Below are 51,859 nucleotides of genomic sequence, written 5' to 3'. Positions count from 1 at the left end.
ATTCCATTTATGCCCGTTATTGAAAAGAAATAAATTCAAGTTTTTGAACATAAAAAATACTTTCCATCTTGTTTTATGGGAATTGGAGGTAGGAAGCATTCATTGCAAGAACAAAATGAACGGTTGAGAAAGGAACTAACCAATGCTAGGAAAAAAGTCAATAACATGAATATTACAAAAAAAAAGGATTATGAAAACGCAACTCTCTGCGAACGTTTTGTTTAAAGAAGAGCTCTCACGAATTTCACAAAATCTCTTGTGAATATGCAATTACGACATAAGATGAAATCCCCATGGTTACTATCTGAAAAGAAAACAGCCCTGTCATTATTTTATAAAGAACCTAAGACATACAGATATTTGCGACAAAAAGGGTTTATTTTGCCAGCAATATCAACAGTGAAATCATAGGTTGCCAATTTCCGTTGCCAACCTGGATTAAAAAAAAAATTTTTATGCACCTTATTTTAAAGGCGGATACGATGCTACGAGAAGAAATGTATCCTGATGTTCGACGAAATGTCTAGTAAGAGGAATCTTCAGTACAACATGAAAAGAGATTTAATTGAGGGTTTCGAAGATCTGGGCAAGTTTGGAAGAAAGCCCAATTACCAAGGCATTGGAAAAACTTAGTGAGACAAAACTAGACACTATAGGCATAGTATGTGATTTATCAACTACCAATTAGAAACTCATAAAGCATTTGAGGGTTAACAAAAACCAACCTTATGTTTTTCATAATGAGAAAAAATATTATGCTTTTTTTGATGCTCCCCATATGTTGAAATGCGTTAGAAACAATTGTTTGGACATTAATTTCATATTTAATGGACAGTTCATATGTTTATCTGACATTTGAAAAGTTTATAATCTTGATAAAAAGAGCAAAACAGGAAAGGCCTTATTGAAACTGACTGATAAGCACATCAACCCGAATTCTTTCGAAAAAATAATGGTTAAATTAGCTGCCCAATTGTTTAGTCAGTGTTTATTTTGCCATAATGACATCTTTGGAAACTGGTGAACTTATTTCAAAAACAGCTAAAAACACGGCTAATTTTGTTCTAACCGTGAACAATTTATTTGATGCCCTGAATAGTACACGTTTACATTCAACAAAACCCTGTAATCGTGTTCTGAGCGATACGAATCCAGAAGTGCTAGCAGCTTTAAGCTCAGCATATGATTTATTTATCTATACAAAGTTGGAAAAAAGGGAAATTTGACCAGACCTGATAGCTTTGATGGTTTTCTTCTCACCATTAACTCCGTTAAACAATTTGCAAGTGATCAAAACAATGAAGGTTTCAATTATTTATTCACAGGCAGATTAACCCAACAGTGAAAGCATTTCGAACTGCATTTAAAATAAATATTGTCGCCAATTTAATGAGGCCACCTAGAAGTACTAATGCAAGTAGTCAACTGTGGTCTGTGGTCAAAATTAAGAGCTACTTTGTATATATTTTTTTGATAACACATAGTCCAAATGGGTCGGGTTCTGGTTATAAAAAAATAATTTCCAGAAACCAATAATATTAGAATGTGAATAATGTTCCGAAGCAACACTATCATACTTTTTAACAAACATTTTGAGAAAAAGTTACAAAATTACAATACATTTACTCAATTTGTTGGCCATTCGAATTTCCCACTAACAATGTTGTAGATGTAAAATACACAAAGAATATATACAGAACCCCACTATTTGTAGTTTCTGATAATTTTTTCAAACGCTCAGTCTATAATTTTATATCAACAATTTTATAAAAAGTGTAGTTATTATTGTTACTTTATTTAATATTTCTGTTCGATATTTTCTAATAAATTCATTTAGTAAAACTTTGAGTGTTTTATTTAGTTATCTAATATGAAGGATGCAATTACATCAAAGCAAAAATCCGTGACTCCTGACGTTTATGCCAAAATCTAACATTTTTTTTATTTACATTCATTTATTTCAATTTATTCATAATGTACTTCATAACTTCCTATTATATTGAAAATACAAAATTTTAACTCATCCTACTCTATTTATATTGAAATCCGTCTGTTTACAATTTAATTGAAAGTCCAAGCATAGGTAATGCCATAAGATGTTTATTGCCCAACCGACCTCTGACCTGTTAGAACCTTCAAGTTAAAAAATTATCATCTAGGTATCTTTAGAATTATAAGCAACAAATAGCTTTAGTAAGTTCCGAATATCGACGACGGCATTTCTTCAAGAGAGGACATATTGCACAATTGAAGAATTCTACAATGCCATTAATTAAATTATTAGTACGATATTGTATTATGATACGTTTAGTATATTTCAGCTCGTTACGTTTAAAATATTAGTATAGTTAGAACTTTTTACAAGTTATTGTTTTTGATTTTATCAAATATGTTAATAGAGTACGAATGCGGAACAAAATCAAAAATATTTATCCCAGGAAGAAAGGGGAAAATGGATAAATCACGTAAATCAACTGAAAGTTAAAAAAACTATACAAAATAGCCAGGACTTATTTTTTCGTCTCTTCAAAATATCAAAATATGAATGTTTCAAAAATACATTCATGACCGAGGATCTGAAATCGCAAATTCATATTATTTCAGTCACCAAAGGAAAGTATATATATTTTATATACCTTTGTGCAAGGATCCTTCTTTCTATCTCAAATTTAAGTGATTAACAGATTAATGAAAAATTATTTGTTGCATTTGCTAGTGCTATACGAACTCATTACAAAAATCTTTTTTTATACATTGAAATTGGTGACAAATAATTAGAACTGAGATTAAGTTTATTTTCGGTTCGAGATGAAACATGCTATAACATTATTAGAAATATGATATTTCAAAATAGGCCCTATCTATCTATTGTAAAAATTTCTATCGAATAGGTAATTTGTCACTTTCGTAATAAAACGTAAAATTAGTAACAATGTTCTGTCGGTTCGAATTTCGAAGATAAAGCAAACTTCATATTTAGTTGGGATCTTTCCAAAAAAATTTAGTTGTTGAAAATAGTTCTGTTTATTTCAGATGGCACTAAGCTACGGGTAATTTTTATGAAGAACGAGCGTAAAAGTAACTAGATGGCGTGCAAAATTGCCTCAAATGATTTCAACATTGTCACTGTTCTACTATCCTATTCTTTATACAATGGTTAAGCTAAATACAGGAACCAAAGGTGAAGGGGAACAGCAAGACATAAGGCGACAGCATCAGGTAAAAGAAAATAGAGACAGTTTTGAATATATGTCAAATTGCTGCAACCCATTTTCAACAGAAATCCGATTGAATACATTGTTTTTAAATGAAATGTTTTATTCTATAATTTGTCGAACAAAATTTAGGTGCAATTTGGAGGCCCTTGAAAACTTCTAATTTGAGCCGCCAGCGTGTAAGACTACTACCAGGGTCAAATGAGATAATAAATGGTGATTAGTCACTAGACTAAATTTTAGGTCATAAAAATAGGGTATTAAGAGCTTGCTCAATCAATTGCCAAAAACTTTCCTCTCTATCGTAGAGTAATTAGTTTGTGCTTGCACAATGCCTTAGATGCATGTATTCTATCAGCACAAATTTCTTGTGTGGGCAATTGACTATTATTCACGATATTTATTTGTATATGTTTTGAAAAGTTTACAGTTTTAGAAATACAGTTAGCATTTAATATTTAAACGGAAATCCTTCATTATTTATGTCAACTTAGGCATTTGGTAATTTGACTTTTCTATTTCCTGAGATATCAGTATATCATTAGTATTGACCAAATCGCATTTTAGTTTAAATATTTGTTTGGTTCTATATTCATTGGAATTGTATTTTCAAGTTTGTTTTCAATTGAAAGATTTGTAATTTCGTTGTTTAATTTTTAAATCAATTATGCGATTATAGTGTTCAATAAAACCTGAGCCCAATAATCCATCAAAAACAAAATTACAAATAAACACTGTATGAACCATTGTCTTTAAATGGAGTAATTATTAATTCGTTAACATGGTTTGATTTGTTGTATCTTGATTAATGCCATTTTCAGGTGATTTCTATAACTTTAGAATGTTTCAGGTTTTAAAATGACATTGACCTGTAATAATTAAACTTTGAAAAGTGTTAGTTGCCTAAGTTTGTTTGATTAGCCGGTTATTTAGATTTTTTTAAATCTCTTCAAAGCAGTCTATTTTGGACGATTCAAACTCATGGTTAGGATCTGTGCAGTGAGATCTGGGATCGACAAATTTAGAGTTTGGTTGTTTTTTCTGAGGGCTTGGATTTCAATGGGTTCTAAAACTGCTTAATCTGATATATCAAAGGTGTCTACTCATTTGTATTACAAATGAAAAATTGGCATTAATTTCTTGGTAATATTTTTGATAATCAAGTGCATTATTAAAGTATTGATCTGGATTATCATAATAATTCCTGTTTAATAGTCATAGTGTTGGCTGATAGACAATTTTTATTTTACTGGAGATTTTAAAATTTTCTTTGACGTGTCCAACACTCCTTTATGGTATGTCCTTTTATTTTAAAAAAATTACATTGTTTAGGTGAATGCTTTGAGTATAATTACCTTGAAGTTTGTGGAATTCATATAAGTTCTATTTTGATACCTGAAATAATCAAAATTCGAAAAGTTTTTCTATATTTTGTTCTTGAGATATGTGAGTCATTTCCAAGAAAAGCCAATTTTTATGATTTCAAAGTACATCCGTCCGGATTTTATATATTTTTAATGTAGGTAACTCCAAATAATTCAAATTGATAATTTGAATTATATTGACATTTGAATATTGATAGTTGAGGATAGACAACCTTTAAAGTAAAAATAGATTGTTTTTTGATAGAAAATGTGAAAATATGGTTAAAAAAATATATTGGAAAAAATTTATTTATACAGAATATACAATGCAAATTAATATATAGGTTTTTAATAAGGTACAGCAGTTTTAATGTAAAAAAATAAATGAAGTTTGTCGATAACAAAAAGTATAGCAACCATAATTTACATTACAAACTATAATATTTATACATTGTAAATCAGATTATTAAACATAAGTCAATAAAAAACAGTTTCAACTTAAAATTGCTACAAAGAATTAATCATAATTTTATAAAATGTAATTAATTTTGAAATATTTAACTAAACAATTATATTCATCAGTCAGTTTTGTAGTAACTATTATTTACAATAAATTTTTTTCAAATTTCCTTTTTCTTAGAGCAAATTCATAATTTCAACATTTGTTTTGGTGGCTAACAATTGTTGTTTTCAAATTCCACACACCATTTTAGGATTATTAGATATAATGAAACAGTTTATTTTGATACATTTTCGCAGGTTTGTTAGGTTGATAAACTATTTGTTTGAATATAAGCAGATGTTTCCTACATTCATATACATATAGTTTTTTCCTTTTATTATCAGATAAGTAAAACTATTTTACTAATAATTCAAAAAAGCAACTTCTCAAATTGAGTATAATTACTTAAAGAGGCATCATTTTCGGAAAAAACTGTTTATTTCTTTCACAAACGAAATATTTCAAATGGTTACTGAAAAATTCAAGCGCTCAATATCTTGTTATATTCCAATACAATATGGAGGAGAAACAAGGCGAAACAAAAGGTTTTAAAGGAAAAATATTGCTACTAAGAAAGAATTTTAATTTTTAAGCGGATACTGCGATTAGAGGCATAATAAATATAGAAGTATTGCTAAACCTCCAAGAAAAGTAGATCAATAATAAAATATCTAATCAATTGAATACCGATGTACACGAAATAACAAATGTAAAGAGAAAATACTTTAGATAGCCTTTAATTGATAATAGTATGAAGAAAAAGTTCAGCTCGCTGAATTTGTCTCCTTTGAATATGTTTTTAGAAATCAACACAAATTTTGATAATATAGCTGTTCATGTGAACCACTCCAAATTCACAAGAAGCTTTATTTTCGTACATAGTAAGTGGAAAGCAGTGCAGAGCATTGAAAAAATAGTGCATCTTTCTTTCAAATATAATCTGTAATATTTTGAGAAAATACAATTAGGAAATAGCAAAAATATTGGATGAATAAAAAACTTGAATTAAGTATTACAATCGCACATTCTCTTTTTGGAGGCTATTCAAAACAATTTCAATATTAACTTCATTACAACACTTTGAAAGAGTTACTAGATGTTCAAAGAGTAAAGAGTAAAACCAAAGACCTAGAGTTACTTTTCTCTGAACCAAATGATATGAAAGTACAAGGATATCTGATTCACGAATAAATGCCCCGAATAGTCTGAAAATCGAGTAAATAAGTAATTCTTTATAAAAACAAAAATTGGAACAGTTGTAATAATTTTAACCAAGAAAATCGTCAGATTTAAACTATTTACAGAAGCGTACTGTTGAACCACTTTGTAAGAATACATTCCAATCAAAAATCAATCAAAACTACAAAAGATATATGAATATTATTTCATTTAAATGACACTTTAAACGAACTACTCAATTTTACACTATTTATGGGCTCATAAAAGTTTTGGCAAGAAAATATTGGTGCTAGGTGAATTCTAAAATTCATCACCCACTTACACAAATTTACTTTTTTGGAAGATATTGGAAACATATTGATATCCTGAATGTCTGAATGGCAAAGTAATATGAAGTAGTTTTCTAAAATCAAAATATCTTCAATTCGAATTCAAATTGATAAACATAATTTATCAACCTATATAAAACACAATTTTAAAAAATTATATATAACATAGGCTATTGATAATTGTAAAAATCCCTGGTGTTCTTGTATGAGGTATTAAAAAAACCTACATCTTGGTTAGATATTAAAAAGTATGAATGAACAAAGAAGAGATTAATGTGGGATGTTTAGGTACCAAATGAACTTTATAATTAATGATAAGTAATAAATAGTAATGTAATTATTTATTAAATTTTGAATATTGTCCGCGTTAGGTCAACGAATTTTCCAATGATATAATTTTGTGGAAATTTTACAAAATATAAAGAATGTATGACAACTTAAAGCAGTTCTGAAACTATTTTATTCCTACAAAATCCAATTAAACGATATCTTAATAGTTTATTTACAGATAAGTTGTTAATTAATATAAAAAATCTAATTAAATAAATAATATTAAGGTGGAGAATGTGTCCTATTTGACCTATTACTTCTATGATTCCTGAAATTTCTGTTGCCATTATGTCTGTTGTGAAAGTTATTCCTACCTCGCCGCCTGTCTCTGTTAAAACCACCTCTCATTTCTCTGTTTCCTCCTTGGTAATTTCCTTGGTTTTCAGGAGGATAGTAGTCATCGTTGTAAGAGAAGTTTTGGTTATCTTGTGGCGGAGGGAAACTACCAAATGGCAACGGTGCATTTCCCAATAATCCTCCGTTTCTAGGATCAAAATTAATTGGAAAATCAGGAGGGAGGTTTGGAACACCAGGAGCAGCTCCTAATAATCCCGGTTGATTCATATTTGGTCCCATTGGTGGCACTATTGGGGGATTGTGTCCAATCATGGGATTTATTTTAGCAGTAGCATTTGTGAGTATCGACAATGCCGCAGTTAAGCTTGGATTAGTTTGTACATTAGTACCCGGGATAATATCCAAGTTAGAGAGAAGATTATTCAATACGGGATCGTGCATATTTGTAGAATCATTACGAAGACTCAATTCGTGGTTTAACAATAGCTTTTGCTGACTTGTTAAACTTTCATAAAAAGCAGAGCTTCTAAGCATGGTTATTTGTTGGTTATAGTTCATACTTGTTGCAGCTTGATCTGATTTTGGTTCTTCATTTTTTCTTAATCTAGGATCCACTCTTACCGTAGAACTTGCTTTAGGGCTGGCTTTTGGACTCATTGGCGTATCTCTTTCCTCTGTACTGAGACGGAAAATCTTTCGCAATCTAGGATCTCCAGTTTTTTCTGCATCACTTACACTAAGCTTTAAACCAGTATAGTCTGGTCTAGGTATTTCTGCGATAATCAATTTCCACGTTATAGGAGGATGAGAATTTATACTGGCATCAATTTCTGAGGCAGGGGTATAATTTTGCATACCTTTGAAGGGTAACTGAAGAGTACGGAGGTCGACATCAGATCTCAAACCTGAAAAAATAAGAAATTAAATCAGTTTATCAGAATGTTTTAGAAAATATACATAGATTAACTTTAGTTTTTTTAAATGATAGTCTTTTGCATATCAGCTCAAAATTTTAATTGAAAAAATTGGCGATGCTATTGATTACGTGTTTATGAAACAGTCATTATTGTTGGGATCATATATCTTCATTATATATTATTTATGGATTATATGGAATATAATAAGAAATTTCTAATGTAATGTAATAATCAACCCTCATCTTAATTATCTTTCGGGATTTACTTGAAGGTGACATATTAATGATGGGGAGGACACTCTACATATAAATAAGTACCTCCAACCAGTATATGCTCTTTTTACCCATCAGATTACGAAAAAATCTATTGTCTGGAATACTTTAGCACGTCAAATAGAAATTAGGGGGATAACACATGATTAACAAAAAAATATAACTGAAGATATCAGAAATTCAAAAGTAGTATATAGTGAAGAAGATCTATCTCATTAAATAGTAAAATTTATTTCTGAAACATTGAATCAAATTTTAATAGTTTTTCTAAACATTTTAATAATTTTTGGTACTGTAATGGTTATATTTTATTGTTACAAGAAATTGAAAAAATAGGTGCAAATTTATCGTTCATTTGGCTGTGACATTATGATGACGTATGCTACTTTGACATGCTGGAATATTCAAGAATGTGATTTTTTTAATGGTTAAGAATTTGCTGTGAACTTTTATCATTTTCAAATTGTCAGTCTAAGAAATGAGAGCATCTCTACGGTTCACTGAACACCCTTTGATATGCTGGAGTTAATGATTTTTCACTTATCTCGCATGGTCACGTACCTCTAAAGATTAATATTTATTTATTATCATTGTTTTATCACCGTTTTGAAAAATCTATAGACGCTTCCCCTGAAATTGGACATATTATAGGACCATTTATTTTTCCTATCATCCAATCTACCAAAACTAATAGGTTTCCGCAACGCTTAAATAACTGCACATATAGCATTATGGACTACCCCTATTAACTAAAAGTGACCATATTCTTCTTCTTCTTGTTACGTTAGGACTATGTCCTGTATTTTCATCAAGGGTTTGCCAGGAGTAGTTGGGATGCTGAGGACCAGCTTTCATACCACCTTATAAAATTTAAAATCAATCACTTTCAATTATTAACAACTTTATAAATGTATCAGTTATTTGCAAAATGCCAAGTGCAGAATCACCAGACATTATTATAAAAATCTATTTCAACAACCATACAGAATCTTTTTTCATTTTAGGTTTGATAAATTAATGAATGTCCTACAACTTACTTTTGATAATTTTTTCAGGTAATATTTATTTAAACATATATTACTTTAACAATTACCTCTTAAATCAATATCTTCATCGGAAGGAGAAATATTTATATCGACACTGCCTTGTTCATAAATAGTAACTTTATCTTTTGATTCTGTTGAACTCTGCCTTTGTCTTTGCCTAGGATCAAGTGGAACTCTACGATCTGCTTTTGGAGAATCGCCTTTATCAAGTGCTAATCTGGGATCCTAAAAATCAATAAATCTAATGTAAAAAATTGATAAGGAGGTGCTGCCTAGTATCTAGGAAAGCAATAACTTCAAATCAAATTAATTCAAATGATTCAATCTTCACATTACCTGTCTAGGTATTCGAGGATCTCGTGGATCTGTCACTGTTCTTGGAGGTGTGGTATCAGGAGTTTCTTCACTAATTTGCGTCTTTGAAGTAGATGAGAACTGATTACGGCCTTTGCTCATAGATGTTAACAATTTAGTTACTTCTGCAGAAATATCAATTTTTGAGAGATCCCCTAATTTGTCCACAACATCTTGAGGTTTTATTGCAGTTGGGCTTATATGAAAATCACTAAAAATCAATCACACATAATCAAAATGAAATATCTCAATACAGTATAAAATATTCACTCACTTTGGTTCTACAGTTTCCGAATCCTCTTCTTTGTTATCTTTAATGTCTTCATTGTCAACTTTAATTGTCAGTCTGTTATCATCTTCATCATCATCATCAGAATACCAATTAATATTGTCATCTAATTTGAATTCTTGTTTACTATCAGACGGTAAAACATTGTCTTTTTGATTAGCTTGTATCCTCATAAACAGATCTCTTTGTGTTTTTGGTAAATCTGCTGGAATGGAGGATTCTTCTTTTTTTTCCTCACCAGTATCTATATGGAGCATCGGTTCATCCTCAAGATCGTTATCTAGATTATCGGAAGGCATTGAGGTATTGAATAGTGGAGGAATTTGTCTTATATCTATGTCTTTGGTTGAGAGTAATGTGGGTTGCCTGATGTCGATGTCTTTTGTTGTCAAGGGGAAGGACAAAATGCTGGTTGGACGAATATCCTCATCTTCTATTGGTTTTTGTAAAATTCCGGCTTCTCTTTTGTATCTTTCTAAATCCAAGTCTTGAGTATCTGGCACTTTGCTAGATATAGGAGGCTTTGTTGTTGATAGGTTTGATAACGGGGGAGGTAAAGTTCGCATATCAATATCACCATTACTGAAAATGACAATATAAATAATCTATAAATCCGGAAGATAAAACAAGAATCAAGATAAATGGGAATTTCAAGTGTATAATCAACATCATCTTCAAGAAAAATACGGATGAAAAAAAAAGGGTACTAATTGATTTTTATGGTAAAGAACAAAGTTATTTCTTTCAAACGACAATTCCAGTCGCTTTCTATTAAAAACCATTTTTATGTTACTTCATTTGTCATTTCAACAGTTTAAAATTGTATGTGGTTAACTAATACAGATACTTCGGTAGTTAACTATCTTAAGACTTAAACTACCATTGTTACTAATTATTTCTTCAGCTTTAACAATGTTGAGATCGTATGAACATGATTTATTAGAGCAATTACTGCACCACATCATCACCACTTTTGAATACAAATGTTCGATATTTGATTGATTATAAACATTATGTAACGTTTTCAGAGCACTATATATGAAATAATAAAATTTAAGACATATACTTAATTAGAATGAAGAATAGGTTTTTGACAGAATACGTGAGAATAAGTGAGAAGAAATAAGTTTTTTGCGATTACCAATTTTCAATTTATACATTGGAAGCCGGCAAACTAGAATAGAAACAAGAATATGTTGTAGATTATTTAATTTTATTTTACCTATTGATCCTCATATCCTGATCTTGACCAAAATTGAATGGTTTCAGAGGGAAATCTTTAGCCATTAAGGGGACTTCTGGTTCCTGCCACCTTGAAGGTCGATTTCTACTCTTATCTAACTTATTTTTATCTATAAAAAAAATGTAGGTAATAAATTAGTTTTGCATTTTAATATTTTATCAACAATGTCTATTTAGCGCATTCATCCAAAAAGAAAATGAAAAACGAAAAATGTACAGTAAAAATGGAGTATATATTTTCAAGATTCACTTCCAAATTCAAAAATATGAACTGAAATAAATATAAAATAATAATAAATCGTATGTTCCATTATTAATATAATTCAAATAAATAAACATATTGAGCTTTGCTGTTGAATCGTCTTGGTCTCTTTTAATTGAACATAAATTTTAATATATATAATACATATATAATGCATCTAAATGTTCTTGATTTTAGGTTTATTCTGTTTTAAAATTAGTATTTTTTGGTAATTTTTAAAATAAGGATATTTATAAATAAATTCAAAGGTGATTATTATTATATATGGAGTAATTTTCTATTTTTCAATACATCAAAAGTCGAAACGTCAAAATTTATGTTTATTTTAAAAATTACCAAATATATATATATATATATATATATATATATATATATATATATATATATATATATATATATATATATATATATATATATATATATATAGTCTTTATTAAAATGATATTGACACTGACCATTTGCTTATTTATATTGATTTATAGATCACCTTCATCATGACATCATATATATCAAAATAAGGATGAAATTAACTTAGAACTTTGTTCTAATAAGAAAAATTAATTTTTCTTCGGCCCCTAGATCTCAAATATATAGCAATAATCAATTAAATTATTTGTAGTTTTATTAGAATTCACAAAATAGAACTATAAATTTTACTTAAATTTTTTAGTTCCTTTTTAGCATTTATAGCTTTTTCGTTCTTATGACTGTGAACCATTTCTAAAAATTCCCCTTTTTCGTGTATTAGATTCCGTTTCATACCTCCATCCCTCTTTTGATAATGGCTTAAAAGTGGGAGCCGAAACGTCGAGAACATTCATTATATGTATATACCAATGTTGATATAAAACTATATTATCAACGTTTTCCTATTGGAAGTGCATAAAAAACAAAAAATATTGAAAATTACTCACATTTTTTATATTGTATTTTGACTATAATTTCAGTACCCGATGATAAATACATAATTATTCGAAAGCTCGGAAGATATTTTAAACAGAGTACACTTTGGTGTTTACTACACTAACTGTACCAAGTGTATATTCCTAGCTTTCGAATACTTATGTATTTATTGTCTTGGACTGAAATTATGGTTAAGTACAATATAAACACTTAACAATAATTGATCAAAAATTTGAGCTTTTTAAAATTGGTTATAGATTGATAGAAATATCAAGATTATTGATTATGGTTGTTATAGGAAACGTTTTGTTATATTTCTTTATACTAACTGATATGAACGTTTTGTGTTGAGGACAGTAAGTTATATAATCAATTAATATAGTCAACGCATAACTTCAATACATTCAAATGTTCATAATGGCCCCTCTTATTCTTGAACATATCTTGGTTTTATGTGTTACTTAAAGATCTTTTTCAATTCTCAATTCAAGTATTGTTCGAAATCAGTTAATATATTCCATTATGAATGATGGTTCTCTACAAAAAGAAGAATGGAGTTTTGATGCATTACTCTTAAGTTACACCATAATGATCAAGATGATATTTACTACTTACTGTAAACATCAAAAATTTCGATCGCACCAAAACGTCCTAATATATAATTAGTGTCACTTGTATATTTTAAAATCGAACAATTGGTTGCTATAATTAAATTATATGGACTATCAATAAAATAAAAACTTTTTGTAACATCTTTCATTCTTATGAACTACCATGAGTTCCGATTTAAAAAATATGGTTTACTACCATGTATTCTGAATAACCAAATAAAAGGAGACGATTGCAAACTAGCAAATATTTAATAGAAATGAATGTTTTCAATATGCAGTGAGTTTCTGATTAATATTTGCAAAATATTGAAATATGAGCAACATTACACTAACATCTACAAGCAAAAATGGAAGACATTTTGTTGCCTCCTTTAAATTTTATAAATCTTAACGCATTTAACCAAAACTCAAAAGGGGTTAGAGATTGTATTTACTTCAATCTTTAACAAGAAAATAAAGATTCTATCAAGAAAATAAAGTAGAAAAAAATAGTGTACAAATATGAGAGAAAAAATTATTTTAGGATCAGTCCAAACCAATTAAAGAGTTCAATTTGAACATTAGTTTTCAATTCTTGAGTATTAGTAATATACATCCAATACTAGGACTAGATATCAAATCAAATGAAGTGTCAATTGTTATATTTTTAATAATTTGGTTTTTCTCTTCCGCATGTAAAACCGAATTTGCCAAGTCAATATAAAAAAATTTAAAACAATAAAATTAATAATCAACATAAAAAATCATCCGAAATAAAAAAAAATAAAAAAAAAACTAACCATCACATCCTTGCAACAATTCAGGGGGCACGGGTACGTTAATATCAAACAATGATGGTATCCCACCTTTTACTACCGGTTTGTTGACAGTTCCATTTTGTTCTTGTAGTTTGTCTTGAGTCTCATTGATCATGTTCAATGCCTCATCGCGACTGATCCTAGGAAATCCACCCAGTATCTCGCGCGGAGCTGTTTCTATGTGTTTAAACAAAATTTGCTTCAGACCTATAAATTGGTTCGGTCAGTGTTGCATACCTTTTTTGTAGGATGGTAGGATGGTTTAGGGTACTGGTTAGTTGGTTAGATGCAGGAAGAGAAAAACAAAAAGTCTTCGTAAATTCAATTTCGTTTTAAATAGTACCTCACGCAGATATCCTATTTCTTTCCCAATTTTTATTTAAAATTTATTATATAAATGAATTGTTTTTTTCCTGAGACTATCTAAAATATTGTAATATTATAATTTGACCTATGAGACAGAGGCAAACAAAAATTTAATCAAGAGGAATTTATTTGACTGAATTTGAGAGAAAAGAAATATCGAGAAAAGGGAATCAAAAGAAATTCTACTTCTTTTATTGTTTGAACATCGATTAGTCTGAATTTTTTACTTCCTTTGAATTTATGTTGTTTTGTGTGTATTCAATTCTTCAACATTATCAAAGATTTCAAGTGAATTATTAGTTTAAAATTTCAATTAACTTTGCACAGTAGCAACTCATCTACTATGCATCAACACTTCTTTACTCAACAGACAAATACATAATAAAATGATTTACGAATGATAGTAGCATCCGACATATTACAACTTATTATTTTGTTATTATATTATTAGTAAATAGTCATAAATTCAAGTTGATCTCCACAAAAAGTGCTATTAAGCACTAAGCACTTTCCAAAATCTCAAATTAATTTTTGAGAGAGCCAAAGTAAGTAAAAGTAATGATCCTCTTTTGATTGCTAATATTAATATTTGTTTTTAGTCAAATCAGTACAAATGAAAAAGAGGAACACAATTGAAAATAATACATTAAATAGAATGTTTTGACTTTTTTTCTATATCTATGTCCTAAAGAGGAGTAAAAAGTCCTGAAAAGAATGCCAATACAAACACTTTTCATCTGCTTTAGGCATTATGTAGTTGCTGAAATATTCATATGGTTTATCAACAGCTCACTACTACTTCATCCGCAATATAAAGTTATAAACTTTATTAAGTATTAATTGTTGAATTATTGAAACAAAATTTACGAAAACGAAATTGTACTCTTCAATTGAAAAATCTTCTTGTTTTTTTTTGGATTAGAGGTTAATTGAATGTTTGAAATTAGTTTATATCTTACTTTCAGACAATGCCTTGCCATGGGCGAATTTGCAATCGTCTCCTTGGGTACAGTGTAAACCTGTATGGTAAAATTTACAAGGAAATTCAGAATGCATATATGAACATTTGTCACCCTTAGCGCAACAGTCCATCAGATAAAACTTACACAGTTCAAGCTTCATAGGTGGTACAGCTTCGTGGGAGTAAGGACAATCATTCTGAAAGAAAAGTATTATACATTAATATTTTAATAGAAAAAACATCAGTTACTGCTCAGAGTATGTAGTAAATATGAAAATTATATTTGTTTTATTTTAACCCTCTGACAGGCGTATTATGATTCGTAATCTGGTCGGACACAATTCATTTGGTAGATGAAGTACATTTATTATTATGTTATCCGAAAGAGAAAAGGTATAAATTAGACTAATTAGTCGTAAAGAAGTATATGATCAATTTAACGAAATTCACATTGAAAGACCGCTCAGTAAGCAGAATTATTGTGGGTGAGGGATGTTCCAAAATCTGGAAGAACAGGACTATGCGACGATGCAAAGTTAGATATTTTATCATTATAAGACGACCCTCACGCAACTACAACTTGTTCACGAAATTTTAGAAAAGAAATAGTATTTTTAGACGAATCAACGTTTTGTTTAAGTGGTACAGTAAATCGACTCAATTCTCGCTAATGGATTCAATCGAAAAATACATACATACATGTTTCTAATTGCGACATTGCCAGATCCACATAATGGGGAAAATTTTATCTAGTTATATATAAATGAATTTACCATATCGTGGACAGCTACTAATTTTTCTTGAGCTTTTCTGTGTTAATATTATCAAATCAAGAACATACCACAAAAAATTTGATTCTCTAATAATTAATAACGAGATGAAACCATTTCACTCCATAACCGTCCTAACCTCTCAATTTTTCCAAGAATTGCCGATTACTCCTTAGTATCTTAGCCAGGTAAAGTAATCCGATAAATTCCTTGAATTCAGCTATCTTTGTAGGCTTTGCTTCTTTAACTCTTAGAAAGCAATTGGTAATATAACTAGAGGCTCTACTCTCTGTTATGAATTACGGAATCTTGACAGGCCAAAATATATTATACTCATTTCGCATATTGAATGCGTCCGACGGAAGGTTAATATAAAATAAAGCTAGTGGAATGGAATAATCAAGGAATTTAAAATTTTTACAAAAAATAATTAGTTTGATCAATATCCATTCAATCAATTACAAGCTGATTAAATATCCAAATTGGTATTTTCAGTTTTTTATATTTCGTCACTTTTAAAATGTGTTGTTTCTATATTCTCATTTATGTTGCATATTTCCATTAATAAAATTATTAATTTGAAAATTTTGATTTAAAAATTGGCCAATTATGATTTATTTTCAAGTAAAAACTGACATATCGTCTTTTAGCTCTAATAGATCACCCCTTATTCAAAATGACAATGACATTTTTATAATTTTTTCGAAAAGTTAAAATGACTGATGAAAATCTTACTTTTTGACATTTTCCTTGTAAGTAGAAAACGCAAACGCCTTGTGAATCTTTAAGAGGTTGTTGGTCATTCTTCCAATCCTTATCCCTTTTAATTCTACCACGATCCTTATTTCCTTTTCTTCGCTTTCTTTTAACTTCTCTATCTTTATCTTCCAATCTATTCATATCATCGGAATGCTCGGATTCGTAACTCTCTTCAGAATGACCGGAATGATTAGGTTCTACCCTGACGTCCATTTTAGGACTTCCTCCTCGCATGTTGATCATTTCGTTTTCATCTATTTCAGATTTTGGTGAATTGAACTTTCTTTGTTTAGTCTGAAAAGTATAGTGAACTTACTTTTGTTTCTAAATAAATATTAAGTATTTTCCAACTTACTTTCTTACTATCTTTTTCACCTTTTCGTCGTTTTCTTCCTCTTTTATCTTCACTTTTATCGCGATCCCTTTCTTTTTCCGTGTCATCTCCGCTGGTAGCCGCTGCTAACGCTGCTGCCGCCTCTTTTTCTTTCTTACTTAAAATTGTAGCTAATGTTTTTTCAATATTTTTGGCAAAATCGTCATCTATAGTGAAAAGAGAATTTGGTCAATGAAGTCTACTAGGAATTGTAAACCAAAGCCTGGCCATGAGTGGTACCAAAATATCATTGTCGATAGTGCTTTTTAAGATATCAATACAAATAAACGCAAATGTTTCTATGAATTAAACTTTTTTACTGAAAAAATAATTTATACCGTTATTATATATAATTAGGCTTGTCAAACGTTTTCAGAAAACGTCCCAGTGTCACGTCTCGTCCAAAGTAATTAATTGTGTAGTGTTATTGAGGATAATTATATTGTCATTTAATTCTGCGTGATGGGCGAGTTTAGTAGTGGGCACTAACTAAGTTGTGTAGCTTTAGAAGATATTTCTTTGCACAGTACACCCCCTCGTGCAAATAACAATGGGCTCGCCAACATCGGCGCTAGCTTGCGATAGTGATGAAAATCTGTCAGTTGTCAGTCGTTGTCAGCAGTGCGTGTTGTGTCAGCGAGATAGCACTGTTTCATTTGTCTTGGATTGAAAGTTTATTATCTGTTCAAATATCAAAACAGTCGTGTAAAATTACTAAAGATTTAATGAATTCCCTTTTTTGAAAAAGGTATATAGTTAATGTTCACATTGTAATTCTAAGTTTTCGGTTGCTCATGGTGATCGATCCGATATAAAAGATCATTTGCAATCAATTGAACACAAAAAGAGTTTAGCAAGTGCTTTTAGCTCATCAAATCTGACCAGTATTATTAAGACTGCGAGTTCTAATGACAAAAGCTTGGCTTACCACACATCAAATCATAACCTAAGTTTCAATTCTAATTCCTGTTGATTAAAACTTATTTCTGAGTTTCTTAAACTAAATTCTCACTTGTAAAAACTAAGTGTGAAGTAATAGTTTTAAAGACGTAGCTCCTTTAACTTAGGAAGAGAGAAGACTTGTCCAAGTCAAACTACGAGTATGTATGTATGGATGCTTCAAACAGAAATGATATGAAACTTGTGTCAATTGTTGTGTACAAAACGATTTGAACAACAGAGTAATTGGCTTTTGTGGCAATAACTGCAACACTAACTTTGGTGGTGTGAAAAGAACAAGAAAAAACAATGTTTTCCAGCGATATATGAATAGCTTAGCACGGGAAATCAATGGAATCGGATGTGTATCACTGTGTAGGATGCCAACTGCAGTAGGAAGCCATCCAATCGACATTGAGTCCTCAGTGGTGAAGATTTATAAATACTTCAACACGGAAACACTCGGATCCTATTAACGATGTCGGCTCTGGAAAGAATTTTACAGAAGTTTGAGGGTCTGAATGCGTTTTTTGTCAACAAATATGCTCCAAAACAATAAAATACATATTTACTAATTCAAATAAAAAACACTACAGCTTTTGAGGTTGCTGGAGCTCAAAGGAAACCTGACAGAAAGAAAGGCCTCAAACTTTATTCCTGGGGTGCAAAGAACATATATAGAAGTCTAGATAATACGTAATAGTATGAAAGAAAAATTTGATGGCTTTTATGACAGACGCATGCTTAAACCTCCGAGAGAACATATTTGGAAACGCTGAACACTTGTCATTGATGAGATGCTGTTGATTGCGAAAAAAGTCGATACTCTGTTGAAATTATCAATAGCAGTGTTCTTGATGAAAATATGAAATAAACAATGATAATTTGTTTGACAAAGTTGTGCTTAATAAGGAGTATTTATAGTCAAATTAGGAACAATGGAAGCAAGAAGAGATTACCAGAGATGTGATCAGTTCAAGCAAAGAAAAATGACTCAGGCTATTTGGCCACTTTAACGAGAATCACAGCAGTCCCTAGCCTGATCAAGATTGTTGGGTATGCCTTCTGCTTACCTGGGACATCAGCACCCGTTGAGAGAGTATTTTCTTTGACTAAAAATGCATAGACTGATAATAGAGGTTTGATGAAGTTAAAGACTTAATGATTTGTAAATTAACATTGGGTTAGCTTGTGATGATTTTTATAATAAGATTAAAACTAAAAAACACTTTCTAAAAAAAGTCCTAAACAATGAAAAGTGAATGTAAATATTTTCCAAGTTTTATTCATTATACGAAGTGTTCTTACTTGTAACTTGAATGAATATTAACATGTTTCAATTTATAATTGTGTCATTTATTACCCATACCCATGGCATTAGGAATATACTACCCTCTAAAACTCTAAAAACCAGCCAAGGGTGTGTATACTTAAATAACCTAGAAGAGGGGAGGGGGTTCTGTTTGAACATTTAAGATATCTGGCAAGATAAACGAGTATATATAGCATAACCACCAACGGTTGATGACTTAGACTACCCAAAATTATTTTCAAAGAACATAAGTGGTTGGTATCCCAATCAAGAGAATATACATCAGGTATTTCAAAGTAAATTAATTGTATCTCGAGTTGTGTGGCTTGTGGTTCCATTTTACTGGGGAACCACGCTAGCAAGGTTAATTCCAAATAGTTGAAGTACAAAAATTTAGTTTGGTCGGGTATCATTATTAGAAATAATGGCTTTTCGGTAACGGCTTGAAGATTATCTTCACTACAAATGGGATAATTCTGTTTATTCTCAGTCAACCCTCAAAACATATCTAATGCATTTCAGAGTTTTGTATAATACATATTATGTAATAATACTCATTAACTTTTATTCCAAATCTGATCGAGTTAATCGCGTTGTAGTCAGATGATAGGATCCTTTCTACTCGGATAGACCATCGGAAAGACCTCGCAAATTTTATGGAAAAATCACATATTGTTAACTTCTTTCTCATAATTTGCACCACCCGAAATAGCGAAGAGAATGAGAAAATACAGTGCTTTTGATTAAATCAGTAAGTAAACAACTCTATTTACCATCTAATAATGTCAAATTTCTTATTTGCTCTAAAAATCAAGAAAAATATTTTTTGAGGCCATATCAACTGCTCCATGATTCTAGTACAAAATTGATCCAATTTTAAAAAATCAACCATGATTCGCTTTATTTTAATTTGTATTGTATTAATTTATACTATTGGGTAAAGTGGAGAAAATATGAAAGTATTACTAGCGTTCTTTCAAATATAATCCTCACAGAAAAAAAATACTTTCATTTGCATCACCTGAAAATTTTCAATTTATTATTTGCTCCCCAAGGAATGCATAGAAAACATATGATTTTCTTAGGATAGACGGAAAGTACATCTTAACTTGCTATCTTCGGATGAAAGTTGGCGACCATCATGACTATTTGTATTATATTCACAGCTGCTCTAAACAATTGGTTTGATGTGTAGTTGAACCAATCTCTTAAGTTTCGCAGCCATATTCTTCGTTGTCCTATAACTTCTCTTTCCCTCTATCTTTCCTTGCATAATCAATCTCAGGAATTCGTATCGTTGTCCCCTTATTACACGACCAAAGTATCTTAAATTGCAAGCTTTTATGGTAGTCAATAATTCTCTTTGTGTTGCCATTTTGCGTACAACTTCTTCATTTGTGATTCTATCTGTCATTGATATTCGTAGTATTCTTTTCAATATCCACATTTCAAAGGCTTACAATTTTTCATTATTGCTTTGTTTAAAGTAGCTGCCTCCATTCGTACAGAAGGATCGAGTATATGTAACATTTTATAATTCTCTTTTTTAATTAGTTATTCAAGTTTTTACATTGAAAGAAATTTTTATAAAATGAAGTGTGAGCAATTTCAATTCTTACTTTTTTCTCTTCAGCGTTGTTATTTCTCGAATTAATCCAAGCCCCTAGATATTTGTATTTCTGTACTTTTTCAATGTGGTTATTTCCAATTTGTAACTGTGCATTCTGATTTTGCATTTTCGAGAAGTGAATGTATTTAGTTTTATTTAAATTCATATGTAGCATATACCGCTCGCTGACTCTTCTTACCTTTTCTGTAATTCTTTGAAGGTCTTCTTCCTGGATAATTACTTCTGAATATATACTATAAAGTATTGGTGATTATATGCAGCCCTGTCTTACTCCACGTTTTATATGTATTTCTTTTGTTAGTTCTCGCTCTATATTCATCTTGTCAGTCTGGTTATAATAAAGTGTTGCCATTATTTTGTATCTGTATTAATTTTTCACGTCGGACTTTAAAATAAGCCTTTTCGTAATCAATATCTTGAATGAACTTTTCTGTTAACATGAAGGTAGCGTTGGATGAATACATTAAAAATGAAAAGGGCATCCCGAGTACCAAGTCCATTTCTAAAACCAAATTGAGTGTCCCTCATACCTTCCTCCAGTTTTCGATAAATTCTTGTATATAACTTTCAAGAATGTCTTGTGCGTGTAACTCATTAGTGATAGTCCAATATTCTGTGCATTTACGGTCATTTGTTTTCTTGGGAAATATTTTCCAGTATTTGTAATTGGTCTTCCTCAAACAGCTCATCGTCATCCTCCTCCTAGTGACGTAAATCAGCTCCAAATTGCTCTTCGAGAAGAATGGGATGCGATGCCTGACCCGCTATTAGAATTACATAAATTGTTACAATACCTAATAAACATGAAGAATAACGTTTTTTAAAAAATGTGTTAATTTATCATTTTTTCTTTATTTTGTATATTTTTGTAGAATAATTAATAAATGTTATTCACTTTTGGCAGATTCTGTATAAATAACCTAAAAATCAACCAATTCTTACAATAAATTAAAGAGATTAATATAATTAATAAAATTATAAGACCAAATCTAAGTGTAATCTAAGAACAAATTAATAGTATTTTTCTGGTAGTGAAAATGAAAACGAAGCTAACAATGTATAATTTTTCTATAAAATCAATAATTATTCTACCAGGGTCTTTCCGAATGCTAGACCATTTGGTAAAAACGATCAGCTGATGGATTGCTTCGTTTGTTTATGTTCTTTTTGAACTTTAGAAATTATTGCTTCCCCTTACATGATTGTCAATGATTTGTTTTCGGCAGCATAATGGATAAGACATAGGCTTGGAGATTCTAACTCTGGTACTAAAAGTAAAAAAAAAGGAATCCGAGTCCAACTGAAAACTTATTTCAAATAATAGAAGATATAGAAAACATCAATGAATTCACGACAAATTTGTCAATATTAAATCTGGAATCACCAAAAAATGTAGTTGGATTATGAGATATTAAATTTGTAAAAAAACAGTTACTACATGCTGATAAGGGTAATAAAAACAAAATATAGGAATACTTAAGGTTTACTATAGTATTGTGACCTCTTGGATTAATAGAAAAAATTTAAAACTAACAAAACAGGGAAGTGGTAGTAGTAAAATATGTAGGGTACCAACTAAAAATTTAAGGAATAAATTTAAATTAATTCAAACTTTTTCAAAATGAGTGTAATAATACATTAAGCAAATATGTAAATTTAGTATAAAGTTTATTACCAAGTGTATCCATCGGGTCTTTATTTCTCAGTTTTTCCCATTTCTTTCTCTGCATTTCTTCTCTTTTCCTTAAATGTAATATACTTTTTTCTGCTTCGGTCATATGTTTTTTGCCCTTCTCATCTTTTTGTCTTCTCTTTTCTGACCGATCAGCTCTTTCTCTTTTCTTCTTATCTTTTTCATTGTTAACAATTTCTGGAGGGCCTATTTCAGGAAGTTTGTTTGAACTTGTATTTTGAGCATCAACCAATGGAGGTATTTCTTGGGGAACTGCAGAAGATTCTTCATCGTCCTCAATTTCTCCATCTTCTAAATCAAGAGGATCAATTTTTTCGGGCAGATCTTCTTGGGAAGTATTGCTATGAAGAAAATGAGAAAATTAGGTATATAAATATATTTATATAAGAAAGAAGAAGAAAGCAATTTTAGTAAAAAATGATGCGTTTTACCATGTCTTTCGATACTAATAAGACAGTAGCTAGTTCATATTCCTAACAAAAGGTATAATCTTGAGTTGTGTGCTATTTTATCATATATGTTAAAATAAGCGCGTTTGTGATAAAATATTAGCTGAAGCAGCATGGGTGGATGAATGTGGTGGTGAATATACTTATAGGTTGTATTAACGTATTGATTGGTATTCATATAAAATATGGACTGAAATTAAATATAAAGTTAAATATTGTTTCGTTATACCCATTGCTATAGAATAATTTAAAAAGGATTCAATATTGTCCCTGTCATTACAAAAAATTATACTAATCTCAACTCCATAGAGGCTCATAAAAAAGTTCAAACGCATCGAGAGCGTATTTTGAGGCGGCATGCATCAGAAGCTTAACGGAATTTAAAAGCTGTTAGTTTAAGTGGAAGGAATAATTTTTATTTTTCAACAGCTCTATGCATCACATATTATATATGGTAATAAGTCAATACCGCCCGTGGCTGAATTACTAGAAATTATCGGCCAGCTGCGAGTCCAATGTTTACTCGATTAAAAAAGTTATGAAGAATTTTAAAAGGATAAGAGAGTTGATAGATATAGTTATAACGTATAGGTCGCTGGGTTTCTAGTTTTCTTTCACTGTCAAGACGATTTTGACAAAAATATAATTATGATAATGATGAAAATATTAAAAATAAAAATCAAATTACAAAAACGTGTAGTGGATAGATAAAATTGCTCTTATCTATGAGAATAGCGTGTAAAACTATTACATTACATCAAATCTTGTTTGGGATTAGTACCAATGTTCAGCTACCCTAGTTCTAAAATTGCATATAATAATATGGCCGTCACAATTAACATCGTTAATTGTGGAAAAATTAGATGAACTAAATCAATTGACTATACTTAAAAATCTATTAGTTTAAAATATTCTTTTATGACAGTGGACTAGCGTATTAATGAAGTCTAGAAACATCTATTCACGTCATAGACGCAGGACCGTTCCTACCAGTGGGGAGTTGCGTGTTCATCACGCAGGCTGCCCATTGCAAGGGGCAGCTGCTCGAAACCGATTTTATACAAATTTAAATTTAAAAAAATAAGTAATTTGAGCATAAAACATCTCTGAAAAATGCAAACCACGGACAAAAAAAAATACCATTTTATTATTAGTCGAAATCCCAATTTTTGTTTTTTATGATTTGTACAATTTTATTTTATAGGAGTACTTCATTTATTGTATAAAATTGTTATCGCTAAATTTTTTTAACGTAAATATATTTTTTAATTGCTCGGGGGGCGTCCTATCTCATTTTTCACGCAGGCAAGAAGCTTGGAACGGACCTGCATGAACGATAATGTAAATTTAAAAAAATCAGAGGGCGATAGTCAAAAAATGTCTACCTTTCCATACGTACACAGCTCCACTGATAAAAACATTATCAGTTGTTGTTGAGAAAAAAAATTATATGCATCTATATTTATAACGTAAAACCTAAAGGGATCACAGAATACTTTAAAGAAGCCCGAAATAGAAATTGATAATGTATCAATATTCATAACATCCATTGAGAAGGACTAATGCCAATAAAACTTTAGAATTTATTTTGGGATATTATATAAAAAAGTGTATATAAAGGTATGTCCTAGGAGATAACAATGAAGATTGCACCCGTGAGTTGGAAAAACTATTTAAAAATTACATAGCAGTTGATACTTCACGTCTACACAGATTGAATAGTTTTTAGTAGATATCATAAGAAAAGAAAGAAGAGAAAATTACGGAAAGAAATACAAATCATAAAAGACACGATTGAAAAAATTTTTGATTCAAATAATTATTTAATATAAAAAAATTACAGGCGAACTCGCAGCATTATTCGAATCGGAATATAGCGAACTGATGATTGGTCTTTCACACATAGAGTCGTTTATGAAAACCATGAACAGATCATTCAAAGATAATAATTTCTAAAAACTGTAAATAGTACATTTTCAGATCTTATTCTAGATTTCAGTCAATGTCATATGGGTTCAATTGAGTTAGTTATACAAAAGTATGGAGTCTGTTCTGTATATTCAATAGTTTTAACCAAAATATCTCTAAATCTCTCTAAATCTGTTTTTTTTTCGTGATAAAATAATAGAAATGACAAATTTAAGATCGAACCTTTTTTCGATACAAGATTAATTATTGTGATATATTTTATGGTGCTTTATCCGACAATATCTAATCAAACTATCATACCATATAACAGATTTTCGAATAGACTAGCAGAAGGGAAGCAGTTAAGCGCGATTAACCAGTTGGAGCAACATTTTGAATAGCTTACAAGATAGAATTAAGTATTTTTCCTCTATTTTTAGGAGAAGTAAAATGTTTTGCTTAAAAACAATACTTCATAGGGGAGAAATAGCAAAAAAAGAAAGATTTTCCACAATTTCTAGCTTGTAAATAAGTTTTATGAAAAAAAATTAATATAACTCGCAAATACAAAATCACATGTATATAATAGAAGGGTTGGAAAAGTGCCACCTACTCTTCTAACAATTTATATTAAAAGAAAAATCAGTACAATACATATTACTACAGGCTAGTTCTGTCTTTCTCACACGCTATCATCCACTTCTAGCGGATTAATTTAAAAGGGCTACAAATATTTAGTCAAAAAATCCCTCTTAAAAATAAAATTATCCTGATTTTTCGATTCTTCTTATTATTTACTGCTAGATATTGATAATGAGTTTGTAATTCGAAATAATTTACTACCGTGAAAACACTTTTCGGTATTAAATCGATATATCTATAGAAACGTTTAGGTACAGTATATATAAAAGCTAGATAGCTTGGGAGTATGTATCCCATTTCGAAACGGACTGCCTCTATTTTTTTAAAAAACGAATATAGCTCTACAGAACTACATTTCAAAATCTATATAGGTATAGTACCACAGTAAAATGATTTCTTGGGATTCATTAAAATTTTGTATACACAAAAAAATGATTGCATAGTTTTATATAAAATTGCAAACAAATATTAGAATGTTTATTATCACAATACCTAACAGATAAAATTCAATAAAGTTTGGTTTAAATAGATTAAACATTCAATTTTTATGAGTGATTTACTTATGGAAACTCAAGTATGTTCAAGCTATTTATTAAGAAAATATGTTTCGTTAGGAAGTTACATTTTTTGATGATTATCAATTTATTTATTTTTTATCTGAATATCAAGCTATTTCTATTTTACAAGAGTATATTTGAATTTTCCCGCACTATTGTAAGTTTCCTTACAGATAGCGCTAGTTGTAGACAATCCGTTTCCAAAGGTTTCAAGGTCGACAAGATATTCCACATGTGTAATTCGACCCGTGACGTCATAACTTGGGCTGTGTGCCAACAACGTAATAATTTTTTCTCATTGTTTTTCATTTCTTATCGTAGCAATTTAATTAGTCATATATTTATCTCACAAAGCAATTTTTCACAAATGAATATACGAAAATGTAGGTTTGCAATATCGAAATATCCTGTAAATGTTATAACAAAAGTTCTATTTGATATACCCTCACCCTTGCTACATTCTATAAAAATTAACTAGTTTAGGATAATAGGCCTTAAAAACTAGGAAACCAAATCACCAATAGGTACCTATTGAAGTTATATTAAGTCAGTTAAAAATAAAACATCAAATCAACTTATTGCCTCTATTAATGAAAGGCCATGTTCATTTTATATTGAAATTACTGCTTTTAATATTTTACTTACGACTTTAAAATCTTGATCCTACAAGTATTAATCAATTCTGTTTGATAATGTGTTTTGAAATTTTTGAATTAAAATACCTACTTAGGTCTGTAATATGCAAATTTATTAAAAAATAATTCCTGAGGTCATTTCAAGGGCACACTTAGTTTTTAATTTCAAGTTAAATATTTAATAAATGAGTATATCAGTATTGTTTTTGAGATAAGAATGATACAGCTCTGATAAGAAATACCATGAAAGTGATATGAATAATTTTTGACAGATTAGCACACAGCCAAAGCCATAGAAAATGGAGGCCATTATATATTTAGCATACACAAAAGTTTCTATTACGTACCTATTTAGAAATATGCTAATATTAAGTTGGAAATGATAGAAATACAAATTTTTCATTATATTTATGATTAAATAAAATTAGAACTATAGCTAGTTACCTTCCTCCATTTTGATTACTAATCATTTTTGGCATGTGACTGATAAAAAATCTAAAATCCAGCATTTTACGTAAAAACTCAAATACTGTCAATATCTGTATTTTCACGTTATTGATGACTGGATAATAGAGTATTCATGCAATTTCTTTATTAAGTTATTTGGGCAATTTAACCCAAAGTGTGTACCCACGCCTATGTAAGATTTAGATTTCTGAAAAAATTTTCGCGTGATTATTCAATCTCAACGTTAATATGAACATATTTCTGGCCTCGGAAACAGTATTTCGTGTAATTTTGCCGTAAAAAGTAATGCAAACCTTTTAATTTCACATACGAGCGCCATTACGACCTAAGTAAATATTCACTATTAGGAATATTATTGAAATGGCATGAAAGTCACTCATTCACTGTTTTATCTGTCCAGATGTGATGTTGAGGGGACAGATATATTTAAGTAATTACGCATATTTTCATGTAAAATTTAACCGACTATTCTCTTTGGCGAGGAGACCACAAATGATTTTATGACAAAGAATGTGATATCGAGCTGGTAGCTTAGAAACCGGCCAATAGTTTTGTCCTTGTTTATCATAATCGACCAATCACTGTGCGGCTAGCCGGTTCCAACCCAGAGGTTTATGACCTTCTACAACCTAGTTAATTTGCTATTCAAGAGAAACTGAAAATATATCTAAATTCAATATGTTCCAGATTAAAAAAGGCTAAAAAATTATCTATACTCATAAAATATTCATTATCTGAGGTTTCATTGTAAGAAATATCGAATTTATTTGAACGATGAAATTCAGATCCAAATGACATCTATTGGCGAAAATTCATAAATCGATTAATAGAATTTTTTCAATATGAATATTGAATTTGATGATTCTGAATTACTTCTCATGACATAACAATAGCGGTTAGTGTTTTCATAAGTGTTTATTTTCATTATATTTGCGGTAAATTGATTATTAACATCTAATAAAGCTTCAATTATAAACTACCGCCCTCTTGTGGTGAATTATTTAACTGTTAAATTAAGTTTATTTTCAAAATCATACATGTTTACGTGTTCGTTTATTTCTGTAACAACCTAGCCATATTTTTTATTTATCCTCAATATAATATATCATCGATCAATATTCTGTCTATATTTTATACACCAATAATGCTCTAAGTGTGTTCTTTATAAAAAACTACTATATAGGCAACACCCATTTTCTTTTCTCTTTTAAGGTTAATATATACTTATGGGTATAAAATTGATGAATAAATGAATAATATTCAATTATTAGGACAGGGCCAATAAGGACTATGTATCGTTTGAACATAGTGCTGTTACTATTCAATTTTTTAAGTACTAAAGAACTTTTCAAATATCATATGTTTTTCATTGGATGGTGTAACTTTAACTTGATATTATTTCATGATTTGAAAGCAAAAAACGTGTATCCTAAAGCAAAATTTTGATATTCAACTAAAAAACAGTAATAAGCACAAGTATTCTTAGAAGAAGCACGAAAAGTAGGATTGGAGGTAAATGAAGATAAGACTGAATACATGAAAGTGGGAAGAGTTTCAGAGCCCAATCATTCAACGTTGGACGTTATGGGATACAGCTTTAAAATTACTGAAGAATTTACGTACCTAGGATTTACTATGAACATCAACAATAAAATAAAAGAAGAAATACAGATGAGGTTAAATGCAGCCAGTAGTTGTTTTTGGACCCTATCGAAATTACTTAAAAGTAAACTACTGTCAAAAAATATGGAAATAACTATATACACAGTCATAATACAGTCAGTTTTATTGTATGGAGCTGAGGTGTGGACACTAACAAAACACATCCAGAAGAAGTTGATAATATTTGAAAATAAAATATTAAGGAGGATATATGGACCGGTACAGACGACCAGATATTGTGGCTGTGATAAGAAGTAGAAGAATTAGATGGCTGGGCCATGTAAGAAGAATGATTGAAGAGACACAATAAAAAGAGTGTGGAGAGGTCAACCAGAAGGGAGGCGCCCACTAGGAAGACCAAGAGTAAGATGGAATGACGAAGTGGGTGAAGATGTAAGGAGATTTGGTGGAGAAGTAGACATGGCTGAGGATAGAAAATTATGGAGACAACTTGTTGGCGAGGCCAAAAATCAACTTGGATCTGAGTAGCCACAGTAGTAGTAACAGTATAACGGCTCGTTCCCTGAAACAAGCATGGTTTTGTAATTTACACTTTCCAATCTGGTTCTTCTTTTGATGCTTTGAGTTGACAAATGCTTGGGGGAAACGACATATAGCAACAATTTCCCCTGGCTTTTCAGAACACTTCTGATAATCTGTAATTTTAAGAACCACTCCCATATTCGTTGATTACGTTAGATTTTTAAAGTGCATACTCTAATTTTACAAGCTGAAGAATTTTTTTGGTTGAATCCCGCTAATCCCAGGAGCTACTGGTCCAAAGGAAAAATTATTTCAATTATGATTAGTCCATTTATCGAGAAATATTATAACTATAACATCACGCTAGAACCAATATGAAATGACAAATGTTGCAAAAATCGTGAAAATTTATTTTGTTTGAAATCTTGCACGTGCTAGTTACTCAATAATCGTGTATAATGGAATATTTCATCCAGTTATAAGTCCACAATAGCGAAATATGCCTTAAGATTTTTTCAATATAAACTTTTTTATGGTATACATATTTGCTTAAGATTATTTGCGAGGCGATGTATTTTCTAAAATTATTTAATATTTAAGACTGACCGCATGCTGGATTGTTAATACTATCCAAACGACGAAAAATGAGAAGAAAAGAGCAGTGAATACTGATACAAATGTTTCATTCTCGCGTTTGCCTTCACTACACTATAACGCTTTAACTTAAATGACCTAGCGACTAGACGTATGTGTTCTTCCTTGATATTCGTTCACAAAATTGTGACGACTAAAATTGAGTGTCCAGACAGGTCTTTTAAGAATAAATACTCCTCGAGTTGCCGCCCGGTCCCTCTCTTTACTGCTAGAACTAATGTTCTCAAATTTTCTCCATTATATCGAATTAATCAATTTCACTGTCGAATGCAGAACTCTAGGTATTTTTTGCAGCACTATTTCTAACATAAGAAAGAAAAATTTCTCCATTCTATAACTCTTATTCGTATTTGGCAGAGTTATCGTGGAATTCTAGAACTGTTATATTAACTTTTTTTGTATTTTTGTGTATATATTATTTCCACATCTAAATGTACCATTGTCTCACGTTTTAATTGGCCCTTGGGCTGTATTGTGGTGTAAATAATAAAATAATAAATAAAATAATGTTTATTTGAATCTATTATACAAGCGAGTCACCCAGGGGGGCAGGGGGGTAGTTGCCCTCCCCTAGAGATCAAATGTAGCTAGCCGAAAAGCGACCAAAGTCCTAAGGCCGTGCGAGCAATTGACTTTACCTATTAATAAATTCCGCATGGCATGACAAATTAAGGTTTAATGTGTATTGTAGAAAGTATTGACATATTCAGAATAATATTAAGATTTTGACATCCGTTTTTAAAATCGCCGTCATTTTCATCACGACTATATCAGATCTGCAAAGACGCAAGCCCTTAAACGGCGTAAAAATATGTGGGTAGGTATGGTATGTGTGTGTATTACATTTCTGTCTACGAAAGCCGTTCACCAGCATTCACGTTAGCTTTAAATGATTTGTGTGCGGCATACCTAAAGTAGAAAATATTGTTACTAACATATAATTTTAATTGGTTTTGTAGACAATACCATCTGTAAGTGTTCATAAGAAACAGCAATTGTGGCACGATAGGTTTAATCTAACATCTATAGTATATTTCAGAAAGGTATAGAGCAATAAAATGGGGAATTCCGTCCAGTTCGGTTCAAATTCGGTGTCGGCCATAGGTATAGGTCTAGAAATAGTATTGTTTGTAATATTAAAATTTCAAGTAATTGCGTAAGAGAATTAGGAAAAGTATGTTTTCTGTCAATATCGAAATAAATATATGGATTACTTAGGTAGTAGATTATATAGTTACGTTTTGCGTTTAACAGGTTCCGTTTACATAATGCCTAATTTTTATTCTGTTAAAATAAAATTCTTTCCTTTTTACGAGTATCCTACCGGCACGCCTTTGACACCATTTTTTCAGTGTTTGTGAATGGATAACAATAGGGTAAACCCATAAATTAACCCAACCCCGGGTGGTACTACCTGCACTTGATAAAAAGAAAGAATTTTACAATGAAATCAATGCCAAACTATGAAAGTGGCTTAAATATTCGTTGCTCTCTTTGCATACCTAATGAGATTTTATTACTCTATACCTTTCTGAAATAAACTATAATAGTTATCGATGTCTTAAAAGAAACAAATTCCTTCTTTCCCTAAACGGAAAAAGTATTAAAATTTTTGATCGCTTTACCATACTCGACCTGTACAGTAAAGCGATCTTTTAGTAGCCTCAGAAGACTAAAAACATGGCTAAGAAGCGCCATAGCAGAGGATCGCGTACACAGAGCTATTATAAATAAAAATCTAAATAATTTTAATAATAAAGTGGTTGAAAGTTTTGCAAAAAATACCCGCAGGTTATGTTTTAATTAAATATTATTTTTGTTAAAATAAAAAATTATTATTATGTTTAAAAGTTTGATTTAGTTATTGTGCTATCGAGGGCTTGTGAAGTTTTATACATTGATATTAGAACCGTTCTTATTACAATCGTCATCGAGGCAAAGACTTCCAAAGTGTAACGCTTCATGCTCTCGACTGTACCAAGCGTTCATATTTTTTATCCTTCATAATATTGCCCCATTGCCCCCCCCCTTAGTCATAAGCTGATGCCCTTGCTATTACATAATGTTTCAAAGTCAAATATACAACTTAGTGAGATAGAAACCCGATAGTCCACGTACAGTTAGTTCCAAGATATTTTATATTATATACTTAGGGGGCATTAAATCAAATTTTTTTATTATTCGGAAAAATGGGCCCTTCAGGTATATTATAGTTAATTTATTTGAAATACATGAAATTCAAAATAAAAACGTATAAAAACAAAGCTTTTTTAAAATTTTTACTCAATCCTTGGAGACTCGTGTACTTTTTCGATTGAAATAATTGGACACATGTCATCTGGGATTTCTGGTAGTGCTGGAAGACAATCACGGGAAATGTCTACGTTTTCTTCGTTTATTCAATCCAAACTTTCATCCACGCACAGCAGCTCTTTAGCACGACATTTGACTACACGCATTGGTAGAATTTCGACTACAGTTTTTCGTCGAACCGCATGAAGAGCTGATCTCGGCTTCTGCAGTTTTTTTATTATTTGGCAAAATAATAAACCGTTCAGATATACTATAGTTAATTTATTGGATATAAATGATATTCAAAGTAGAAACGGATAAAAACAAAGCTTTTTTCAAAATTTTTACTCAATCTATGGAGACTCGTGTACTTTTTCGATTGAAATAATTGGACACATTTCATCTGGGATTTCTGGTAGTGCTGGAAAAGTCACGGGAAATTTCTACGTTTTCTGAAGATGAAGAAGCTAATCTGAAGATAATCTGTGCTTTTGTAGCTTTACACATAAACCGAAAGAAATGCCACATGTCTTACAACATCTATTATCAATAGTTTTATCATTTTCTTTATTACTCTTAAACTAAATGATTTTTAGAGCCAGATTTATTTTAGCTCGCAAAATGACTTTTTAAAATAATTTTTTTAATATCTGTATTATTTTTTTTTAAGTTGACGTGAAATGTTCGATTATCTCTTCTCGGTTTAAATGAGATTTGATTATTTTCGCACATTTCTCCAAATGTTTTATTGTTACCTTGTTTACTGTTAGATCTATAACATATATCTGTTAATATAAATGAAGGGATGTCTTCGTTGTCTAGGGTTTTTTCTTTTTAAAACGCTGGTTAGAAGGAAAACACTTTTATTATAGAATTTAAACAATGGACACACTTTACTTATGTACAATGTAAATAAGAGAACTGAGGTTGATAGTAAAAATATTCGTGTACATATATGGTTATACGTTAAATGAGCGGGAAAGTCGTCTTAGTTGCGTAACCTTTACCGTCTACGTTTTACTCCCGACATTCCCGACTCTCGACTGTTATTGTCGGCTTTAGGCTGCTGAAGAGAACTCGTTTCGTAGGTGGCTGTAGGATGGAGTAGAGCAATAATCTCAATTCTACATAAATGACAATTATATGATCGCCTGACAAAATTACCAAGTCAGAAAAGTCTTTGCTTTTGGAAGACAATAACAGTAGGTCTTCATAATCAGAAGTGTCACTGCTAGTAAAGGACTATTCTTTAGAGGGACGTATTTTTTAACTTTTTGTTTTAGTATCCGTTGGTTTTGTTGGAACAAACAACCAGAGAGAAGATAGAAAAAAAAAGGGCTATCAAGCCTATGGACGAAATAAAACCCAACTAAAAAACAAAAACATAACTAAACAAAACAAAATAAAAATGTACAAAACCCTAATAAGACCAGTAATCACATATGCGATGGAAACAACAGTAATAAACAAAAGAGAAGAACAAGAAATTGAAAGAACCGAAAGAAAGATAATGACAACTATAACAGGCCCAAACATAACACAGGAAGGAGAAAGAAGAGCAAAGAAACACGAAGAAATAGAGAGAGAACTGGGGAAGGAGAATGGATCCCATTGTGGCCAAGGAGAAGGGGCAGGCCGAGAAAAACTTGGAAAAACGAAATAGAGGAGGACATAAGAGCACTCAATATAGAAAATAGTGGAAAATAATAACAAAAGCAGCCAAAACAAACGACAAACTATGAAGAAAATAAAAATTGAGGTGTAATCCACATAAAAAAAGGATTTAAAGCGCCAAATGCGATAACCATAATCCACATGGGATTGAAAGGCTTGATGATGATCCGTTGGTTTTCTTCATCTTTGCTTATGCTTTTATCAATACAAATCTTGGTGATACCAACAGTTTTTTTCTTTTTGTTCTTTCTTTTCTGTAATTCGCGCGGCTCCTTATCTTGTTCTTTTATTATTTTTCTGTTTTCGATATCTCCTCTTTGTTCATTCTCATGTTCAAGTCTTTCAATATATTCTTTTGTCCCGATTATTTCAGCGTTCGTAATCATTCTTCTCCTTTTTGTCGTATGTGTATGTTTTTTATATTTATCACTAGACCCACCAATATATCTTCAATTGATTTTCGATTCTTTCCTGAAACTGATTCTACACGTTCTTCAACTTTAGCTAGCTTTGTTCTTAAACTATTTGCTTCCGTGAATGTTACATCTATGGTCCGGGTTGAAGGTGTGTAGCGAATCACAAGTAAGTCGCCGTGGTACTTGTTGAAGATGTGTCTTGCATCACAGGTACGTCGCTGATAGCGCGATAGTTGTTGATGTTATGCCTTGAACTGTAGATGTTCTGCAAACATCGATTGCACTCGTTGTGTGGGTTTCAGTATTTAGTTCACCATTATTTTTCTGTCATTATAATGCAATGTCTTCTGGTCGAAAAATGTCTATTTACTGGGTGTGAGTTGAGAATGGCTCTAACATCATCATAGACCCCAGTGTTTCCAAACATGCTTATAAATTTTTTTTTACATTTCGTAATAAATCTTCTTAAGAAGTTCATCAAAGTCTTTTTTGAAATCTTCTTTCTGGGATTAAGTCTCTAGCGTTTCATCAAGTATATATCCCATGTAATTTAGAAAGTTCCAAATAAGGCCAAGTCTAATGGTTGGAGTACGTCAGTTGTGTGGGGAGGAAGCTTTATTATGTAACATTATTTTCGTCGGCAAGTCTACAAAGTTCTAATATGAGCTGTGTCGCCCTCATAAATAAGTAAAGTAGAAAGCTTCTCTGATATCGATTTAAAAAAACTTCCATTTACTTTACGCTTAATACATCCTCTTTTATGTTTCTACTCAGTCAAGACTCTATTTTATTTTCTCCTTTAAAAACCACAAATGGAAGTAATTTGTAACCCTTTGCCGAGGAGCACAGATTTAATGTGTGGTATTCTCTCGTCCTACAAAGCTTATCAGTCTTGTGCTGCGAACCCAAGTTCGCCCGACGACTTCAGTTTTTTTTTGGATCATGTTTCGTTCAGATTTTCTTTAATAGATCAAAGAAAAATTTATAACGAAAGGATTACTTGTGCCATTCTCTCATATTATACAGCTTGAGTGTTTTTTATTGATAATTTGTTCCTTTTGGCAAATCTCAAAAACCGGTCCTCTCTAGGACATCCATCTTTAAAATTGTTTTTGATTGATATCATTGACCTTGACAAAATATTACACATCCTAAATTTCCTTTCTTGACAAACCAACGCCTTACTTTTCCATTCTCAAAAATCCTTCTACTAACATTTTTTCATACTCATCCCCCTTGTACGTCGAACATTACGTTTAGGGGTTGTTCTCGGGATGTTGTATTGTCTAGCCGCTCCCTTTATCGTGTTTTAACCTTGCTGAACAGCCAAAACAGCAGTTTTCAGTTCTTCTTTGCTGTACCTACCTCCATCTGTACCATACCTAGAATTAAAAAAAAATATATTTGTTATTTTTCATGAATTCACCTATGGCTGGGATAAATGGAGAAGACTCATTCATCCATAACGTTGGTACCTACTTATCCCGAACCGTAAAATGTTCAGGGAAAATATTATGTGTCTCTTACGAAATTGTAACTAGAATCACGAAAAAAAGAGCTGCACTGTGTTAAAAATGAAACGACAAAAATCACGGTCTGCAATTGGATACCGATTATTATTAAGTCGGCTGGGATGTGGACATAGTAAATCTTGCGGCAGACAGATGGCATTGCCAGTAACGTTTTTCTTCAGTGGCTTGATAAAGACAGAGTGCCATATGAGAGCATTGTTTATCCCTTACGCGGCTGCTTAAGCATTGAATTAAATTTATTCTTTTCATAATAATGCTTATAAAATTGTTATTTATATTCCCAAATATTCAATCAAAAAGTTTTTCAAACGCTCAATAGTATTTATATATATATATATATATATATATATATATATATATATATATATATATATATATATATATATATGAGTTGATGATTGGTCCTAAAAAAAGTTTTCAAGGAATTTTCATTTTGCAATAATAATGTAATATGGGTGGCATTAGTATGGTGGTGTAACATTGTTACAACCCTTTTTTCGTGTATTTATATCAAGCAATTTATCTAAGTTCAAAAATATTATAAAAGATCGACGCTCGACCAATAAAAATTTAGACACCATGTGGCCACATTGTTTCTATCAAGCCACAGTACGTTTTTTTATGGTCATGCCATACCATACCAATAAGTTTCTATGGGGTGTCCTTAACATAACCATTCTAACCGGTGACCCACCTACCCCACCATACCTTATCTAGGCCAAAATGCTGAAAAAAGACCTTTTTTGGGAAACATATTTTGATATAAATAAATGTTTTAGATGTAGCTTGTGTTTTATTGCAATTGTGTTTCTGATGAAATAGTGATTATAAAACAAATTTATAAAATGATGAAGAGGCGATTTGGAGCAACTGATGCGATTAAAGAATTGCATATGAAGTAAAATATATTAAACTAAAACTGTAAACCTATCCATAACTGAAAAAAAAAATAGAACTCAATATAAATGAATTGTTGACGTATTTAGAAAGGAAAATAATCGAATTTGCATTTTATACCAAAAAATATCAATTTTGTATAAAACATGATTGATTAACAACGAACGGTGAGGTCACACCGTTTAAGAATATGGCGACATAGTGATTTATTGGATATTAAAAAGTAGATATAGACGGAAACATTGGTCTATTATTCACCTTAATGCTTGGTATGGTATAATATCCCTGACATTCGAAATAAATATTTGGTAGATTTCTCCAAAGATTGTTGGACAATAGCGCCTTGAAATAGGGGAAAAACATTACAATAATCAATCCTGGAACGAAAGAAAAGTGGATTTCAAATGCGTTGCCTCAGCCAAAAACACTAAAGTTTCAAGTTTTATACTATCATCAGGATACCACAGCTGATCTTTTGAAAATTGGTTTGCTGTTAAATATACCGTAAAATAGTATTATTGGTATGTATAACGTACATTGTCACATCCTTGATAGGGAAGTAAAGCACGAAACAAAAAAAATAATAGAAAAAATATTTTTGGTGTTTGTTTGTCTTAGATGGAAGAAAACTAAATTTTAAATATTCAACACTGTACTGATGACAATCCTTAGATTCGGTCAAGTTCCGGTGGGAAATTATTTTTAATTATCAAAAGCAATAAATTGCTTAGATCCATAATAGTTTTATGAAAGGAACTGATATTATTTTTGTGATATAAAATTATAATTTCATTTATTATATTCTAATATATTTCTGTAAATTCTATAGAAACTTTTGAACAATATTTTGATATCAAAACTCCGCAATAATTAAACAAATTGAATAGGTAATAAAAAAAAGTAGGAACAATCTTTTTTGGCTTTCTGTTCTTTTATCGAAGTATGTATGTTCAATATTATACATATACTTATTACAATATAAAATATATATATTGTAATAAATATTGTATTAGTAATGTTTGCAATAATAATAATGATAATAATAATAACCCACACTGGCGAAAATGAAGACAAAATCACCAATAATTAATAATAACGCTCCGTCTGTTTTAAGCCTAATTGTGGAGTTTTTGCAGTATCCTGTTTACATAATCAGCAAATAAACGTGACAAATATCCGTACCAATAACACCAACAAAAAAAACCTTGTGGCAACGTCATCTAGAACGTTCCATCGATACCATTAGGAGTGAGCTAGGACGTCTAATGGAGAACAAGCATTATGCACAACCTTCTAAAAGCTTGAGAAACCACATCAGAAAAATATTCAAGAACATAAGTACTTACACACAGCATTCAGAACATCAACAACATTTGCGTGAGTATATTGATATGCTTCAGCAGAAGCTAAAAGCTAAATCCAAACTTTTATCAAAATACATTAAGTGCACAAAGAAGAAGCTACAGAATAATACTTTTCTTAGCAACAACTGGCAACTGGATACCAGCCGAGAAGATGCGATTAAATATTGTTCCGATGCAGTTTGATGATTTCACACCGAAAGAAATCACTGACGTAATCTAAAATACTAACAACTGGAAAGCACCGGGAGTTAATAATATCCAAAACTTCTGGTATAAAAAATTCCCGACCGTACACAGGGAATCACCTCCTGCAGAACCCAGAAGATATTCCAACGTTTTTAGTACTTGGCTCCACTCATTAGCTTCCAAAGAGCTCCCAGACTGATTACCCTACTCAGTACAGATCTATCACGTGCCTACTCACTTTATATAAGATACTTACAGCTCTTATCACTAACAGAATGTATAGGTAGGTCGAGGAAAAAAACATATTAGCAAAGGAACAGAAATGTTGCAGAAGAGATCACCAAGGGTACAAAGAACAACTTATCATGGATTCTGTAATACTTTAGCAAGCACAGAGAGATTACAGGAATTTACTCATTGCTTTCGTGGATTATAAGAAAGCGTTTGATAGTGCACATCATTCCTGGCTTGTGGAGGTCTTGCAGATTTACAAAGTCCACCCATCTTGCAAGCTTCCTTTCAACAATAATGAAGGGATGACATGACGAACGAACCTACATAAAGATATACGCAGCAAATAAGCGTCAAATCAATCACCTTCTCGATATAACCCATCGATTCTTCACCGATATACATATGGAGTTTGGACAGTCTAAGTGCAAGACTCTACATATCGAGAAAGGCATTGTCATGAATTGTCATGAATTGTCATGAACCCAAATGTGCAGCTCCTCAACGGAAATATCGTACAGGCGATGGAAAACGGAGAAACCTACAAATACCTAGGATCTCAACAAGCTAAGTTGCTGGACCACAAGCAGGCAAAAGCTAGAATCTAGGATCAATACACCGAAAATGTGGAAATAGTCCCAGTTATTATGTCAGCAACCGGCGTCGTGCCTAAGACATTGCATCGCCAAACTGGAATTACCAAAAAACACCTTCGCCGACATCCAGAAGGCTGTAATATTGAATACTTGCCACACAGGGCGCGAGTTTATTATGTGAGCCGAGGCTAATCCTTTTGATACTTTGTATTCGGGATAGGTATATAATACCGGCTCTAAGCTGAGTAGTGCATAAGTCTTTCACATAATAATAATAACAGCCTAGCTCATGATGGTCCATCGGGTTATAGGCCACAGCCGAAATATACTGCACGAGAATTGTATAACGCTGAAATTGAACAAGTTGATAAATGTAATAACAGAGAAATTGAAATTTTCTGAGAACATGAATACTTTTACGCTGATTTCAAATTTTTATATTTCCGCCAGTCAAGAGAAAATAACGTAAGCCCCTGAACTATTTCTTTCAATAAGGTAGATTGTAGTGAACTTTGGTTGACTGTGGTTCTACAAAATCTTTTCTTGACCCAATTATTGACGAAATATTATTTTCAAATTTAATAAAATACGACCCTTTTACAGTCTACCGTTTTTCAAAAATCTAGCCACAAGCATAGTGTAGAAATACCTTCTTCAAAAATTTTTAAATTAAGAGAACAACAAAAATTGAAATTTTATTCATTCAAGCTTCATAAGATTTCGACGGATTAAATTAATTACAATTTCTAAAAACTTGCCTTGATTTTGCAAAGAAATTTTTGATAACACCTACTACTAGAGTTAAATTAAATTTTCAAAGATAAACAACAAAAATAATACACTTCAACCTCGCGTCCAAAAGGTCATTGAACTGAAAATATCTGAAAAAAACGGTGAAATAATAATTCCTTATGAAAAAATACACAATCGCCAGATTCCTGAGAGTTTGGCAATTGCGAAAATTGGACGTGCTCTTACGACCATATTAAATAACACAACCAAACCGTTACCTTAGATTTCTCGGAACCTTCGCAAGTCGAAAAATTCTTTACTTGAAGTTAATAATTTTGATGATTATCCTAAAGAAACATTGGATTTATCACAGATCCGGACTGATCATTTAAATGACAAAGAAAAAAATTCAATTTTAGAAGTATGTAAAGAATTTTCAAATATTTTTCATAATGATAAAGTAATTTTAATTTTTAAATAAATTAAATTTTACTAAAAAGATTAAACACAAAACTACGGACGGTTTATTCAAAAATGTATCGCTAACCGTTTGTACACCGGAAAGAGGTAAACGAACAAAAAGAAAAGGTGTTTAAACAAAACATTATAAGACCCAGTAACTCAGGCTGGTCTAGTCCTATATGGATAGTACGTACCTAAAGCACCTAATAAACAAACCGACGAAGTAAGCTTCAGAGTAGTTATAAATTATATCAAACTGAACGAAGAGATTATAGATGACAAGTACCCGTTACCAAATATTACAGATTTATTAGATAAACTTGACAAGTGCCAATATTTCACAACTCAGGACCTCTTGAGCGGGTTTCATGAAATCGAAATCTGCGAAAGTGGTATAGAAAAAAACAGCGTTTAATACAGAAAACGGTCATTATGAATTCTTGCGGATGCCATTTGGGCTCAAAAATGTACCCGCAATATTTCAGAGTAGTGGATAACATTTTCAGAAGAATTCAAAACGAAAAATGCTTAGTGAACTTATTCATATTTTCAACATTCCTTTCGGAACATATCGAGAGACTAAGAGCGGTTATTTGAAAGGTAAAGAGACGCGAATTTCAATTTCAAGTGGCGTACCTTGGTCTCGTGGTCACTACTGGCGGATTCTGGCCAAACCCAGGCCTACTACTACTATACATATAAAAGGATTTCTTGGTCTGCTTGGGTATTACAGACGATTCATAAATAATCTTGCTAAGATAACCAAGCCTTTTATTAAATGCTTAAATTTAGCAACTGACGTTAGCAACGTGGCGTTGGGTGCGGTCCTGGCCCAGGACCCCATCGGTAAAGACCTACCAGTTACGTACGCCTCTCGCAAACTAAACGACTCCGAAAGAAATTATAGTACCATTGAAAAGGAATTGTTATGTATAGTATGAACGATCAAATATTTCAGGCCGTACCTCTAGGAAGTCCTTTATCATAACAGATCATAAATCTCCCGAGTATTTGCTTTCATTAAAGGATCCCAGTTTAAAACTATTGCGTTGGAGGATAAAACTAGATGAATTTGCATACACTATAATTTATAGAAAGGGATCCCTGTATTCCTGTAAGATGCCAAATCCACTTAGAAATACAGACGCTAGCAAATGAGGAATCCACAGCGAACAGTCAACCAATACTTATTCCTGACATTTAAACCATGAACGATACACCCCTACCAGCCCTAAAACCGGTACTGTTAGAAGACATCAAGTTGGACCAATTCCCGAACACCCTATACGAAGCGACAGACAACTACCCCTTGTATTGGATGACCGGAATCACCTACACACTCAGCGAGTGGACCATAATGATTTACGCCATGATAGTAGGAGCAAACGCAGCCTTTGCCTACAAGAAGTTCCAAATCAGGAAGAGGAAATCATCCCAGGCTCCTGTGGCTCCATCACCATCGATTGAAATCCCTTCTTGCGTGATGAGTTGAAACTTCGACGGAAGGAGTTATCTCACCCTTCTTGATGACGCAGGAGAAGATAAGCGAAGTCGCGAGCCTGTAGTATCACCATGGTTCAAAAGATTCGAATATTATTCAATAATTGATTAACTATTCAATATTGTTCATTCCGTTTTAGAGTTAAGTTGTAACATTACGTTTGTAAACTTTTAATTTGAAATTAATATGTTTTATATTCAAAAACGGACTCCAAAGTCCTAATAAGTTAATTCTCATCTGAAAAAGCGTTGCGGACGGGAAGTCTCGCGTTATACTGAATATGAAATATGTTAGTTTTAATAGTAATAGTTGATGAGGTTCTCAAATATTATCTGTTTATATTGATAGGAGAAGTTGACCTAGCATTTTAGTTATTCCCTATCAAAACCAAATAAATTTTTATGGACCTCCGCTTATGATTGTAGACCCCCATTTTTTATTTTTTGTCATGCACAGCGTATACATTTGATTAATTGAGTTTTATTGCTTAATGGTATCACAAGACCATAAAGTGGAAAAAACACGAGTAGATAAATGTCAAACAGGTCCGTTCCTCCTTGTTCGCTTTGCGCATGCTCTTGAACGTCGTCTGCGCAGTCAGTGCTCGTCAAATGTCAAACGCTCGAACTTTGTATGTACTTGATTTCTTTCTTAACCATCAAACAATTTGCGTTAATATTCACGTGTAAATATATTTTGTGTTGATAGGTAAATCATTGAAGTAAGTAAAATGTGTAATATTTATATATACGTATCATATTACTCAACTAAAATATCATTTTTTGTAACCTCAAATTAGATTATGGAGATTAATAATAAAGAAGAACTGAAATCTGAATTATTTATAATGGAAAGTAAGAATGAAGTTCAGATGATGGATTATTGAAAATGATTCCACATCTGGAAAAAGCTATCGAAATTGCCCATCAACATCAACTTAACTCAGAAGAGAAAAGTGTTTTTACTAATCCGCATTTTTTTGGACTACCTGCAAATTTACCTAGCCACAAAAATGTAGAGAGGCAGCGGTTTGAATAAACGAAAAACAAACAATTAACAACAAAAACCATATTTTCAAAACCAACAGATATGGAAAAAAACTCATTGAAAGAAACAATGGATGATCAGAAAAGATCTCTATATCCGTACAATTTATTAATATGTACATTTTAGAGGGATATTTAGCACACAGGATTAACATTCATTTAAAAAGTCTTATATTTATTGTATTTATCGATCATGCCTTGAACCCAAGAACGCCCCACTTTTTAACCTCGCGAAATTTAATCCTAGAATTTTATGTATAAAAAAAAGAGCGGCCACTACCCTTACGACAGGAAAGTTTTAATTAATTGCGCGAAATTTCACCCTTTCATTTTAAATATTAGAAAAACCGCCGCTACCACTATGGCCGAAAAAACCAAGAGTTTTAAATCTCGAGAACACCTGCTTTTAAGCATTACAAGCATTCACCCCTCAAATATCTATGATAAATAATAGGCGGAGCTACCTCTGTGGCAAGAAATTTGTCAGCGCGAAATCCTAAAAATTCCGTACCCTTGCTTTGAACCCTCTTTATTACTCGATAATCCTGGAAATAAATGTCTCGTTATGTGCACCTTCCAATTGTGCAGACGGGCATTTGAAATGCCATTTCAAACGTACCCGCTGAGACGCAGCGCATGCGCAAAGCGTACAAGGAGGAACGGACCTGTTTGACATTTATCCACTCGTGAAAAATCGACGTAATTTTCTTTCAACTCTTTGCCCGCTAGAGCTTAGTTGTGTCGTTTTTGAAACTACTGCTGCTTGCTTCCTCTAGTCAGAAGAACAACGCCCCAGTTGAAGAACTGACTGCACAAGAGGATATACTTGCTAGAGGAACAGTGACACAACTGTAGTGGAAGACGATAAACTGACGCTACATAGGCCACAATTCAAGTGCAACAATGATGTAACTGTACTTTGTATCATTATGAGTATGATTTACCATAACTCTGATTGTTATTACTTTTCGTTGCTTTTTAGCTCAAGAATTCATGCGTTATTTGCATAACTGAATGTTGTCCAATATTCCAAACTGCGTAGGTCATGGTACTTATTACTTTTACATTACTAGAACAGTTTAATGACAAATTATTCTGTAGTGATACCAATACATGAGGGTACAGGTGAAAATCCACAGTTTTGCTATATGATTATTCAATTTAAAAATCAGATTGGCTGGTTGGTTATGTATGTTCAAGTTAGTTTAAGAAAAGTTAAACAATGTAAATACTTTTCCGGTCCTAGTAGTGACTCTTAAGTCTCTGAAAAATGGTTTCCATTGGGCATGGAATCTAGAGAGCTTTCTTCTCATGACTAATGATGAAAAGGTAAGAATATTTAAGCAAATAAGGGATAAAATGTTATGCACCATAAAGTAGAAAGAAAATCAGGTTTAGAAGATAATATTGTTCAACTCCCAATCTATTAATATGAAAGTAAAGAACATTCACCTTTGTCAATAGTATCCAGTCGCTTGATTTATATTAACAAGTATTTCTTTTTGGTCTCTTCTTCTTTAAGAATATAAACTAAGGTACAATATAATGAAGTAAAAGTTATTAAAAAAATGGTGAACCAATAGTTAAAGAGTAAATGACCATGTAATATCAAAGTGCAGGCAGTTTAAATTTTATCCCACTGCTTCCAAACTCACTGTACACATTTTTTTACTTAGTTCACTTATTTGATTCAATTTATGCTTATAATCGAAAAAAATTTAGTTAATTTGATTTAAAATACCTATTATAGAATCATAAAGAAGCAAGATTGCACTATTTTCTATTAGCAAGGATACGACCTAACAACGGGAGATTAATTACAGCTCCGTTATAGATTATTGACTGATAAAATTCATATAATGAAATCATAGTAGATTTAATTAGTAATATATAACAGTGAATGAAAATTGAAATCGAACTGATGCTATTAATATAATTAATTTTATAAATTCAGTCTTCTTTGTTTCCATGTAGCGTCATCTATTACTAAAAATTTTGATTTCAAAGTTCTATAACATTCTAACTCATAAAATTCACATCTCCAAAAGTCTTGGTTCCCCCTGGTTATTTAATAAAAAAATATTTCTAAATTTATAAAATAAATACCAAGTTTGAAAATTTTTATATTGGGACAAAAGATATAATGTAATGAAAAAAAAAAACAAATTAATAGTTCGTATGACCGCCTCTTCTTACAATCAATTGGCCAACTCGTCTCAACATCTCGCGAATAAAGTTGTCGATAACATGGTCAGCCGTATTTTCCCACTTTTCTTGAACGGTAGCAGTCAGGGTTACAGGAGGGTTTTCTCGATTGGATTTGCTCTATTAATGTTTGGTGAATTTGCTGGCCAATTCATTCTTTGGATATTTTCTCTGTGATGTTTTGTACCATTTTCGTGTGATGTGGTCTGGTATTATCATCATCAGAAATGAAATTTGCAAGGGTTGAACTAACGGTCTTATAATGTTTTCAGCGTATATGGTACCTGTTATTGTTCGCTCAATGACAATAAGTGGTGTATGGCGACCATACATTACATATACGGATCCGCCATGATATCTCTGGTAAAATTGAGTCGTTCCTGTCTACCTGGGCCTCTTCAGATCCTTTCCCGCCGACTATCATAGAGGAAACTAAATCGGGACTCGTCGGAAAAAAGAACATTATGCCATTGTTGTAAAACCCAATCCCTATGCTGTTGAGTCCATTGGAGACGGGCAGCTATGTGTCGTCGTGAAAGTCTAGGTACCCTTAAAGGTCTTCTTGCCCCCAGATTCGATGAATTTAGTCTTCTTCTGATGGTACTTCTCGAAACTCCGCTTTGGTATATTAGCAAAAAGTGATTTTGAATGACCGTTATCGTTATAAATCGGTTTCTTCGAATGAAATTAGCTATGTAACGGTCTTGCGTCTCTGATGTAACTCTGGTTGCCACAAAATTTAAAAGCAAAAAATGGACTTTATACATAGGCAAACTAAAAACTTTACAAAGGGGACAAGACTTTTGGAGATGGGTGTAAAAGTACATTCTTATGCCTTTTTGCACTCATTACTTGTTCACAAACAATGTTGGATCAATTTTAAATGTATTTTATCAATGAAGTATTTTGTCTGTCGTGTTTCTGTGATTTTAACCATACTATTTTAGACATACTCTTTTTATTTTATTGATTTATTTATTTGTTTAACTTTTTACTTGCTTAGTTTTTCTGCTTGTTCAGATGAAATGTTCTGATCTAATTCTTATTAATGTTTAATCAACTTATTGACTTCTAATTTCGGCGTGAAATTATTCATTCTTGTAGTACTCTTATACATTTTATTCAACATGGAGCTTCAAAGTAATTTAAAAATAAAGTTTTGTGTGGTCAGAGTCGGGAACTAGTAAGTAATCTCTTAAAATTCATGAAAGAGGAAGCGACAGTTGTTATATCTCTTTCTAAGGTATCTTTCAATAATGTAATTTTTTTATCATCAGGAGTTATCATAAAAATTAAATTAGATTATTTTCTATTTATTTCTATTTATAACAATTTTCATAACAACTCCTGATGATGCAAAGAATATAACTTTGACAAAAGGATGTGTAGAAATAAAGTTTAAATATGTTTAATTTTAAAAACTGCTTATCCTATTTAAGACTTGGTGTTTAAGGCTATATCTAAAACTATTTTTTTGCAAGCATTCAAAAAGTTTCACAAAAACTGTGGAAAAGTATCAATTCATATTATGTTCATATTTAAGTTTACTGAACGTTTTGTAGCTGCTTTAGGTATAAGCCAATGCACCGAACTTCGTATATCTAAATAAAGTAAAAGGACTTCTAAGAGATTTAATTTCCTGGTAAAATTGTTAAATACTTTTGTTAATATTGGTAGAATTCTGTTAGATGTTTTAGTTTATCGAATTCACTTATGTATTTGAAAAGTTTCCAATGTTTAAATAAAGTTAACTGATTTTCAACGTCTTTTTTATAATTTCCAGTGTTATCCTACCTTTTCACTGACAGTGGTGCGGCTTGTTTAGGTCGGACAATTCAGACTCTACTGTATTTCGTTAAGTTTGGTTTTTAAATGATTAACCCCTTGGGAAATAGAACAGTTCTGGTTATGTTAGGTGGCACAGAAGATTCGAACATTATTTTTGCCTATATCAGTAGTTCCCAAAATTGATTGGACTCCGAGCCATCTGACAAGAACTTTTGCGACTCATATTTTAGAGAAAAGGTAGCATAAATACTGGTAGTGCACAATCTTGAGTTGCAGAACTGGAAAAAGTACTAACAATGTCATTGGCAATTACTGTTCAAATAAAAAAGACAAAAATATTCAAATTTTTGAATTGATATTTAAATAACCTACAATTAATCCAATTTGACGTTCTAAATTTTTTATGTCTTCTTCGAAATATGAGATAGAAATTATTTATTGATAATGATAAATTGGTGGAAATTACAAAGAGGTTTCAAAACATTCTTGATTTAACTCTCCCACAAAATAAGCTATTTTATATCGTGAAATACAAAAGTGCCGGGTTAGTTTGAAATAAGAGAAGGTTCACTGTCGGCGGGGTGATTCAATGTTTTGTGTGGATTAAAAGACTAACGGTGAAATTTATTAATTTGATGGATCTTAACAAAAAGTCCAAGAAAAAAGTGATAATGGGTGAGATTTTTGGTTATAAAAATTAACAATAAGAATGTTGCAAATACCAAATAGAGGAGGATTCTAATTTCCAAATTATAAAACACATAATACATACCTTTATAAAATTTATACAGGGGTTCTTACAACAGCGAAATACGGGTTACCTAAACAAATGAACTCAATAATCTGTTATCAATTTCCTTAATTAAAATTAAATGATTTTTAAAGATGTAAAATATTTAATTTGTTGTTGGGTTTGATCGATTTGTGTGAAAAATATCATTTCATATTTTGGTTTGCAAATTTAAGTGTAAAATAAATACGCAGTCTGATATAAAGTATTGAAAAATATTTGTGAGGAAAGTCTCTACAAAGATGCATGAAAGGCACATTTTTAAATAACTCTTCAAGTTTTGCTCCGACATTTTTGCGACAACTAAATTTATTGAAATTTTCAACAAAGAGTATTTCTAATTGTTTGACATAAATATTAAATGATATTAGTTTGGGGGTAAATTGAGACCTCCAGAGCATTTTAATTAAAATATGCTTTATCATCATCAAACATTATACAGGCCCTATAAGAGTATTGCAGAATACATTTTTTTAATAGATAGCCAGTAATATAAACCAAAGCATTGCCGTTTGTTCTTAAAAAATTTCTATAGTTGCATGTAAATTCTTTTAAAGAATTATTTCTGGTTACCATTGGAATATCGATATCGTTATATATTTTTAGAATATCAGGAATCATATTAGGCAGATCTGTATTATTGTCTTTTATACAATTTGCATCTTTAGCCTCATTAAAATTTTTTTGGAAGCCCTACAAAATTGAATTGGGGTTGGATTCTTCGAATTTCACCAACAATTTCTTGCCAGCCCACAAAAATATTTAGGCAATCTTGATTTGGGTTCCTTGTTAAAAGAAACGAATATTTTTTGCATTTCAGGGTTTCCCATAAAGATAGAATAGGCATTATCATTATTTTCCAACCATTTATAAAATGTATAGTATTATTCACCTCCTTTAATTTATTTACCTTTAAGTCGTTCGATAAACATCATATTTCGTGTGTGCGCGTGTTTTGTTTAAGAGGTAGGAAAATACTTTTACATATCGTAAGTGCTTGCTGTTCTGTCTGGTATGTCGGACTCTGAAGCCTTTCCCATACCGACTGAAAGCTCTCTCTATTTTCTCCTGTTTTGTGCTTTGAGACAAAGTCAGTTAATCCACCTACAAATTTTTTCAAGAACTTTATCAAAAGTAAAATTGATCTCCTCCAGGTGTTTTGCAACTACTACCACGGCCACGTCGTCCGCGAATGCTACAAGGCTCGCCTCCCTCTGCAAAATCAGCTTCAGTAATCCATCGTGTATAAGAGACGCCCTAGCACTGAACCTTGGGTTACCCATCCAGTGATTTTGTATTTCTTGGGGCCGCTCTCTGTATCGTACATAACGGCTCTGTAAGTGAAGTAGGAAGCTACCATCCTCTGCAAGTATTCAGGCACGCCCATCGTTCGAAGAGCCTCCATAATGCTAACCCATCTGGCTACATTAAAAGCGTTCTTTATGTCTAGCGTCACCACCAGACAGTACTTTTTTTATACCCTCTTTTCCATCTGGCACCTGCGAACGCTTCCGTTGTGGTGTTAACAATGAGATCCATGACGTTGAGAGTGAAGCGAACTCTCTGGAAGCCGTAATGGCATTCTCATAGTAGCGGTTCTTCTACAGCTCCTATCCTTCTGTGTAGAATACGCTAAAGGATTTTATTGGCGGGATCCAGCATACGATAGGAGCAGGAGTTTCTAGTGCTTCCACGTGGCAGGAAATGTTCCCTCCTCAAGATACGCATTATATACATCAAGAAACAGTCCTGGTTCTACGTCGATAGCCGCTTTGAGTCCGACGTTTGTAATTCCATCTAGACCAGGTGCCTTTGTGTTTCTTACTATGTGCAACCTTCTCCCAGTTGCTCTTCTGTAATTGGCAGAAGCGTCTTCACTCCAAACTATTCTACGGAAAGATGGAGTTTCGATTTTTAAAGATACAAAAATTAAATAATCTTCGCCAAGAGCTTAAAACGTGTTGGCATTGGCATAGGTACGCTTTTCAACCAGGTCATGACTACCTTATATGGCTTGCAATACGAATCATCCTCTACTTCATTAAGGAGCTCCAGCATTGCTTATAACTACACTTGATAGCTTTATCAAGCTTCCGTCGTGTCTCCTTGCATTTTGTCTCCAGGTTTTCGAATTGTGGTTTTTTCCTTGCCCATTGCGCTAGCCTTCTCTTTCTGGTACACCCTTTGCAAGCTTCACATACTTTGGTGATTCTTCTATGTCATGTCGTTGACTTTTGCAGAATCGATTAGGTAGTTTTCTCTCACTACTAGAAACGATTCAGGATCGAACGTGCTTGTTTTCCAGCCAATCGTGTTGGTCTTTCTGGCCGTTACTTCTCTATTTCCGTTTGTAGAAGGCACATGCATTATATTTACTGATCGAGAAATTACATGAAATAATCACGAACATCGGCAACAATGCAAAAAGATAGTCAGAAAGTCGCTCGCTTATTATTAATTTAGATTGATGAAAGTAAGTATTTCAATAAGCGTTTAGTATTTTTCTGAAACTCGCATGATTTAAGCTTAGTTACGTTTATATGATGAGGTGATGAACATATACATGCAAGCTGAATAAAAATGGCAAGAATTTTCTTATTGGTAATATCATTGTATTTACTATAAATTTAAAATTCAAAAAAACTAGGTTCACGGGTTAAGCCGCGTTGGAATTTTAAAAATTCTCGTCGTTTCGGCTCCTACTTTAGAGCCATTATCAAGAGAAGGGTGGGGGATAGGGTGGTTATTCATTCATTGGTAAGAAATGATCCGATTCCATGGTCTCAATCTGTCTACTCTATACAGCAAGACTTCCAGATCAACTATAACAGCCAACAATAACAACCAGTTAGTCCTCGACAGCAATGAGAAAATCAATATTTGGGAAAAACTTTTTGAAGACAATAGATCTCCAGTTGACACCATTACCTCTCTAACTGGTCCACCAATTACTAATTACTCTACTTTTATCCCCTTGCCTAAGAAGACAAATGCAAGAAGACGCGAAGACCATAGACTTATTAGCCTGATGAGCCATACCCTAAAAATATCTCTCAAAATCATACACCAAAGAAAATCGTGAAAGTGCGAAAGAGACATAAGTGACACAAGTGCTTGTCCAGAACTGCTATGACCAGAGAAAGGATGTTCAATGCTGCTCCTCAAAAGGCTCGATATATAACAGAAAGACATCCGACGTATAGAAAACCTAAACTGGAACCAAACAGCGGTAATAAAACTAGACAACATTGTCCGAAAACATACAGATTAAAAGGGGGGTACGACAAGGATGCGTGCTGTCTCCACTCTTATTCAATTTATATTCCGAAGCAATTTTCCAAGAGGCACTAGAGGATATAGAAATGGGAATCAAAGTTAATGGGACGTGGATTAACAATATCCGTTATGCGGACGATACCGTCCTAATCATTGATAATATGCACGACCTACTCGTACAACAGCTTGTAATAAGATAGGAGAACAGTGCAAATCAATGGGCCTAAACATCAATACCAAAAAAATAAAATTTATTATTAAGGTGCGTTTACACATGCGAGTTTTTCACTATCGAGAGTAGCCGAAGTACTCTGGACAGTAAAACTCACAAGTGCAAAGTATCCTGAGAGTTCTCGCCGGAAGTAGAGAGTGAACTCTCGGAGAACTGCCCCTCTTTCGTCACAGTAGCAGGTGTAAACGCTTCTGAGAGTTACTCTCAGAAATTCAATTCGATTTTGATTTTCTGAGAGTACTCTCAAGAATGTCTTTACCAAAAAATGGACGCATGAGGATGTTTGCATACTCATCGAGTCATATGAGTCTAATCCAATCCTTTGGGACTTTAAGGAACGCGATTATAAAAAGATAATCGAAAAAAAAAACTAATTCTTGAAGAGCTAGCCACAGACTTTGAGACAAATATAGTGGAAATAAATAGAAAAATACACAACTTGAGAAATTAGGTAAGTTTATTTCATATA

The 51,859-nt window shown here is 31.8% G+C and overlaps 1 protein-coding gene across 2 annotated transcripts; it reads right to left on the bottom strand.

The window, feature by feature from the left end:
- Positions 1 to 4,870: 4,870 nt before the first annotated feature.
- Positions 4,871 to 27,867, bottom strand: LOC130447983 (protein suppressor of sable). 2 transcript variants are annotated; one of them, XM_056785081.1, is made up of 11 exons: positions 27,665 to 27,867; positions 22,695 to 23,053; positions 17,121 to 17,305; positions 16,742 to 17,059; positions 15,235 to 15,433; positions 13,892 to 14,116; positions 11,317 to 11,446; positions 10,080 to 10,676; positions 9,788 to 10,016; positions 9,499 to 9,676; positions 4,871 to 8,121 (listed from the first exon to the last, which is right to left on the bottom strand). In XM_056785081.1, the coding sequence occupies exons 1-11, from the start codon at positions 27,688 to 27,690 to the stop codon at positions 7,142 to 7,144; spliced, it is 3,426 nt and encodes a 1,141-aa protein (XP_056641059.1). In that variant the 5' UTR covers positions 27,691 to 27,867; the 3' UTR covers positions 4,871 to 7,141. The 2 variants fall into 2 exon arrangements, with proteins under 2 accessions (XP_056641059.1, XP_056641060.1); XM_056785082.1 differs by lacking the exon at positions 13,892 to 14,116 and having other exon boundaries at positions 15,382 to 15,433.
- Between the last annotated feature and the right edge of the window lie 23,992 nt (positions 27,868 to 51,859).

Source organism: Diorhabda sublineata, chromosome 8 (genome assembly GCF_026230105.1).
Source record: "Diorhabda sublineata isolate icDioSubl1.1 chromosome 8, icDioSubl1.1, whole genome shotgun sequence".
Lineage (NCBI taxonomy): Eukaryota > Metazoa > Arthropoda > Insecta > Coleoptera > Chrysomelidae > Diorhabda > Diorhabda sublineata.
The sequence above is the reverse complement of the archived record's forward strand: the minus strand, read 5'-3'. Positions and strand labels throughout refer to the sequence as shown.

What these genes read in the sequence shown, in the direction of transcription:
- LOC130447983 (XM_056785081.1), bottom strand. Translation starts at nt 27,690, where the DNA reads ATGGCGCTCGTATGTGAAATTAAAAG. An exon ending in CAGGATATGAGGATCAATAG is followed by an intron (nt 10,677 to 11,316) that starts GTAAAATAAAAT and finishes TGTCATTTTCAG; the next exon opens with TAATGGTGATATTGATATGC. An exon ending in TCGGAAACTGTAGAACCAAA is followed by an intron (nt 10,017 to 10,079) that starts GTGAGTGAATAT and finishes ATTGATTTTTAG; the next exon opens with TGATTTTCATATAAGCCCAA.